Source organism: Harpia harpyja, chromosome 7 (genome assembly GCF_026419915.1).
Source record: "Harpia harpyja isolate bHarHar1 chromosome 7, bHarHar1 primary haplotype, whole genome shotgun sequence".
Classification (NCBI taxonomy): Eukaryota; Metazoa; Chordata; class Aves; order Accipitriformes; family Accipitridae; genus Harpia; species Harpia harpyja.
The window spans coordinates 304,867-375,834 of NC_068946.1; the positions used below are offsets into that span (position 1 = coordinate 304,867).

At 47.9% G+C, this 70,968-nt stretch overlaps 2 protein-coding genes across 7 annotated transcripts; one reads left to right on the forward strand and one right to left on the reverse strand.

Moving 5' to 3' along the window:
• Nucleotides 1-27,671: 27,671 nt before the first annotated feature.
• MRPS16 (mitochondrial ribosomal protein S16) lies at nt 27,672-28,399 on the forward strand. The gene is made up of 3 exons (XM_052792528.1): nt 27,672-27,801; nt 27,885-28,145; nt 28,236-28,399. Exons 1-3 carry the CDS (start codon nt 27,789-27,791, stop codon nt 28,355-28,357), a joined length of 396 nt encoding a protein of 131 aa, XP_052648488.1. The 5' UTR covers nt 27,672-27,788; the 3' UTR covers nt 28,358-28,399.
• A 739-nt stretch (nt 28,400-29,138) lies between these two features.
• SLC45A1 (solute carrier family 45 member 1) lies at nt 29,139-46,845 on the reverse strand. Of its 6 annotated transcripts, XR_008235977.1 has the most exons (11): nt 44,759-46,295; nt 44,504-44,680; nt 42,706-43,118; nt 41,578-41,670; nt 40,885-41,109; nt 39,082-39,821; nt 37,750-37,903; nt 36,424-36,600; nt 35,501-35,706; nt 30,843-30,955; nt 29,139-29,541 (listed from the first exon to the last, which is right to left on the reverse strand). XR_008235977.1 is itself a non-coding variant. In XM_052792524.1 (10 exons), the coding sequence occupies exons 3-10, from the start codon at nt 43,103-43,105 to the stop codon at nt 30,923-30,925; spliced, it is 2,028 nt and encodes a 675-aa protein (XP_052648484.1). In that variant the 5' UTR covers nt 43,106-43,118; nt 44,504-44,680; nt 44,759-46,295; the 3' UTR covers nt 29,139-30,922. The 6 variants fall into 6 exon arrangements, 5 of the variants coding, with proteins under 5 accessions (XP_052648484.1, XP_052648481.1, XP_052648480.1 ...); XM_052792524.1 differs by having other exon boundaries at nt 29,139-30,955; XM_052792521.1 differs by lacking the exons at nt 29,139-29,541; nt 30,843-30,955 and adding an exon at nt 32,328-35,426 and having other exon boundaries at nt 44,504-44,597; nt 44,759-46,293.
• Nucleotides 46,846-70,968: the final 24,123 nt, after the last annotated feature.

The following is a 70,968-nucleotide window of genomic DNA, read 5'->3' on the forward strand; positions in this document are numbered from 1 at the left end:
GGGAAGGAGGGACCGGGACGCACAAGAGGAGCGACAGGGCCTCGAGGGCCCAGGACTCACCACAGCTCTCGCTCTTGGAGCTGCCAGGAGACCTTGCCAGCTCAGACGCTTCTTTCTCCTTCTCTCCTCCCTTCCTCTTCTGCAACTCCCGTCGCTTGGCTGTCCTCCACGTAACGGAACACGCGAGCGTCTCACAGCTCTTACGAGATGAGGCCTCCTAGACGCGTAGCCTCGCTCGCTCGCTACGTAGCCGTACCCCGCTGCTGGTCGTGCATACGGACCCTGGCGGTCTGACCTGCTGCGGACTACGAGGAGGGATGCTCCCACACCCGGAGAGGCAGGCTCTCTCTTGCCTGCAGCGGGAGGCAGCTGCCAGCCAGACGGCCTTCCGCTTCTTCTTCTTTACCTTTCTGTGGCCTCTCCAGCTTCCGCAGCTCCCGCCCACAGCCAGTAAGCGCTCCGCCTTGTCCCTCTGCGCTCCCGCGCCGCGAGGAGAGGGAGGCCAGGCAGAGACAGCCCACGCAAGCCTGAGGCTGCTGCAGTCAACGGCATCCCCAGGGGACGAACGGACAACCGCACCCACAGCGTGGCCTCTGGGAGAGGGAAAGAGGCAGCAGTGACCGTTAGTACCGCAGCTCGACCCTGGCCGGAGCCCCTCCTTCCGCAGGGGCTTCCGCAGACGCCGCTCGTTCCCCGCGCCGCTGCTAACGGCACCCCCGTTAAGGGAGACTCGAGACCACCGCAGGGCCAGCTTGCTGCCCTCGCGACAGGGCTCGGGGGCTGCCTGCGGCTACACCGCAGGCTTCAGGGGAGGGGCTGGAGCTGGGGGCAGCCGCACGGCCCGAGCGGGGCCGGGGGAGCTCTGGCGACTCGGGCAGGCGCCCGCTGGCCGCGCCTGGGGGGTGCCCGCCTCCGTCCCCTCTTCCCTTCTACCGGCTCGCTCTCGGGGAACTCCCCGGCGCTGCCCTGGCCCGGCTCGCCTCCGGCGGACCGGCAGCCTGCCGCGGCGGCCGCTTCGCAGCTTCCCGTCCCGCCAGCCCCGGGCGGCCAGCGGGCAGGAGGCACCCCTCGCCCCCGCCCCCGCCCCCGCCGGAGGGGATCGCTCGCCTCACCCGCGGTCCCGGCGCTCGCCCGCTGCCGCCGAGACCCGCGCGCCGCCACGCTGCTCCCGGGGACCGCGCATGCGCCGGAGGGGCCGGAGCCGGCGCGCGAACGCCGGGCTGCCCCACGCGCAGGACGGCGCATGCGCCCGGGAGGGCTGGTCGGGGAGCGGGCGCAGCGGGAAGCCCGCGGAAAACCACGCGAAACGGCAACGCTCCTGAGTCTGACCTGGTCGCACTCCGGGGGCCGCGGCGGCGGCGGCAGCAGCAGCAGCAGCAGCGAGGACTACGCCGCGCCAGAGAGCCACGCGGCTGCCCGGCCGCCGAGTCCGCGGAAACTACAGCTCCCGGCATGCCCCGAGGGGACGCCGCTTCCGTTTCCGCCCACCCCCACGCCGGCGCAGCCGCAGTCCCCGCCGAGCCCCCAGCGCCGCTCCGGGCAGCTCCGGCGCGCTCCCGCCGCCCGCCGCCGGCTCCGGACAGTCCCCGCCGCCGGCTACCGCCACGGCGCGGCACCCCCCGCCCGGCTCCGGCTCCGGTCAGTCCCCGCCGCCGCCGCCGCCCCGGCACGGCGCGGCACCCCCCGCCCGGCTCCGGGCAGCGCCCGCCGCCGCCGCCGCTCCGGCACGGCGCGGCCCCGCCCCGCTGCCGCTCCGCGCGTCCGGCACGGACCCCGCCGTCCTCCTCGGGGCTTTCCCCGGGACCCGCCGGGCGATTGCGCAAGCCCCGCCACGGGGCCCGGGCCCCCCCCCCGGCCCACGTGCTCCCGGCCCCCCGCGAGCCCCCAGGGCCCCGGCCCCCGCCCCGGCCTCGGCACAGGCGGCCCCCACCTCCCCCGGGCCACCCCCGCCTAGGGACGGTCGCGGTCCGAGGGGCGCCCGGCCCCGCTCACCTTCTCCCGAGGGGCAGCCGCAGCCCGGCCACCGCTCCGCTCCTGCCTGGGCTCCCACCGGCCCCGCCGCGGCCCCTCCCCCGGCAGCCCCCCCTTTCCAGGGAGGGGCCGTCGCCATCAGCCTCACTGCCCGCACCTGGGGCTCCTCCAGCCCCGGCCCGCAGCTGCGGTACCGAAATCCCGAATAAAACTCCACAACACCCATGGGAAGTTCAGAAGCAGGCGCTTCGTTTATGGAATGAAAGATGTCAAAGTAAGATGACTCTTGGCGAGCTGTTCACTGGGGTAAAAATACAGATTTTAATACCCGTCTTATTTTAGTTCTAAGACTTGGCAATTGCCAGGTATCATCTTTTCGATTTACCCAGGTCCACCGCCGAGGCCACAAGGGAGATTTCTTCCAGAGAGAGGAGGGAGTTATTAAGTCTAAAGTCCATTATTTGCTTTTGTCCTTCAGGAAAAGGCGAGTGGATCGTATATCATCACTATTCACCCAAACAGTTAACCCTAAACTTTTCACCTGTCCTTTACTACAGTCAATTCCAAGCTAATTTTTTTCCACTATTAAGAGGGGACCCAGGATCATTTAAAATATTATTCTACTTTCTACAAATACATCCCCCATCTTAGAGCTTTAGCTACTAGAGAAAGTCTTTGGATTTGGGGGTCAGAGGAGTTGCGAGTCTAAACTTTCATACCCTTCTCTTTAGGATGTGTGATTTTTCTCTCTTTGTCTAAACCAATCTAAATTTCCATAGATGGTCCTGACTCTGGGTGGATCTAACAAGGATCCTGGAACTCCAGTAAATTCTAAACATCGTTTTATATTTTAAATAGGATCCCAAGTTCCTTTTCGCACTTGTCTCTACGGTTTTGGCAGCTGACCGCCCCAAGGGGTGTTTGTACAAGTCTCTCCCGAAGGGCGATAAATTAATTCTTTTGTCCGTGAGGTGGATGGTTTGGTAATGTTATAATTCAAAATGCTATAATTCCTTCTTTCAAATTTAAAAAAATAATTGCCTTTTAAATCCATCCAATTTAATTTGCTAAAATGATTCTCATTGTTCTACGTCTTTTCTCAAGTTTTGGTTAAATTCAATGTCAGTATTCTCCACGGAACTAGATTTTCATCTGACTTTGGAATCGGAAGGCAGGCTGTTATCGAGGTTAAATTTTGTGTCTTTACAAAACTTTGAATCAATTCCAAAACTAGAATTTTTTTTTTTTTTAATCAAAATTACAGAAACGGTTAATATCAAGATTAATAGCTCAAACAATAATTGTTTCATTTTGTTTATCTTGTGTTTAGAACCCCTCAAAAAAAATACTTAAACCCTATAACACACAAAAAGATTACTGCCCTTGACAATATTCCTAATAGCAACCCCAATATTATAAACTTTACACAATTGTTTTCCCAAAGAGATAACGTGAAACTTACTTACAGGTTTTCAGTTTCAAAGGGCCAGTTTCTTTAGACTTCCAATTCCCTGTTGGTGCTTTCTTTAGTCTTGAATAATGAAGCCAAGGTTCTTCTCCCAGACCTTTACTGCTGTAAGTGTTGTTAAAATGACTCGATAGGGTCCTTTCCGCTTCTCAGTGATTTTATATATATTCAATCTCCTGGTCGGAAGGGATGCGCTGCTACGTCCAATTCTAAGGGTCCAGCTGCGGAGACATACTGACGACGTTCTTGAAAAGAATTTCTTAAAGAAATCATAACACCTTTTAAAAACATATCTCCAAAGCCACTCCAGATACTCAGAACATAGGTCTCTTGATACGGTCTTTCATATAACATTGCATAATGACTTAAATTTTCTTTCTCTTCTGGCTATACTCTGATTCTTAATAGAGCCATGGGTAAGGCTTTAACCCATATGAGTGAGTGAGGTTTCCTGACAAATTTTACTCAACTGTTGCTTAAGGGTATAGTTCATTCTCTTTCTTCCCCCCCCCCCCCCCCCCCGCCCCCCCTTGCTTGTGGTCTATATGGGGTGTGATAGTCTCAATCTATAGATAATACTTTGCTCAACTTGTCTCATCATCTTTGCTATAAAATGAGGGCCATTGTCAGATGACATTCTTACAGGCACCCCATATTTTGGTATTATCTCTTTGAGCAAGACTCTAACTACTTCTCTTGCTTTGTCGGTGCGACAAGGGAAAGCCTCGGGCCACCCAGTAAAGATATCAACTAAAACTAGGATAGACCCTTCTTTTCAAGGCAATTCTATAAAATCAATTTGCTAGTATTCCCCTAAAAAATTTCCTTATTTAATAATTCCAAAGATAATCTTATTACTGATTTGGGGATCATTTTATATATAAATTTCACATCCGCTTATAAATGTTTAAACAATCTTTGTCATATTTTACTTTCTGTTCCCCGATAGCCTTTGTTATGCTCAGCTCGGGCAGTTTCTCTTCTTATTGTGGGCGGGACTGTTATTTGACCTGTCGGTGTTACAGCCTGTCCTGTTTCATTTTGTTAGCCTGCAATCTAACAATTAATTCTTCCATCTTTTTCATTATAATTTGGAGTTTCTTTAGGCAATTTTATACTTTTCTCTGGAACTAGCGCTAGGATGCCTTCTTCTGCAGCCTCTTTAGCAGCTTTATCAGCCAGTCGGTTACCTGCGTTAGGAACAGTCTTACCTAACTGATGCGCTTTACAGCGCGTTATCGTGACTGCTGTTGGTTTTTGAACGGTTTCTAACAATTTCGGTATTTGTTCTGCATGCTGAATGGTGGTTCCTTGTGCAGATAACAGTCCTCTCTCTCTCTCTCCATATCGCTCCATGCGCACGTACTACTCCAAAAGCGTACTTTGAGTCTGTCCAAATGTTGACTCGCTTTCCTTGACTTAGTTCCAGAGCTCGAATAAGAGCTCTCAATTCAGCCTTTTGGGCAGATATCATCGAAGGCAAAGTTCGCAACGCAATTATCTCCTCGGTTGTTACTGTCTATCTCGATAAACGTTTTCCTTCACAGATGAAACCGCTTCCGTCGGTATAGAGTTCCCAGTCTGTTTCTTCTAGCGGCACATCTCCGAGATCCAGTCAGCTGGGGTAAACTCTTTCGATTGTCTGCAAGCAGTCACGTTCCAGTTCTCCTTTAACTTGATCAGTTGTTGAAAACGCAACAGGGTTAACGGTGGTAGTAGTTCTTAAGTAAACATCGTCTTGTTCCAGCAACACCACTCGGTATTTCAGCATTCTGCTAGGGGATAACCAATGCCCCCCTTTCTGTTTTAGCGCAACAGTTATCGTATGGGAAACGTACAGCGATCCTTTGTCCTCAGGTGAACTTAGGAGCTTCCTGGATCAGTAGCGCAGTTGCAGCGACGGCTCTCAGACGACCAGAGCATCCCAGACTCACGTGATCTAATCGCTTCGAGAAGTAGGCCACAGCTCGCCCACTTGGCCCTAAATATTGGGCCAGGATGCCCAGAGCTATACCTCTTCTTCCGCGAGTGAAAAGTTCAAATGTCTTTGTGAGATCTGGCAGGCCTAGGGCTGGCACCCCTGTTACAGCCTGTTTCAATTCTTTGAAAGTAGCTTTCTCGGCATCGGTGACGTGCGGAAAACAGACTCCACAGTCAGTGAGATTGTAAAGTAGGTATGTTCATTCAGCGCTGGGCAGCACGGGGGGTAGTCCCACCAAAGTCGCGCGCACCCGACTCGGCAGTTTGTCTCAAGTTTATACAGTCAGGTGTTACATATTCACAATACGCCTATACATATGCGTGACCTATCCCCGCTTCCTATTAAAATTAGCTCCGAGAGGTCATTGCCATAGTCTCCTCTCAACTGCGCTTGCGCAGGGCCTCTTTATGGTGGTCGTCTGGTGGTCGCAGAGATGAAGAGAGATGACTCCTCTTCGTCACCGCTAGTAACCTTTTTTCTTGCGCAGGCTCAGTGATTTCTTGGTATTCACCCAAGCCGCAAGACCGGTCTTAGCTGGCTCTTGGGGCCTGCTCCTGCTTCGTATCGGGAGCTGTCTCTACCTCATTGGCTGGTCCTTGGGACCAGCTCTTCGTATCAAAGACTGCCTTTGCCTCAGCTAATTTCAACAATGTAAGCGCTAAACATCATCTCTCATCCCCCTTTATTATGTCTACAGCGATTCTTTTGACTCCCCTTGTCTCAGTCCCCCCTTTTCTAGAAAATAGTAAATTCTTTTACTATATCTAATCCTAGTACTTCTAATACATTGTTTCCCTATCTAGCATCCTCTCAAAGTATTTGTTGGTCTCGAGTTTTCGTCGTAACTGATTCTTTTTCCACTCACTGTAAGAGTCTCCCCAAATATTATCAGTAATATTTAAGCAACGGCCAGTAATTAAGACCTCTTTAGGGTCAGGTACCTCCAGATCAAAGCTGGGTCCCCGCTGGGTATTTCCCTTTCCATAAAGGCATAATCCATTCCTGTCTGGCCCGTCTTTAATCAGAGATGTCCAATTTGTGGTTGGGACTCCTAAAAAGGGGAGTTCCATGTTCCCCTGAGGAAGGGGATTACATACCCAACAATCTGATAAATTTAGTACTTTCGAGATACTCTCTGTCATATTTAAATAAGTATTTCGATCCCAAGCCTGCCCCTTAGGCAAGGTCCAACTCAGGAGCATGACAATCAATGTCTTACAAATTTGAGCTTCAAAGGTGCCTTTTCTTGTGAAGTCCATTGTCCTTTGGGTGCCTTCTTCACCCTAGTGTGATGGATCCAGGCGCTCTGTTCCTTGATCCTAATCGCGGTGAAGGAGGTAAGTAATACTTGAAATGGTCCTTCCCACTGCGGCTCCAGAGTTTTTTCTGTAAGAGGCTTTATATACACATAATCTCCTGGTTGTATATTACGTACAGGCCCATCCAAACCTCTCCCTCGAGTCCCTACCACATGCTTCCTGATTTTATTAAGTTAAGTAAGTTGTTTACCTAATGCTACCATGTAAGAAGTCATAATTTCATCCCCCGCTTGTACAGACACCCCTCTCTGTATCCCATAGGGTTGTCCGTACAGAATTTCAAAGGGGCTCAGCCCTTCTTTCGCCCTTGGTCTTGTTCGTATACGCAGAAGGGCTAAAGGGAGAGACTGAGGCCATGTCAAATTTGCTTCTTGTCCTAATTTCACAATTTGCTGTTTGATTAAGTGGCTCATTTTTTCCACTTGACCACTCGACTGGGGGTGATATGGAGTATGAAGCTGCCAATCTATACCCAAATGGCGGCTAATTTGTTGTACTATTTTTGAGACAAAATGTGGTCCTCTGTCAGAGGATATGGTTGCTGGAACCCCAAAACGTGGTATTATCCCTTGTACCAACATTTTAGTTACCTCCCGAGCTTTAGCCGTTCTTGTTGGGAATGCTTCTGGCCAACCTGAAAAGGTATCGGTTAGTACCGATAAATATCGATACCCCCCCCTTTTCTTGGAAGTTCTGTAAAATCAATTTGCCATTGTTGTCCAGGCCCACTCCCTTTTCCAATCTGGCCCATTTCCGGCTTTGGGGTTTTTTTAGGATTAGTCTGGAGGCAAAGATCACACTGTTGAGTCACCTGCCTCACCGTGGTGTATAAATTTCTAGCCACAATTTCTCTTATCAAATGATTATACAGAGCCTCTGTTCCCCAATGTCTTTTCCTATGTTCCTCCCGTATCAAATGCCATAATAAGCAAGAGGGAACGATTAGCTTTCCTTGTGGGGTATGAGCCCACCCCTCTTCATTATATGACCCTTCTAAATCTGTAATGAGCTTCTGATCTTCCTTGGTGTATTCTGGCTTACCTTCTAGGGAAATCTGCCCATCAGGAATTAAGGCCCCTTCCGTTTTTACCTTTGTTTTGGCCACTTGTTTTGCCTCTCTGTCCGCCAGCTCATTCCCTCTTTCCAAATCTGAGCTCACTTTCTGGTGTGCCTTAATATGCATAATTGCTACTTTCTTAGGGAGCTGGACAGCTTCCAGTAACTTCAGAATTTCTTCTGCGTGTTTGATATTTTTCCCTTGAGAACTCCATAGTCCTCTCTCCTTCCAAATTGCTCCATGTGCGTGTACAACTCCAAAGGCATATTTTGAGTCTGTATAAATGTTCACAACTTTGCCCTGGGCCAATTCCAGGGCGCGGGCTAGAGCAATTATTTCTGCCTTCTGTGCAGAGGTGTTCATAGGCAAAGCCCCTGATGCTGTTACCTCTCGGCTGGTGGTGACGGCGTATCCCGCGTGTCGATTACCGTTTAGGACATAACTGCTTCCGTCTGTGAACCAAGTTTCCCCGTTTTCCATCGGGCTGTCTTTCAGGTCCGGGCGACTGGCGTATGTTGCTTCGATGGTTTCCAAACAGTCATGATGTACCGGTTCTCCTGTGCTCCCGCTGAGAAAAGAAGCTGGGTTGACAATGTTAGTGACTACAAACTCCACATCATCCTGCTCTGCCAATATAGCTTGATATCTCAGGAATCTTTGCGGAGAGAGCCAATGTCCACCTTTCGCTTCCAGTACTGCTGATGCTGTGTGAGACACCAAAACAGTCATTTTCTGGCCCAGAGTAAACTTTCGGGCTTCCTGTATATTCAACATCACAGCCGCAACCGCCCGCAGGCATCCAGGCCAACCTTTTGCAGTCGTGTCTAACTGCTTAGAAAGGTAGGCAACTGCCCGTCGATACGGAGCCAGGTTTTGTGCTGATATTCCCAGGGCAACGCCCTGCTTCTCGTGGGAGTAAAGAAGAAACGGCTTACTCACATCTGGGAGTCCTAAGGCCGGGGCCGACATCAAAGCCTTTTTCAGTAGCTCAAAGGCTCGTTCGGGCTCCTTGTTCCACTCAAGGTGTTTCTGCTCAGTGGCTGTCAATGCATACAGTGGTTTAACAAGCAATCCATAATTATAGATCCACAATCGGCACCACCCCGTCATTCCAAGACAGGTCCGTAACTCTTTTACTGTCTGAGGTCTCCGAGTTTGGCATATTGCCTCTTTACGGGCCTGTCCCAAAGTTCGTTGTCCCGCACTAATTTCATAGCCCAAATAATTCACTTTGCGTTGCATTACCTGTGCCTTTTTCTTGGATACCCGGTACCCCTGGAGTCCCAGGAAATTCAACAGACTCACTGTCCATGTCATACAATCTTTCTCTGTTTTGGTGGCGATCAGGATATCATCCACGTACTGCAACAGCTTCCCTTCCTCAGACGGGGCTTCCCAGGATCCTAAGTCTTTTCGCAAGCTGATTGCCAAAAATGGTAGGGCTATTCTTAAATCCTTGCGGCAACACCGTCCAAGTGAGCTGGGTCTTTCGACCACTCTTGGGGTTTTCCCATTCAAATGCAAATAATTTCTGGCTGGCTTCATGGAGAGGGAGGCAAAAGAAGGCGTCCTTCAAATCTAAAACAGTAAACCAAGTCAATTCAGGTGTTAATACGGTCAACAGGGTATATGGGTTCGCCACTACCGGGTAAAGATCTTCAGTTATCTTATTCACCGCCCGTAAGTCTTGGACCACCCGATACGACCCGTCGGGCTTCCGACCAGGTAATATAGGGGTATTGAATTCAGACTCACATTCTTTTAATAATCCCAACTGCAAAAATTTTTCTATCGCCGGCCGGATTCCTTCTCTGTCTTCCTTCTTTGGGGGATATTGTTTAATTCTTACCGCCTTTCGGCCTTCCTTGATCCTAACTTCAACAGGTGGAGCACTTTTCGCTCTTCCAGCTGCATCGGTAGCCCATACCCCCGGGTACACTTGGTTTAAGATGTCCTCGTTAATGCTTCCTTCTAGGGGGGAGACTGGTTAAGCTTAGGCTCAATATTTGAATATATTGCTGATCTTTTACCTCCAGAGTAATTTCTCCCTTTTTGAATACAATTTTTGCTCCCAATTGTTCCAACAAGTCCCTTCCCAAAAGCGCCTTTGGGGAGTTGGGCATATATAAAAATTTATGAATGCCCCACTGTTTTCCTAATTTATATTTTAAAGGTTTACAAAAATATGCCTTTTCACTTTGGCCAGTCGCTCCTTTCACCATGACATAATCATCTCCCAGGGGCATCAAAGCTTGATTCAGAACCGAGTATGTTGCTCCTGTACCTACCAAAAATTCTACCTCTTGTTGTGTTTTCCCTAGCTTAATTATAACCAGTGGATCCGCTAGGGTAGATTCCCCAGGTTCCCGTCAATCTCCCTTCACGTGGGCTACCGTTCTTCCTGTTTGAGCCCTCTGATCCTCCTTGTTCCTTGGGCATTCCTTTTTCCAATGACCGAATTTCTTACACAAAGCGCATTGATCCTTGCCCAGTCGGGGCAAGTCTCGTCTAGGCCCTCTTCCTCTTTCTTCCTGGATAACAGCCATTAATTTCCTTTGCCCTTGCCTATATCCTTCCTCTCTGTTACTAAATACTCTCCATGCTTCACCCAACAATAGTTCTAAATTCCTACTCTCTGTAGGCCGTAATTTCTGAAGTTTGCGCCTTATATCCCTTGTAGATTGACCCAAAACCAGGGAGACTAGTTGTTGTATTCCTACCTCTGACCCAGGATCCAGCGGTGTGCTGCGGCGCATTACATCCCTCAATCGATCCAGGAATTCAGATGGAGACTCGGAAGGACTCTGTTTAACTGCATATAAAGCTGACCAATTTATAGTTTGGGGGATTGCTCTCTCTATTCCTTTTGTAATCCACTCCTGATACCCCTGCAATCTTTCCATATGTGCAGATCTAGTAACGTCTCACTTTGGGTCTTGGAGAGGGAAATATTCCTTAATGTCCCCTCCTGTAATCTTATAATGATCTTCAGCAAGGTTCCCTGCTGTTTTTAAAATCAGCTGTTTCTCTGTCTCAGTCATATATTCCAATAATAGCTGTATATCCTTCCAATCAGGGTTATGCTGTTTTACAGTAAATTGGAAATGCTTAGTTACACCTATCGGATCTCTCCTATAATCTTTTGCAACCTTTTTCCATTCCCCTAGGTCAGCAGTAGAAAAGGGTACTTTGATTAACATCGTCCCACCATCCGGCCCCACCGCCTCTCGGAGAGGTACTTGTAAAGCTGTTGGGGTAGTTTTCCTCCTAGTACGGGAAGATACAGGGCTGGTCGGGGGGCTCGGAGTTCTATCCGAGTCTGCATCCTGTTCCTGTGGTCGAGGGGGAGGCTTAAACAAATCAGTTAGATCTTGTTCTGGTGCCTGATGGATTTTATTTGTCTTTGTACATCTTTGTCCAATACTACATGCCGAACGACACCGCCTCAGTTTACCTCTAAACTCCTTGTTGTTCTCTCGCTCAAGTGCAAGCACCATGGGGTCCTGCAGGGGTACCATTCCACAGTCCCTTTGCCACTCCGGATGATCTCGGAGGGTGAAAAACATGTCTGCATACGAAACCTCAGCCCATTTTCCTTCTCTCCTTAAAAACAGCATTAGTTGTAATAAAGTATTATAATCTATTGACCCATTAAGTGGCCACTTAGCATCACCTTCTAACTTACGCAACGGCCACCGCTGATTGCAATATTTAATAAGGTTCTTTTTACTTTCCGTACCTCCGGTCCCAACAATATCTTTCCAGTGGGCAATTACACAACCCAGAGGACTCTTCCTCAATACTCCTCCTTGATTGTTTCCCATTTTAATGCTCTTCCTAATAATTCTTAAGTTTGATTTTGGCTTCTCCTTTTAATAAGCTTCTATGCAAATCGTTCCTTACACTTCTTTATAGTCTTCCCCCAGTTTCCCTCCCACACGTCCCAAATTTCTGGAATTAAATTTTCCTTTACACACCAGTCTCACTATTTCGGATTCTTAGTGAACTCTTTCCCAATCATAAAAGCGTGGAATTTGGGGAAAACACTCAAGGCAGTCCAGTTTCCGTCTGCTAGATGTACAGTACCACCTTCTCCCACAAGATTTACACTTCAACAAAACCCAAGCCGGATGCTAATTGCTATATAGTCCAGTTACAAGCCCGCATACAAAGCAGGGAATCACCCCTATTAATACGTAAAGACGTTCACACATTAACAAACATACATACACCTATAAATTTCAACATATCATTTCCACACACCCACGCAAAATCTTCAACGTAAATTTCCAAACATTCACATCACACAATCATCGCTCCAGTTGACAACCTTTCAGCAGCTGCAAAAATAAACCAAGCACAATTGCGAGGGGGTGCGCCTACCCTTCTCCTGCCTCTTGTATACCAGTCATCGACAGGTCCGTCCTGGCTCCCGATACTGGGATGCAGCAGTCACCCCGGATTTGCTCGATCTACCCCCAAGATCGCTAGCGGCCGCTCTACCGGTCAGCAAATCCCCCCCTTACCGTACAGGGTACCCTCCTCCCATACGGGGACTACGCTGCACGCCAGACGTCTCTGCGCGATTTACCAGCTGCCCCGGCCCGTATTTCTACAGGCTACCTTTGTAAGCATACCGTTTAGTCCGCGGCTTCAGGAGGTTGTCGTCTGCTCCCGCGGTGAGCGGCTGGCAGCGGAGGCTCCTCCGAGGAAAGTGCTCGGGGCGCGCCGAGGGGCGTCCGCTCCGCAGTCGGTCCCGCGGCCGAGCAGAGAGTCTCCTGGCTGGCTCGCCAAACTGACGTGCGGAAAACAGACTCCACAGTCAGTGAGATTGTAAAGTAGGTATGTTCATTCAGCGCTGGGCAGCACGGGGGGTAGTCCCTCCAAAGTCGCGCGCACCCGACTCGGCAGTTTGTCTCAAGTTTATACAGTCAAGTGTTACCTATTCACAATACGCCTATACATATGCGTGACCTATCCCCGCTTCCTATTAAAATTAGCTCCGAGAGGTCATTGCCATAGTCTCCTCTCAACTGCGCTTGCGCAGGGCCTCTTTATGGTGGTCGTCTGGTGGTCGCAGAGATGAAGGGAGATGACTCCTCTTCGTCACCGCTAGTAACCTTTTTTCTTGCGCAGGCTCAGTGATTTCTTGGTATTCACCCAAGCCGCAAGACCGGTCTTAGCTGGCTCTTGGGGCCTGCTCCTGCTTCTTATCGGGAGCTGTCTCTACCTCATTGGCTGGTCCTTGGGACCAGCTCTTCGTATCAAAGACTGCCTTTGCCTCAGCTAATTTCAACAATGTAAGCGCTAAACATCATCTCTCATCCCCCTTTATTATGTCTACTGAGATTCTTTTGACTCCCCTTGTCTCATCAGTCCAATCCATTGTTTGAGGTTTTGAGCTGCTCCTATAAAGGTCGGACCAGCAAGCCACAACCGATAATCTACAGGTGACACCACGCAACCGTTCCCGGAAATGCTCGTCATTAATTTGTTAGTCTTAGGTTCGGGGAGACGACAAATTGCCTCTTTGCTCTCAGTTCCTAATTGTCTCTGTCCTTTTAGGATTTTAAAACTCAAATAAGTTTCTTCTTTCTGGGTTATTTGGGTTTTTTCTTTTGACGCTCGCTATCCACTGATTCCCAAAGAGTTCAAAAAGTTAGTAGTTAACTTTGTGCATTGTTCTTCCATCTCAGCTACAATTAACAGATCATCCATACATTTCAACAAGATTTCTTGATTATTTTCTTTCTTCCAAAGCTCTAATTCTCGTGCCAATGGATTTCCAAAAATGGTAAGACTATTCTTAAAGCCTTTGAGGCAAGACTGTCCGTGTATACTGTCTTTTTCTCCCAGTCTCAGGATTTTCCCATTCAAAAGCAAAAAGCTCTTGACTGTTGGGATCCAAGGGAATACAGAAAAAGGCATCTTTTCAGTCTAACACTGTGAACCGTTCTCGTCTCTCTGTTAGGGTTGTTAACAAAGTATAAGGATTTGCTACTACCGGATGAATATCTTGTACTATTTGATTTATTGCTCTGAGGTGTTGAACTAATCTATAATCTTTTTCATTAGCCTTTTAACAGGCAAGGTCGGGGTGTTATATTTGGATTCACATTCTGTTAACAATTTATATCTTAAAAATTTTTGTATTATCAATACTAACCCTTTCCGGCTTTCCGGTTTTAGGGGGTATGGCTTAATTCTTAGCGGATTCGATCCTGGCTTTACATCAAGTCTCACAGGTTCTGCTTTTTGGATTTACCGGGACCTTCCCAGTCCAGACGATTGGAATTACAGCATTATACTTTGACTGGTATGATCTTCTGCTTTCGGTAACCATCCTGTAACAACAAAGCCACTGCTTCGATACGTTTAGTTTCTGGAATTAAAATTTTAATCTCTCCATTTTTTAATTTAATTTCTGCCTCTAAGTTCTCCAGTAGATCTCCCCTTAACAGGAGTTTAGGAGAATTTGGCACATACAAAAACTGCTGAGTGACCCGTTGCTTTCCTAATTTCATTGTTAAAGATTTAAAGAAGGGTCTAGTTTCTCGTTCACTTGTTGCACCAACACCACCAATTTCTTCAAAACTTAACTCTCCCTCTAAGGTATTTAAAAGTGAAAAGGTGACTCTAGCGTCAATTCATATTCAATTTTCTGTTCTCCCAGTTTAGCTGTAACCAGAGCTTCTGCTGGGGGAGTCCCCTCCGGTCCCCGTCAGCTGCGTTCACTTAAAAAGAACAACTCTACCTATGGCGCTTCGTTCCATTTACTCTCTCTCCTACAAAACAACAGTAATTGCAATATAGTATTATAACTCAAAGTTCTGTTTGTTTCCCATTTTTCCTGCAATTCACCCCAGTGTGCCAATAAACATCCCAACGGTGATGCTTTTGGTATCTTTTCATCAGCAGTTCTATTTCCTGCACTCTTATTCTTAAACAATTTTGCTAGTGCCATTATACTTGTATACATTCAAATCCCAAATACCAAACAAACGCAAATGACAGTTGTCCCAAATAATACACAAAGTCCAACCCAGCAATAGCTTTCGCTTACGACTTAGGGGCAGACGCCTAGGCTTCCACTGCAAACGGGTACCCTCCAAGCCCCAACCCTGCGAAGCTTTCGCCGCGCCTCACGAGCAGGCTTTCCAAACAAATTCCAAAGCAGCAGCGCCTTACCTTTTTTCCAGGGAACGCCGCGAGGAGCTTTGTGAGTCGAGGGCGATGGTTCTCCCCGAGAATACCTCGGCGCCGGCCGGAGTTCGATCGACACTCGATCTCGTCCAGTCTCACTCGCAAGGTCCCGTCTGGGTCGCCAAAACCGTTACCGAAATCCGGAATAGAACTCCTTAACACCAACGTGAAGTTAAGAAGCGGGCACTTCGTTTATCGCAGCGCTGGGGACACGGGGGATCGCTCCTCCAAAGGCGTGTCCCACTTAGTATCAAAATCCGTCAGTTTTTACAGACTTTTTCTGTCAGGTCATTGTTACGTAAGCTCTTTCCATAAAAAGGCATACTATGCTCGTTCTTAAATTTAACCTTTCTAAGGATTGGTCCTTTGATTATATAACCTTATCAATATTCTTATTTAAAAACAATCATTGGTCAGTTACACTTAGCTCTACTGACTGGAATCTTCGATACTCAAATCAAGATGGGAAGGGTAAGGGGGTTTCCAAGCAGCAAACTGGCGTCCACGACGGTTTCCTTCGTTTCTTGAAACGGAACATAGAAAAACCTGTAACTTCCTGGTGAGGTTTCTAGGGTTGGCTATTTCCAACCTTAACAATATTAAGGTTCCGATAGTCACACGTAACGCAGTTCCTAAAGTTTCTATGGCTACGTTTCAAACGTAACAATCCTATACGTTACGCTTCACAATTTTACTTCTTAATCAAACCTAACTCTTCTATGTGATTAAATTTTGATTTCTTTACCAGAATATTTGCAACAGCTGGAGCCCAGCGGGAACAGGGGGGGCACGGCCCGACCCCCCCCAGCGCCTCACCTGGGCTCCCTCACGGCCCCTCGCGCCGTGCAAAGGGAGCGCAAACGCAGCCCGGAGGGCAACGGGGCCGGCCGGCCGGTGTCCGTTCGGTCAGTCGCGCGCCTAACGAGTCCTGCCAGCGAGTCCGCTCCGGGGCTCGGGGCCCCCCCCGACGCTCCCCCTGCCCCTGGGACACCTCTGATAGCATATTTCCATACATTCTCTATGGCACGTCTAAATAGCGTTGGATGGTTTTAATATTTTGTACCAGCCGTGGAAACTGGTTTGCTGCTAGGTGACTGTAAAAGTGAGATTTAGTAAATAATTATTAGAAATCTTACACTAACACGATGACTGAAACAATAGACAAAAGTATAGCCAAGCAATTAACTAGCAGAGGTAGGTACTCCTAAGTTTTGCAGTTCTTTGCTCTTATGGCTAGATGAGAACAATGCTGAAACTGACCGCATGCGATTGAAACTGCGTTAAGCTTCAAGATCAAAGAACCAAGGGCAAGAATAAAGACTTCAAGGACAGCCAGCAAGAACTTCAAATGGGTCGGTGGTCGCAAAAGGAGCCCTTCGTCTCAAATGGATCCTTCATTGCGCGTGATCGGATGTAGGCAGTGCTATGATAATCAGTTGCCATCATTTTTATGTATACGTATGCTAATCTGATTCATATGCAATTAGTTAGTCTATATGACCCGTTTGTGCTAAAGCTGTGGCACGCACGCTAGGTGGAACTATCCCCCGTGCATCCAGCGCTGCAATGAAGAATGCCTGCTTTCTAAAACGCCAAAACGAGCCTTCGAGAGTTTCTTGGACCGGCTTTTCAGTATCAGAGGTACAAGGGAGGAAAGGAAAAAAAAAAAAGCAGCGGTGTGGGAAAGAGAGGGGGCCAGGGGAGGGGCAGGGAGGGACCAGAACGCAGAAGAGGGGAGAGAGAGACAGGGCCCCGAGGGCCCGGGGCTCACCACAGCTCTCTTTCTTGGCGCTGCCAGCAGACTTTGCCAGTTCAGACGCTTCTTTCGGCTCCTCTCCCGCTCCCCTCCTCTTCCGTAACTCCGGCTGCACGGCCGTCCTCCCCCTAGGAGAACACGCGTCTCACAGGTCTTGCAAGACGAGGCTTCCTAGGCACGGAGCCTCGCTGGCCCGCACGCCACGCGGCCGTACCGCACCGTCGGTGCTGCGTACGGACCCTGCGGTGCACCCTGGCGGTCTGACCTGCTGTGGACTACGAAGAGGGATCCTTCCACACGCGGAGAGGCAGGCTCTCTCTTGCCTGCAGCGGGAGGCGGCTGCCGGCCGGCCTTCCATTTCTTCTTCTCTGCCTTTCTCTGGCCTCTCCAGCTTCAGCCGCAGCAGCTCCTGCCCACAGCCGGTAAGTGCCCCGCCTGCCCCTTTGTGCTCCCGCGCCGCGCCGCGCCGCGCGGAGAGGGAGGCCAGGCAGAGACAGCCCATGCAAGCTTTCCTTTCCGGCGGCGTTTCCTTACCGGGAGGAAGCAACGAGCGCGGCGGCACCTCCCGCCGGCGCCGCATTGCCGGTACCGTCGGACGGCACGTGCGGGACGGGGGCAGCCCCGCGCACTCGCAGCCTCCGAGCTGCAGTACCGAACATTGGTCGCAGGGTGGCAGCGGCGAGCGCTTGGCACGAGGCGCCAGCGCGGCTCCCCAGCGGCAGTACCGAACATTGGTCACGAGGTGGCGGAAGAGAGCGGCGGCGAAAGGCGCCGCCAGCGCGCATGCGCGGATCCCGAGCTGCTTGTGCCGCGTTCTGGTTGCCAGGCAACAGCAGGAGGGCGGCAAAACGCGCCACCGCGCATGCGCGGCTCCCGAAAGGCAGGACCGCCTTCTGGTTGCTAGGCAACAGCACGAGCGCCGTAAACCGCCCCACCGCGCATGCGCGGCTGCCCAGGCGTCGTGTCGCCCTACGGTTGCTAGGCAACAGCGGCGAGCGCCGTAAAAGGCGCGCCGCGCATGCGCCCCTCCGACCTGCCGTACAGCGTCTCCGTTGCTAGGCAACAGCACGAGCGCCGTAAACCGCGCCACCGCGCATGCGCGGTTGCCGAGGCGTCGTGTCGCGCTACGGTTGCTAGGCAACAGCGGCGAGCGCCGTAAAAGGCGCGCCGCGCATGCGCTCCTCCGACCTGCCGTACAGCATCTCGGTTGCTAGGGAACAGCAGGAGCGCCGTAAACCGCGCCATCGCGCATGCGCGGTTGCAGAGGCGTCGTGTCGCCCTACGGTTGCTAGGCAACAGCGGCGAGCGCCGTAAAAGGCGCAGCGCGCATGCGCGGTTTCCGACCTGCCTTACAGCATCGCCGTTGCTAGGCAACAGCACGAGCGCCCTAAACCGCGCCACCGCGCATGCGCGGTTGCAGAGGCGTCGTGTCGCCCTACGGTTGCTAGGCAACAGCGGCGAGCGCCGTAAAAGGCGCACCGCGCATGCGCGGTTTCCGACCTGCCTTACAGCATCCTCGTTGCTAGGCAACAGCGGGGTCCAGCCACACGCGCCACCGCGCATGCGCGCCTCCCGAACGCCAGTTCCCACCTTCGCTCGCCGGGCAGCAGCACCCCCGCAACGACCCTCTTCTGAGCATCAGCTGGATGAGACGCCACTGACAGCTCAGCCCAGTAGAGACCAGCCGCAGGCGGCCACTACTTACTGGGGGCACAGGGCTTACGTTTCCCTGCCCTTTCCCCACTCGCAGCCCGGGCAGTCCTCTTCATTGCCTCCGTTCCAAAAAGCACCCGAGTGGCTGGAGCCTTTACAGCAGTCAAGCGCAAACAACAGACAATGCGGGCGGTCGCTTCTGTCCCTGCCCCCCCACCCCATTCTCTAGAGAGGAGAAGCAGCACAGGGAACCTGCAAACAGCAGGGGGGGTTGCCCTGGACCAAGCCCCAGGGACTGCTGTATCCGTCTGCACGTGGCATCAGGGTTGTGGGAGGGACAGCAGCCAGTCAACAGATGCTGGCGAGAGATTTAAAAACAAACAAACAAAAAAAAATAACGCCTGGTTCAGGTGACAGCCTGAAGGCAGGCCACGAGAGACCCAAAGCTGCTTCGTGCCAGAGGGGCAGCTCTGTTCAGCAGGAAACGGCGCGTCCCAGCGGACCAGATGCGAGCGGCCGACCTGCAAGTGAGCGATACCCTGGCGATCCTGGGGCTCTCTTGGGGTGGGCGCACCTTTCCTCACCTCTGTGCTATCACAACTCTGCTCTCCTAATCCTGCACGCACGCAAGGCTTCTTGGGCGGGGCTTGTCTCTTATCGAAGAGACGCTGCACGGTGTTACTTACCGCCCTGCCCTCCGGCGTGCAAGGTAATTAGACGGGAAGCAGGGAAAGCAAAAGAGGCGCGTCGGGATATTAGATGTCCTCAGCAGATGACCGTAGAGCCCTCGAGGTTCCATCTTTGCTCCCTACAGGAGCGTGGCTCCGCACTCCTTGCCGCTCCCGCCAGCAAGCGTCACAATTGCCCTTTGCTGCCTGCAACGCGCAGTACCTGCACGGCCCGAGTACTGCTGCTTACGGAGCAAGAGGCGCTCGCTATAAAGCGGCAATGAAGAACGAGGACGGCCCGTCAAGACGGCAGGAGGAACACAGAGAGCCTCCAGCATTAGCCAGGCAGGGCTTCCAACTCACCTCGTGCCGTGGTTTAACGCCAGCCGGCAACGAAGCCCCACGCGACCGCTCGCTCGCTCCCCCGCCCCCAGTGGGACGGGGAGACAATCGGAAGGGCGGAAGTGGGAAAACTCGTGGCTTGAAACAAAAACAGTTGAATCATTAAAAAGAAATAACAACAACAACTTGTAAGGAAAAGAAGAAAAAAAATGACAGAGAATGGGGTGCAGGCAGCACGCCAGGGGTCTGAAGCCTGACGGATGATGGGGGGGGTGGGTGTGTGGAATACGGAGGAGGGAAAGGCGGGGGGGGGGGGCAGGAGATAGGAGAGCAGGGGATGCGGGGGGAAACAACTCGCGTGGGTGAAGGGGGCGGGCCGGAGCAACAGGGGGGCATATGGGGGAGAAACACACACGGCGGGAGGGTAGGGGAGGGTACAAAGGTGCACGGGGGGACACGGGTGGGGATGACCTACCCCAGGGAGTCCACCCGGGATGATCCACAGCAGGTAACTCACCTGGGATAACCCGCAACAGAGAATCCACACCGGGAGGACCCCCAGCAATGCCCCTCAAACTGCCTGTGCTTCACCCCCAATCTTCCCCAAACTGGGGAGTTTTCTGCTTTTTCAAAATACTCAGTTTGGGGTGTGTTTCAGTGCTTTTCCACAACATAAAAAGGGGAGATCTTTTGGTTGTGGTTTTGTGCATGAAAATGGGGTGGGTTTTTTTGCTTTCCAGCTGCACAAATCCAGGCGGATTTGGCTTTCCCAGGAGTCCCAAATTCGTTCGGTTTTTTCCGTTGCAGACCCAGAATCAGGGGGTTTGGGGTTGTCCTGGTTTCGGCTGGAATAAAGTTAATTTTCTCCTGAGTAGCCAGTACAGGGCCATTTTGGATTTAGGATGAGAACAATGTTGACAACACACCGACGCTTTAGTTGTTGCTAAGCAGTGTTTATACTAAGTCAAGGACCTTCCAGCTTCTCATACCGCCCTGCCAGCGGAGGCTGGGGGTGCACAAGAAGAGTCGCTGAGCTAAAGGAGGATTCCAGGTAAACAGGTCAGCTCGAAATACACCACCTCCTTTAAAAGTTAAGAGCGATTTGAACGCTTAAAATCAGCATTTAGGCTAATCGATACCATTTTGAACACCTTCTTAGCATACAAGTAAACACTCTTGCCGGTGTTGGAAAACGTCTCCTCCCTTCCTTACAGCACTGCTGCAGGGAGATAACCCTGGGAGGCTGCGGGACGAGGTCGTACGCAATCAGAATCTACGCTTACGGATCCACCGCAACAGCTACAGCCCTTGCGCTGCTGCTGCTGCTTTGCATCTTGCTCGTTTGGTGAATAAAGCTGAAAGTGAAGTGGAAAACTTCAAAGAGCAAAATGAAAAATAAAGAATGAATCTCAATAATTCACTTTACACTAAAAGGGTGTGCCCATGTTTATATACATCCAATAAAAATACATTATTGAAGCAGTAACTCACCAAAACCACCTCAGGACTCACTAGTTACAAGGCTGCTGATGCTTCCTGGGAAAACCTGGAAAACACACGGAAGCGACGCCAGTTTGTCCTGTTTTGTCCGCGTCTCTTCTTTGACCTTGATTGCTTTTAGTACAGGTGCTAGTTATCTCAGTAAGGTTGTCGAGTACTCCTATAAGATATTTAAAAAAACTCATTGACTGCAGAAGCATAAAGCTTTTATCGTGAAAACAAAGCCCGTTTCTTCCGAACAGCTGAACTCTTACGAACAGTTTCTCCCCTCTTTTAGTACAAAATTATTTTCACGGTATCATTTACTAGTAAGCGCACGGAAACAGAAGATTACATGCTTTTAGGAAGAGGAAATAGACAGAGGGAAGTCAACCTGGCGTAGGCGTAACGTGCTCCAGAACAGACCTTAGTTTTAGTATTCGTATTAAAATATTTCACAGAAAAAATGTGGAAGGAGAGTTGGCACGTTCTTAATGTTAACTTTAAAGTCCATACTACAAGTACCTTTGGAAAAATGCAGACACACATCGTAGGCGTACCTTGTACTTGCAGACCACTACGGAATCTTTCCATCCGTCTTGTACTTTCACGGCAGAAGAAAGGGCAACCACGGTGAAATGGTGGCAGCTGACATCCACCTGAGAGAGGGGGAGAAAAAACCCCCAACAAACGAAAAAACAAAACAAAACTTTAGCATAAAACCGGGTAGGAATCCAAAGCTGCCTTTTTTTGTGAAGGTTTGTGAAGACAGTACGACTGAGCAGAGCAAAAAGTATTTTTGCATCATCTTCGGTACAGCTGTTGACACAGGCCACTAAAGCTTTTGCATTTTTCAGACAACCGTGCCTTTATTTTTTTTTTTTTTTTTTTTTTTTTGACTCATTGGTAACTTTAGTTTCACTAGAACTCACTTTCCTAGATACACGCAGGTGACAGACAGAGAGACCTACATACATTTTCTCAAGCCTTAGTATAGCCAAGACTTCATCACCCTATATGTCCTAAGTCGAGTGTTTTTGCTAAAGGGCACAGCAACACATCTGTCCTTGTGAACTGCCTCGTTGCAAAAAAGGAATGATTTTTTCCAGGCCGTTGCTCCAAACGGTCAAGATCTTTCAAAACCGCAGTTGTGCCACCAAACCCGCTCAGGGTCCCTCCTAGCTTTTGACTGCCCTGAGATTTAACAGGCACGCGCTCCATTCCATCTTCCAACAGCAAAAATACGTTAACGCTCTCGGACCCAGAGCACAACCCTACGGATGTCCACACACACACCCCTTGCCGTTTTCACGAGGAGCCACCGAGCATCCCTGCCAGCACAGCTGCACGCGCCAGATCGGTTTCACCTACGCCGCCAGTTACCGGTTTCGGTGAACGTAGTTTCTGACGCTTTAAACCGAAAACCGTATCTCGATGCTTCGCCACAGTAGAAACGGCCCATCGCTAGAATGCTACAAAAACGCAGTAACACAAATTGCAAACCCACAGCAGCAACAGCTCCAGAAATATTTAGACCAGGAACAAGGGAGAAAAATAAAACAGCTTCATCTCACGCACAGGGGAGCGGCAGGCAGAGAAAAGGGTCGGCATTCTGAGCCCTTACAGAAAACGGGCATTCTCCTTCCGTTCCTCAGCCCGTCCGTTAAGGTCTCAATACCGCAACGCTACTACGGCAACGTCGAGAGTAGGGAACAACAGCCCTGCCGCTGGACTTGCCATTGACCCATGCTATTTACGTAGCAGGATGCGTACGCAGAGGGACGCGTTTTGCCACACGCAACCCTGAACTTCCTGAAAATTTACGTTTACCAAAAAAAAGCCATTTGGAACATATTGCCAAACAACATTTGGCAATAAAGCTTTGATGCGTTTGACACACGCAAATTTTTGGTCACTTGCTATTTGCTTCCTGTTGCTGCCGCTGTTCTTCCTTCAGAAATTCTACTTGTAGCCAAGTTATTCACTACTGGTTCAAGCATTTGCCTTCCTGGTATTACCAGCACATTCACAGAGGCAAGTAACTTAATTGCTCTTCTACGATTATCCAAATGACAATTACAGCCATGAAAGAGAAGGAGAGGTCAGGCAGCAGAAGAGCTCTGCAGGCTGGCACCAGTCAATAATGCACTCTTTAAAAACAAGCAACAACAAAACAAAACCGTGACCCTGTATCCTTTTTTTTTTTTTTTTTTTTTCTTTCAGAGCTCATCCCTGCCTCAGCATTTTGTCTCGTCAGAGCATGAAGCGCAGGTGATCCGTACCCTAACGACTTCTGCGTGTGATGAACGCCTGTTCAGAAATAGTCCAGATCTGCAAGACTGGGGTCATTTTTTTATGGTTTTAATCATCATAACTCAGATTTTATTTACTCACGCATTTGTGGGGAAACTAATTCACTTTTAGACACTGCCTCTCCTTTTTCTTTGGGGGGGGGGGGGGGGGGGGGGGTGGAATGTACTAGAGACTGAAAAAAATTACGATTCAGAGCTCCCAACCATGAGGGAGTGGTGGAGAAAGCAATGAAAGCAAAGACCAACAGCAGCAACATTAACTGAAAGTTGGCTTTAATTCCGATCACGTACTTAAGCGACTCTCCAAGTCTACGCCTCGGTCCGACTAGTCCTTTTTTGGAAGGACAAACTTTTTTACTTAAAAGGCCTAGACTGAAGACTCTGCTGAACGGAATGGGGATTGTGCCACGGGACAACACGCCATCACCACTCTTAATGGGGAAGAAAAAAAAAAAAAAATACAAATAAAAATCAAGTTTAAGTACCAGTTTCCATCATGTTTCACCCATTACATTTCTACTGGCATCTAGGTGCTCAAAAGTGAACTACAGGGACACCACATATTCCTAAAAATTCAGTTATACATAAAAAAATAAAAGGCTATCTCCAACTTGCCCATAAAATCAGTATGAACAGAGAGAAGAGAAACACTCGACCCTAAAGAAGCTAACAGGCAGCTCTGAATTTACCAGACAGGAAATTTCGTTCTTTCACCTGAAACAAAAACATATCAAGGGACCAGTTCAGGAACAGGGCATGATCTGTTAACAGCAATTTTTCCATCAGCTCTTCTGCACTAGCAGCAAATTTGCCTTTTCTGTGGGTTTAACGTGGAGCATCTGTAGTGCCCTCGAACTCGCAAGTGTTTCTCTCCGCTCCCCCAGCCCGATACGTGCGATTACCTGAGCGGCAAGCGGAATTAACCACGCAGGATTTTCTTCGTGTGACGCGGAAGGTGACACTGGGAAAAGAGGAGACAAAGAAATGAACCTGCTTGTCACACCCAGCCAACGGTGAAAAGACAGGGGAGGATTCTGCCGGAAGGGCTCTGCACCCCAGGAGCTCCCACCGGCCGGTTTCTCTCCCCTTTGCCCGGTACCGAGGGGACGACGACACCTCGCCCGCGCCCCCTCGCGGGGGGGGGGGGGGGGGCTGCCCCAGGAGAGCCGGGGGACCCCCACCTCGCTTCCGCCCGCGGGAACGGACCGGGCGAGACCCTCCACGCAGAGAGAGGAGCGTGGCGTGGATCGCATCCCCGAGGGAAGAGGCCGGGCTCCCCGCTGGCAGAAGGACAACTCACCTCCCTGCTGCTCGGAGCCGCTCGCTGCGGACAGCCCTGCCTGCGCCCGGCCGCTCTTCGGCCGTGCTGGGAGCGCGGTCCGGCCGACGGACGCTCCAGCGAAAAGACACTCCAGCTCATCGCGGCTCCTGCTCGTCACAGCCGCAGGTACTTTTGCCTCTGGCTAACGCACGCTCCAGACAGCGGACACCCTGCCTCGTTCCAGCTCCCGCTTGCTACAGTTCTGGCTCACTGAAGCCCCAGCTCCGCACTGAAGCTCCGGCTGATTTCAGCTGCTTCTCCTTACAAGCTCCAGCTATGTGCAACGGCCTGGGCTTTCCATAAGGTTGTATATCAACTGCTGTCAAAACCGGAGCATTAGGATTAAACATCAGAGTTACACGCCGTATAAATATGCGTTAGTTTGGGAGATTAATTACTTAACAACTACTCTGAGCAGCGCAGAAAGAAGAGCTGCACTCAAAGAGGGCACGTGGGGTCTGAAAAGCGCCTTTCCCCCCACAGACCATCGCAGATGTTGAGTTTGGCCTGCTGCGTGCCGGCCTCCCGAACTTCAGCGTCCGACACAACCAGACCCCCATCTCCGGGGAGGGTCCACGCGCCCTGCCCACCCCCTGCTTCCCCCCGCAGCTCCCCACACCCTCCCACCCGCCTGCCAAACCAGCTCCCGCTTTTGGCCCCCACACTGGCTGACTCGGGGCCCATTTGGGAGCCAAAAAACCCGGCTGCCGAGCCTGTTCTCAAGGCCCAAAAACGCAGGGCCGGACCTCTGTTTCTGGGCCCAAAGCCGCGCAGCAGCTTGGTCTGTTTCCGAGCCCCAAAATCAGCCAGGCGAGCCTGTTGTCAAGCCCCAGGAACAGAAAACTTGTTCTCCATTTCTGACCCTGCAGCGCCCACGGGCGACGCCGAGCGTAGCCACCCCACAGCCCTGCACCCCCGGGGCCCCACGCGCAGTTTTGGGGAGTGCTCGGGACCGGCGGAGGGCCTGGCCCCACGCCTCTGCGGGGCAGCCCCAGCACAGGCAGGGCGTCGCTTCATGATTGCCGTTTCAGGCTTTATTTCCCCGCCATCACCGGCACGGCCAGGCCCCCACCCCAAACCCCCGAGCCGAAGCACCCCCGCAGGTAGCCGGGCCCAGCCACCCGGAAAACAAGAAAACCAAAGAGGCAACAAGACAGAGAACATGGGGAAAGGCAAGGAGACGGACACAGAAACAGAGAGAGCACGAGAGGGATAGGGAGCAGGACAGAGAGATGGAGCAAGAAAGGAAAAAGGGACGGGAGGCAGAACCAAGGGAAAGAGACACAAGGACGGGGAGCAGGACAAAGGGACGGAAGAGAAAAAAAAAATAGCGACGGGCTGCAGGACAGAGATGAAGGGATTAAATAGACACAGGGAGCACGACAGAAGGACAGAGAGAGACAAAAGGGACAAAGAGCAGGCCAGCATTGGAGGGGAAAAAACCAACTGCGATGGGCAGTGGGAGAGAGATACGGAAAAAGAAAAAAATACTGAGGAACAGAAAAAAGAAAGAAGAGACAGCTAGCTGGACAGGGGGACACAGAAAGGACGGGAGAGGGAATGGGGCAGAGAGAGACAGACAGAAAAGGTAGCAAAAGAAAGCAAGGCAGAGGGACAGCAAGGCGGGGCGGGGGGGAAGCGACAGGGGTCTGGACAGAGATGGAGAAATAAGCAGCAGGGACAGAGGAAAAGAGACAGAAAGAGGGACAGGGAACATGGCAGAGAAGGACAAATCAGGACAGCGGCAGGACGGAGATAAAAAACTGGGACGGTCCTCAGGACAGAGAGGAATACAAATACGAGCAGGGAGCGGGACAAAGGGATACAGCGAGAAACGACGGGACAGGAAGCAAGACAGAGCGACAGACAAGAACAATGACAACGAGAGAGAGAGAGAAAGACAGAGACCGTGAGAAGCACAGGGGGTTGGGGAATTTAGAAAGAGAGGTATCAGGAGCCCTGCAGAGAGAGGGAGGGAGGGTGAATAAAAAAGGGGCAGGAAGCAGCACAAAGGGTCAGAGAGAGTAAGAGATGAACAGGAAGGAGGACGGGGACAGTGAGATCCAGAACGACCAAAATAAACAGCAACAGCGAGCAAGACAAAGGGATAGAGAAAGAGAAAGTAGGAAGAAAAGAGATAGGAAGGCAGGGACACAGAGCGGCACGTACAGGCGCAGAGAGGAAAAGAACGCCAGGGAACAGGCCAGAGAAATTGGGAGGCAGGGGAAGAGGCGGATGCAGATCAGGACAAGGAGATGGAAAAGGAAAAAACAGCGATTGGCTGCAGGACAAAGACAAGGTGGGGGGTGGGGGGGAATAGGGAGAGGGAGCAGGACAAGAACGCAGAGAGAAAAAGAAAAGGGGGCAGTCGAACGAGAGAGAAAGGGGGAGAGGAAGAGGGAGCAGGACAAGACAACAGACAGAAAAGAAGAGGTACAGGGAAGCAAAAAAAAAAAACCAAACTCAACCCCAAACATCACAGCAGCACGGGAAAGAATGGGAAAAATTAAAAAAACAGGGACAGGGAACCAGACAGATAGCAATAGAGAAAGGAAAAAAGTTGCGATGGACTACAGGGCAGAGTGGGAGGAATTAAGGAATCCGGACAGAAAGAGATGAAGAAAGACGTCCCAAAGATCCCGTCTCCGCAGGGAAGCCACAATTCCAGGAGGCGCTCTCTCTCACAAGGATATGGAGACAGGCAAGCGACGGAGCCGCACATCCCTCCGCATCGCTCCCCCGCCCCGTCCCGTCGCTCCCTCCCCTCCCGCTCCGAACGGCCGCGCCTCCGGAGCGCCCCCCCCCTTCCCCTTCCCCTTCCCCTCCTGCCCAGACCAGCCCTCCCCGCTCCCCGCTGCACGCCCCCCCACAGCCCCCGCCCTCCCGCCAGCGCGCCCGGGCTCGGCCCAGGGACGCCCAAAGACCCCTCCGAGGCAGCCCTCGCTGCCCGCTCCCCTCCGGACGCACCGCAGCCGGCGGCAGACCTCCCGACATCCGCGGCCTCCCCGGCGCCCCTGGCCCTCCGCGCCGGGCGGCCCCGACCCTCACCCGCTGTCAGCGAGAAGAAAGCAGGCTTCGCGGCGCGCCCGGCTCTGCTCCCGGGAGCAGCGGGAGGAGAGAGGCCGCTCCGCCGGGGCCGGGGCCGGGACCGCGCCGGGCCCGGCCGTCCGTCTTCCCGCCCGGGGCTGCGCCGGCCGCCGCACTTCCGGCGCGTCTTGCGTCATCGCGCTGCGCCGCAGAGAGGGCCCGGCCGCCGTCATGGTGCAGCTCGGTGAGTGAGTGAGTGCGCGCGGGGGCGGCCCGCCGGCCCCGGCCCCGGCCCCGGTCCCTCACCGCCTCGCGCTCTCTTCGCAGGCAGCCGCCTCCTGAAGAGCTACCGCGGCGGGCACGTCGTGATCCGCTTCGCTCTCGGAGGCTGCGCCAACCGGCCCTTCTTCCGCATCGTGGCAGCGCACAGCCGCCGCGCCCGCGACGGGAAGTACCTGGAGCAGCTGGGCTGCCTCGACCCGCTGCCCAACGCCCACGGCGAGAGGGTGGCGGGGCTCAACCTGGAGCGGCTGCGCCACTGGCTGGGCTGCGGCGCGCAGCTCTCCCGGCCCGCGGAGAAGCTCCTGGGTAGGCCTGGGGCGGGCGTCCGGGAGCGGGGCGCCGGGGCGGGGAGCCCCGGACGGCTCGCCGCGGCTCACCGGCGGCGTCTCCTTGCAGGTCTGGCGGGGTTTCTGCCGCTCCACCCCATGACGGTGACCGGCGCCGAGAGGCTGCGGCGGCGGCGGCGAGCGCAGGAGGCTGCCGCGGACGGCTCGCCCGGGCCCGGTGACGCACCCTGAGAGAGTCCCCAGCCGAGGGGCGGCCCAGGACGACGCCGGCCCGGCCCGAGGATGCGCCCTGCCTGGTCAGCGCACCTGTCCGCATTAAAGTGTCGTTTGCACGCTCCACACTGTGCATGTGCTGCTCTCTCCGGACTCGGCTCTGAAAAGGTTACTACCGTTGCTGCCAGATTTGGTGCAGCAAATACAAAAGCGGTTCTCCTATGACGATGTAGGTGCCGGACCATTCCAGGAGGCATATATGGCTTTTCCTAAAGGCACGTGATTACCTCTGGTGTATCGCTTTCCGCAGCAATGGCATGAGTACTGCCAGCTTCCGTTTGCCTGCTGCGCTCGAGAAGTGTTTTGGCTCCTGGCGCCGATTTACTGTAACAGGGCTGGCCCGTGGTCCAGGAGAGGCCTGGTGCAGACAAATGCAAATGGGACTGCAGCTGCGTTTCTGTTTAGTTTGTCCAGAGAGGGTCTGGGCCTACTTGTTCATTTACAAGCAGAAGGGAATGATTTCAGTCTCGGGTAAAGAGGGAGTGGGGTTTGCATGAAGTGAGGCGAGAGCCTTCATCATGTATTTGACCCTATCCCGAGAAGCAAGAAACCCACTGAAGTCTCTCTCCTACCTTAGGTACGCCTCTCGCTTTTGGGGAGTTCCTTTAGCACAACTCTTACACGACTCTACAAAGGTCAGGCAAAGACAAGTTTTCACTTTTACATCCCAGTAAGGCCTGTACTGTAACCTCCCCGATAGAGGAAGAATAGACAAAACACTCTTAAGAAAGGGGCTGGCTTGCTTTTAACAGAATCACAATACTGAGCATGGGTGGTTTTATTTCTGATTACAGGTGAAAGATCAGATGATTAAAAACCGATTCGTTGAAGTGGATGAGGCTGTGAAAGGTGGTGTTGCTTTTCTAATCCTCCCCCCTTCTTCCATGTATTTGATATGTTCAGAGTCACATTTTATATAAAATGGTGGCTGTACTCTGGTACAGGGTTTCTAGGAAGTTCCTCTCTAGCTTACTCTAGATTTCCTTGCTTCAAAGGTAAAGGTTTGCATCTGCACTGTTCTTCCGATCATAATCTAAAGGTACCAGACAGCTCTCCCTTTCTGGAGCTTTCTGCTTCGAACACAAGAAGGTAGTCTGTAAGGTTTCTTTTGAGACAGTTTCGTGGAGGCCTGGCTTTTTTGCCTATTAAAAAAAACCCAAACTACTTTACTTTGTTATTAAATGAAGCATCCCATAATCATACATGAGGCAGTAAAGCAGTTGCTTTCACGTCCCTTTGAATACGGAAGTGCTACAGGGGTGCTCTGTAATGCAATAGGGTGAGTGGCTGTTAGCATCAGACACTACTGTTGCAAGACACAGTAAGAGCACCAGGTAAATGAAGGAAGTAATAAGAGAAGAGTCTGGCAGTGGTGAGGTTGTGCTTTCTGCAGTGGCTCCTCTCAGCTTTTCTCTTGCCCAGCCTCTTGTCTTAAGTCCCCTGCTAAGGCACCTGCTACACTGAGAAACAACATGCAACTGATCGGAGACTTACAGAAAACTGTGTTTCTCCTCACCTAACTCCTTCCTTGTCTGTGCAAGCAGTGGGCCTGTTTCTTTTTGTGGACGAAACAAGTAACTCAGGGTTCCTAAATTGCTGCACGTGGATCAGAAGAATAGTTTGTGCAACAATGCACAGCCTCTAGGCCACAGTAAACCCAGCTTGCCATAGAAACAGTGGATTTTTCTGTGCAGATGCAGAGTACTGTGCACCAGTACAGGACAGCCCCAGCTTTAAAAAAGAAAAGAAAAAAAAAAGCATACCAAGCTTATAAAGCGTAATTCTCAAATAGCTGCTGTGATGCTGTCAGCGGGTGAAGGCTGCAAACAAATTACAGAGCAATTCCAGTGTCTTGCAAAGGGCGAGAGTGCAGTGCTGGAAAAAGGGTATGGCTGAGGCCTCTGGAGTTTGCTAGAGAAAACCAGTAGCAGTTAGCTATGACCACTGAATGCAACTTTGGCTTTCAGCTGAACCTGCCTTTCAAGAGATTAGTTGATACTTTTCTTCAGAGCCATGATGACCTGTCGCTTAAGGGGGCTGTACGTGGTAACGTAACATACAGGGATCCAAGTTCAAGGGTGTATGTGTTGCTGTAGACACTGCACTACATACTTTCTCTAGAGCAAGGGCTAGGGCAAAAGGAGCAAGAATTTTCCTTTTCTTGGTAGGAAGCAGCTATTAAACTCATTCAGCTATATTGTCACCTTCCCCTATTTCCCCTGAAAGTTGTGTGGGCTAAACAAAACAGCTGCATACAAGGAGTGAGCATAAGCCAGAAGCAGAGTATCATCAGGCTGACGCACAGCAAAAACTAGGCTTGAAGAAAGCTGCAAGTGAAGCTTGAATCTCTAGCATAGTAATTCTTCATAGCATTTGATAGCAATACGGTTAAATTCCTCATTGTTTAAGTAGCTCTCGTAAGCTTGGTTAGCACCATACTCACACAAACCAAAATCTTCATTTCTGCTCTGATGCTGTGATTTCCTCTGCTGGCCGTTCTGTTGGCTATTGCAACAAAATTTGTTATCCTTTGTTCAAGAAAGCTATCGCTGGATCCTAGAAAAAGCAAAAACAAAACAAAACAAACAAAAAAAGCTTACATACAGCTTATATATGCAGCAAATACTGCATCATCCCCATTGTAGACTGCTCCTCAGTCTGCAGACTGCTACTCTGTGCATATTTCGCATTTGAATTCATCTGATTAACATTACTTCATTGCCTGCTTTGTTCCTGCTCCTGAAATACTTCTGTGTTCCATACACCAGGCAAGCTGATGAAGCAGTCTCCCCTTTACTTACTGTTAACTATTAGTGCTCTTTGGGTATTGGACGATGCTGTTGCCTTTGAGATCTAAAGTAAAACTCCTTGGGTAGCACTGTGGGAGGGGTTTTTAGGCAGCAAGCTGCACACACCAAAAATTGTCATTATTTCATGCATTTACCATTTCTGCACAGGATATACAAGAGAGAGCGAGCGCACATTGGCAAGGTTTTTAACATGAAGAACTCCTTGTACAGTGTAGAACGCTGTCTTCCCAGAACTTTCAAACCCGTTAGGCGACAGCATGGACAGCAATACCGAGGAATCTAAGGATTCTATTAAAAGACCACTAGTCTGTCCCGGCGCTGCTGCCCTACAGCTTTTGCTGTTGTCTTGGGTGTTGCAGCCTGCAATTTGCCACCCTAAATGCAGGCCCACTTTCACTAGCACCTTCCCTTCCACTCACCCTGCTACAGAAGCGGCAGCCTGGGGCAGAGGAACAGCAATGGAAAGTTGCTGCAGCCAAATGAATCATTATGTCTTAACAACCAGAGGTATGGAAAATGTCAATTTAGATAAATTAAACAGATGCTGGAGATCTCCCTTGGCATTTCAGCTCCAGCAGTCATAGAATTCTCAAGATGTTTATTGTACTTAATGCAATCCATTGGGTGGTGTTATGGTAATGGCATCTAAAAGTCTCTCGCTAAGGCTGTCATCCAGTCTGAGGGAGGGAGAACATACAGTAAGAAAGCCACCTTTCACCTGAAGACAAATTCTTTTTTTAATAAAGTGCATCTCCTGTAGAGTACCAGATGACTAACTACTCGTCAGTAGAAAAATCAATTGTCTAGACAACTCTTTTCAAGCAGCTCCCAATATAGCTTTTCTTTTTTTATATATATACAGTCATGCAATTTTATTTGATTCTTGAGAAGACTTATTTTCTTCATTCAAGTATACAGCAAACGTTCCAAACTCATTAGGTTGTCTTTTTTGAGAGACATGGCAGAGGTCAAGTGAACTGCAGGCACACGCTGAAATGGTTACAGCTAGCTTAATTATAAACGTGAGACAAGTGATTAGGTGCTTTCTCCGTCCCTCTCCCCATTTTCCCTACTTCCGTTCATCTGTTATAAATACATTTATGAACATCCACAAATAATTGCCATCAAGCAACCTTTAATGATAAGGACTTAATCAAAATTAACCTTTAGGCACTGCTGAAGAGATTCAACTACAGCACGGCATAAAATCACTTTCCTGCCTAAACTCATGCATCTTACTTCTAAACAGCAGCTTGCAGATTTAGAATATTTGAAGGGTTTGGATTCCAAAAGATAAACATCACTTTGCAGCTCACAGTTCAACAGTGACCACATACAGTAATTTCTGTAAAACACAAAATGTATGACAGGAAGAGAATAAGCAAGTAAGCCGTGCCTCTTCTTTAAGTTAGTTTCTATGGATTTGGTGCGACTTCCAACTCTGCATGATGGTGGCAGGCTCTGGGTTTTTTCCAGACACCACCAGTATTGCTCAAAGCCCCAAATTAACATACATTGCTGTTGACTTAAAAGTACTATGTATGTAAACACTACATAAATACATATGCAAAACAAAGTCCATATCCTGTAAAATAGAAAATGTGATATATATTCTATTGGGCAATGCATACAGGCATAGCAGTAGTTTTATAACTATATAAATGTATTTCATCAGGTTATTTACATATGGAAGCAGAGACAAACATTACCATCAAATACATTGATTTCATCAATTCTGTGAATCTGCTGAAGATCCTCGCTTGCAACAAAATGATCTGCAACTCCAGCTACCTAGGAAAGTAAAGTGCTCATGATCCATTTAGTGCAATAATGCTGGCTACAAAACTTAAGAGGAGAAAACATTTTAAGAACTAGTACCGCATTAGCTAGTGGGACCAAAAAAAAAAAAAAAAAAGAAAAATCATTTTTTTAGTTTAAAAGTTCGATAAGGAAGAGAAATTAAGGTTACACAGCAGACCAACAAGAAAAGAAAAATTCTCCAAAGTCAAGTCTTTAGATTGTCAGAAATCGGAAGTGCCAAATGTACAGTTTCTCAGGCTATTTTGTTCCAGCTTCATCCTGAACATTCTTGGAGACAGCTGTCCCATAATCCAGGAAACGGCATGTCACAGATACTCCTGCAGATATGACACTATGTAAGCCCAAACAAAGAAAAGAAAGATGAACAGACTCATCAATCTGACAGTCCTTTACCTCCGAGTGCTTAACTTCAGCATTCCTCCATTTAAGTAAATACTGAGTAGCATGAAACTTGCTTCTCAAATAAAAAAAAGTAATACTCAGGGATGGATGATAAAAACAAGAGGTTCTTACAAGCTGTGCATTATGCTTTCAGCACTGGGGTATAGTAAGCCACAACAGCTAAAGATTGCACAAGTTATTTCATCTTGGCATCACAGATCAAGCACCAGAACAAACTTAGGTGAACAGTCAAGTACAACTCATTTAAAAGGAGTGACCCTCCAGAGAAAACCCTTCTTCTGCACCCAAAGACAAGGTGAAGCAAAAATAACCTCCAGAGGGATGCCATGCACAGCACACGTAAACACCAAAATGCCCCATCAGCCTTGGTAAACCTTGGCTGTCTACCCAAATACAGAGGCAGGCTGACAGGGATCCTAGAAACAGTTTTATTTCTGTTTTTGTCTTTGCTCTCAAGACTTAAAAGACTCCCGGGCTTAAATGGAACTTATATGAGACCTCACACACTTACCACCTTCCAAAATCAGAATAATTAAGAATTCTCACAGATAATGTAACCCAAAGCCCTTTTACTAGTTTCAGTGAGAGATGGAAGATGCAGCTCTAGCTGACAAGTACTTAATCACTGATCCCATGCAGATTTTAAAATGTCACAAGGTACAACTGAATGAAAAACAAGGATGATGGCTTCCACACAAATTATTTTTCTTACATTCTCAACTTTGAGAGTGAGCTTCTACCCAAAGGAAGTTGACGCAAAAAGACCCTACTCCCCAACGGTGGCTTATGGACAACTGCCTGTCCTCCTGCTAAGTCATCACAAGCCCTTGTAGTCTTAGTTAAAAGTCTAACGTGGAAGCAAATATGCACATATTGGCAACCACCACCGTGGACCACAGCCAGAACCTACAGAGCAGGGTTTGCAAGCCAGGCCACTGCGGTTTCACCCCACAGTGGCTTCTTGGAGCAGTTCTGCTGGCGGGAGCTCTGCGCACCCAGGAGCCTAGCTGTGGCACTTGACAGAGTAGTTACGCCACCTGAGCAAGACCAGTCACTCTCTGCCTTTCCCAAGTTTTGAAAAGCACCCATCCAGAGCCAGGCCTACCACAGGCAGAGGCCAGGACCCGCAGGTTGGCCCCACCGCTCCCCGAGGCCTCGCGGGAGTCACCACTGCCCTCGGCAACTGAGGACCAGGCTGCTCCGCCTGGCTGCGAGATGGCACCTTCTGCCCATGAAGCCAGCGGAGCGCCGCAGCCCCAGCGCTCCGGCAGCGGCAGTGCCTGCAGCAGCGTGTGCAGCCCCGCAGCTCGCTGCCGCCCAAGAGATAGTGGTCACCCTGCCCGGGCACCAGGCTTCCGGGTCCCCTGCCTCAGGCCGGACAACACCACTCGTCCCGCCGGGAACAACCAACGGCACCGCGGGGCAGCTGGAGGGAACGGCCCCGCGCTGACACCACCGCTTCCCGTCGCTGCGGCCCTAGGGGCACAGATGGGCCTTTGCCGCCTCATGGGAAGGATGAGCGGTGCCAGGTGCCGCCAACTCGCCCCTCGGCTCCTGCGGGCAGGGGAAAGCTCGGCGAAGCCAGCGCAGACCTTCTCGCCATTTGCCAGGCCCACTGCTGCCGTCCCGGGGGCGCACGAGCCCACCGCGCCACGATGGGGAGGCTGAGGGCGACGCAATGAGGCAGCGGAGGCTGTGGCGGCTTCTCCCATTTATTCGTTCCGCGCGCGGGGCAAAAGTGGGCGCTGCTCCTCGGCGGGCGGCAGCTCCTCGGTGAGCGGCGACTCGTAGGTGACGCAGAGGGAAGAGAAGAGACAGCCCAGGAAGGATACCAGGCTGGCGAAGTACATGGCGCCGCTGGCGCTGCCCACAGCCGCCGTCAGCGGCCCCATGGCCAGAGCCACGAGGATCTGTGCCAGGAAGTACTGGCAGCTCAGCAGGGAGATGTCAACGCCCATCCCACGCCGTGTGCCCTCCGCCTGCGAGCCTACGAACTGTAGGGGACACAGCACACAGCGTAAGGGGGGCGCAGCGGAAGCCCCTCTCCCCTCCCCAGCCTGGGGCTCACCTCGCAGCTCTGGTAGTAATCGCAGAGCAGGGAGTAGGGCAGCGTGCAGAGCGTGGCGAAGAGGATGCCATAGGTAGCACAGAGTGACAGCACTACATAGACGTTTCTGGAGAGCGTGGCCAGCCCTGTGCCCAGCCCGAAGGCCAAATATGCCACAAAGTACAGTGTCCGTGTGCTGAACCGCTCCTCCAGCTTCTCCAGTGCAGCTGCAAGACAACGGCATGGCATTTGGGGTGAACCGCGGCCCTCCCCGACGCTAGCCCATCATTCGACCCAAGGGGTGCACCTTCAGGCCCCACAGCCCAGCTTTTAGGCAGCCACATCTCAGCAGCAACCGTTACACCTTTGACTAACTGGTGGCTCACACGTGAATGCCAAGGACCCCCCTTCCAAACCCCACTGCCACGACGCAGCCTTGCTGCCCTACCTGTGTGGAGGACACGGCAGTGCTGAAGGCTGGCAGTGCCCCTGTCCCAGAGGGGTAAATGGGAATTGTTGCGGGGGGAGGGGGGGTGGCAGGGGGAGGGCGGACGCACGACACACACAACAAGGTGCTGGCGTGGTGCATGATACCGGGGCATTCTGCTGGGGGCACACAGGCACTGAGGGCTGCTGCGCCAGAACTGTGCCTACGGTGGCTGCGTGTATTTCTGGATTCAACGTACATTGAAAATGCCACTTGTGAAAGGAACTATGTACTAACAGAGATGTGTTTTCACTGGACTGCTGACCTCATCTGCTGTCAGTGCAGGCCAAGCTAACTAGCAGAGATAATACGGTGAAAAAGAACACTCTGCTTCAGCACTCCTGCCATGTGGTAGGCTACGTGCAACATAAATGGTGGACTACTTGTTGCAGAAACACCGCTTAAAGAATGGGTGCATCTTTCTCACAGCAGTGGTTAAGATGGCTGTACTAAGTACCTGAATAGAAAGCAGCACTGAATGCATAGATGCACATTCCCCAGCAGCCCATGGTGACCCCAGCGTTGTACTTCTGATACTCATCTGAGTTGTGAGGCGCTTTCGGATTCCCTTGAAACACTACTTCTCCCATGAAGTCCGTATAGAAGAGTAACATCCCCTCAAACGAAAGCCATCCTGAAAGAAGCCAGAAGTAGCCCATTAGGATTGCAGAGTATCTGTTTCCCCTTGTCAGCTTAGGGGATGCTATTAGCTATATTGCAAATTGCAACTGAAGACAGGTTGTGCAACATGAGTATTACATAACGTTCAGCCACATTTATCTGAGACTGCCATTCCCTGTGCATTATGCTACCATGTTTGTCAAAGACATTCAGGATTTTAAAGACCAACACTTATCCTTTGAATGCCTAAGTGGAATCCTAGAGGCTGACTGCAGGCCACAGAATACTGGTATAGCAAGACAGAAAAATAGATTACAGCAGTCTGAGCTGCCTTCAGGTTTTGACAGGACACAATGCTCAGTTTCACAGTGTGTCTCATGACATTGTCATTTCAGGTTGCTGTTGTCCTCCCACATAGAACTGGAAGGAGTGCTTCTTATGTCATGGTTGCAGTCTCTAGAGCGCCTCCAACGCAGTTAAAAACTCCTACTCACAAACCAACATCAGGGCCACTGATGCAGGCAATCTCTTAATTCCTTTCACAGCCAATGAGTATTAACTACCTGTTACCTTCTGACCAATTTTGTGTAAACTGGATTGCTTGCAAGCCCTTCCTAACCATCAGTCACGCACTGGTAAGAGTAAAGGTAACAGTGCAGTGGTTACGGGCACTCCTGCAGTGTCGCGTTCCGCGCCTGTTCTGGGACCCCCTATACACATGCTGTCAAAGGGAGGAAAGTGAACACCGGTCTCAGGTGTGAGCAGGGAAATACAACTAATCTCGTCTTTCTGCTCAGTAATGCCAGTTTCAGAGCACTAAAAAAAAAAAAAAAAAAAAAAGAAGGTCGATAGTTTCAAGTTCTCGGTTCAGTGGAGTTTGTCATTCTGTTGTAAATATTCCATTTAACAGATGCGATGATTTAGGCCGTTGTTATTCCCTCTCAAGGAATGTAGGCTTTACTGTTTTGTTGGGTTTTTGGGTTTTTTTTCCTTTCTCAGTGTTCTAAGAAACTAAATACCAGAAAGTACCTTATTGGTGAGTGTACACGGAACAAATCATGTCCCCTCTAGTTAGCAGCTATTGCAGCAATAGATAAAATATTTAAAAACATTCACCCGAGGTAGACTTTACGCTGAAAGCAAGACAGCACTTTCTGAATACCTAGGAAGTGGTTGATGCAGAGGTTACGAAGAGCCTTGGGCATCTGGCAGATGGTCGAACAAAGAAGTTTCACGGAGAGTGGTTGCTCAGAGGTGTCACCTGATCCGTTCAGCTCGCTCTCATACTTAACACCATTCAGCAAGATATTAGCAACCTGCACCATAAGAACTCCCAGGTCAACAAACACAGTAAGAAAAACCTAAACATTCTTTGAGCAAACCTATGCAGTATTACACCCCTATCTGACCACCTGAAAGTTAAACTCTGCTGCTGCAGTATGTTAACTTGGAGATTAAGAACAGCGTATTTAGCTAAGCTGTAAGTTCAGCCTTTGAACAAGTGTTAAATGGCAGCACTGCGCTGCAGCTTTCAGTATACTTGAAACAGTACTCTTCACTTTTCTAGGGTATTTGGCAACCACATCCAGATGCTAGCGTAGGGAAGGCATAAATTCCACTGCATTTAATAGGAGCTGTACCCACATTCAGGTGGATTTGGTTCCTGAAGTTTTAAAGACATCGAGGAAGAAGAGGCCGGTTTAAATTGAAACACATTCTCACTGCCTGCTAACCTTGGTGCTCAATCTTTATGTGCACAGCATGTAAAATTCTGGCCCTGATGAAGTGTCCTCTCACAAACTGGGTCAAAGTACAGCAACAGCAACAAACAAACAAAACAAAACAAAGCAAACAAACAAAAAACCCACCACTACCACCACCCCCCAAAAAAACCAAACCAAAAAACAACAGGACAGTTTACCTCATCCCGGATCATAAAAAAATGGGCCAGCATACAGAGGTCTCAGACATTCCAAGTTATCATCAACAGTGGGAGGTCAGATCAGAGTCTTATCCCTGGGTAAGGGAAACCTCACCTCCCTGATGGAACCAGATGTAATGACTGCCATAAGGAGAAGCTCATGGGAGAATCCTATCCCTGGCCCTATCTTGCGGGTATTTCTGTGGAAAGGGAAGATACAGGCTCAATAAAAATGTGTCTTTTTTCTGCTCTCATGTGGTAGGTCCCTGGGTGGTGAAGCAGGGCTAAAAATACTGACCTAACTTTCACACGTGGCCCGCTGAGAGCGGAATGCTCCCATTTCTGCCATCTTAACAAAGACAGTTGACAGACTGCCAGTCATAATTCACATCCTACCCACTATTTTACCAATAAAGTCATAGCAGGTATGCTGTTCCCATAATGACTTTTATGAGCAAACTATCATGAGCATTCTTTAATAATGAATTTGTGCACCACACATTTAAAAATATATGAAGAGATTAAATGAATGCTCAGGTTTACATGGTCATATCATTGATTTTCTGCCCTTACCTGTTGGCTGAAGGTTACATTTCTTCTTCTGCTATTTTCTGGACAGTGTCCTGTTACGATATCTGGAATGGCCAAGGTCTGAGGTCTTTTCAGGATCCCTGATGACCGTGGCTTTGTCGCATCCAGTGAGCCCACTCTTAGCACCTCGCCATCAGGCCCCGGCGTTAGGCTGCTCTCCCCTTGCTCCAGAACTCCATTTTCTCCTTGGTAACAGCCATCAGGCACCCGAGGAAAGCTGACACTGACAGGCTGCCTGGGCAAGCTAGCTGGAAGTGCTAAGTAGCTGTTGTGCCCGCCTGTAAAACAGTCTATAAGCACGCTGTCAATATTTGAAGTCCCAAATGATGACGCAAACTCATTAATTCCCGTCAAGGAATTGTCTCTGCTGACAAAACTGCCATATTTGGGCGTGAGTGGGCTGAGGGGGGAAACTGGACTCGTAAAACTTGCATATAAGTGAGCTGAGTTATGAGAAGCAAAGTTTTCATTTACACCCTCCTCAAAGAAGAAAGGTGGAGAAGGAGGGAGAGGAAGACTTGGACTCTTCATCACCTTTTTCTTCCTGCTAAAGGACCTTAAGGGTCTTTCTGGAATGCTAATTAGAGTCAGCACAGTAGTGACAGTCAGTATAACTGAGGTGAAGACATAGATGACGCGAAGTTGCCCTCCCACAGCTTTTCCAAAACTGGTTTTATCCCAGTGTATTCCTCCAACAACATAACCAAAGCCACCTCCAAGACCTGGTGGAAAAACAGAGCTGAGATTATCTTCCCTAGCCAATCCTGGAAGTCAGTAACAGCACAGCACCATTTGTCTAATCATTTGTGAGTAGAATCCGACGTGTTACTTCTGTTCTACTACTCAACCCCTCTTCAATTCAAATGCAGTAATAAACAGTTATCCGTGCCACAAGGACAGTTTGGATGTACAAACACAGTACAGAAAGAGGGAGAAGGTCAGTGCTGTAAAAGTGATGATACAAAAAATTAAAAATGGTAGTTCTTTCTCTGCCAAGAACAAACCACTTTACCTTCAGCTATTTCAGTCCGTAAAAGAGAAGTGTCCACCAGCCTCGTGGCAAGGCTCTGCAATCAGTCAGCTAAGACTGTCTTCCTGAAAGTAAGTGAAAATCCATTTTCCTCACTCAGTTAGAGGAACACAGATATAACTGCGTCCAAGACAGACCGAATCACTTCGGAAGCGTAGCAAGCTCATTACTCAGCAACACATTGACAGCGTACAAAACTGCCACTGCATTACTACCAAATGAACACAGAAGTTCTGAGGGCACCGGATACCTCTCTCACTCCATTCACGTGGTGAAAGCCTTACAACACTGTCCTTTCTTTCTTACGAACGCATTCAAGACTGTGAAAGAGTCTCCTGATGGAGAGGAAAACTAGACTAGGGCAGTACAGCAATTGAAGATGACAGCAGTGAGGGATCATAGCGCCCAGTATGCGCTTTCCCCTCCAGCAGAGTGACTAAAAAAAGGCATTTTCCACACCTGCAGGAAGCCAAACCTCCTCCCTCGAGGGATAATTTTGTTTCCATAGGTGTTATAAGTGACGTGAGGGACCTTCAGATGAACAACCCTGGACTGCATCTTGTTTGACTTTTGGTAGTTACAAAAGCCTTCTGCAGAAAGCAGAAGTTTGTTTTCAAAGTTAATTAGTGCTACTCTCCAGGTATTTGGTTATTACGCTTATACAGGAAAAGACCAGCGATTTACACTTGGCTTTCTCACAGCAGGGCTTGTTTACTTAGGGTTCACATCACCCAGGAAGCACCAAGAAAGCATACCTGCTAACAAAGCGTGGATGTTGAGGCCCCTGTCTTGATCCACTGGACTGCATACATCCATCATGTAGGCATGACTGGGATTGTCTGCTGAATCTGCACTGAAGTCCATGAGGACAACACCACAGACCGTAAGAATGATTCCCCATTTGTGGTTATTCGCAGTGTCAGACAAGGCAGTCCCTATATCTTTGCCATTCAGCATAAGCGAGAGCCCAAGCAACGCTCCTGGGAATAAAACCAAATCAAAATCAATCAATCGACTGCTTGTAAGCAAAAAAACCTGCATCACTCCATGGTCTAAAAGCACTGTACTAACTGCACAGCCTTGTGGCAAGCACTATTGCTCTTGTTCAGACCACCACAGTCTGGGGAATGAACGTGGCTTATTGGATATACATAATCCCTTTCCGCTGTTCAAGCTTACAAATGTCTGGAGTTGTTGTTGACCAAAGAAAAACATTCTTGACCCTCAAAACACCATCTCTTCAGACTCTGGCAAGAGAAGCTTTTACGCGTGGATCTCTGGCTGCCAAAGCATCACCTCGGCGCCACTCACCACCTTCTTCAGACCCACAATACCCAACACTTCTGAGGCATTTTGTTCAGCCTAGTGACACAGGGGATGTCACAGAAGAGAGATGTGCAGTGTTTCTACTTTACAAGTGTTATGCCCATAGTTTCTAAAAGACACACCTACTGCTAAGACCAGAATGAAAGGTCTTCTCCTCCCGAATCTTGATGTGCATCTGTCACTCCAGGCCCCCAGCAAAGGCTGCAGCAAAAACCCTAGAAAAAAGGAATCACCAATAAGTAGCATTTTTCTACAAGCCTGTTTCACAGGGGACTTAAAATAGGTAGCTTAAAAGGCAGGACACCATAGCATAGCGATATCCCCAGTTGGTACTAGTCACCCAGGTGCACACACAGTGTGCTGCCTGGCATTTCCCAGGTCAGGGACTGAATAATGTAATGTGCCGCTGCTCACTGTCACGGCGGTTCACTCTGCATCATTAATACCGCAGAATTTGACATCAGGTGGAGAGTAAAAGTACAACAGTTATATGTTCTAAAGGACTCTGTTCCTTACGAGCTATTTCATTTACCTCATCTTAGATGGGAGATCCCCTGCAAAATTAGCTTGGAAGACAGCAGGAAGCAAGCATGCAAGTTGGAAAGGTGCCTGTATTACCCTGGGCCAGCCTGTGAGTAGGGGCCTATCTACTCTCTTCTTCTGAATCACATCCCACGAGTACAAGAACAGGCAGAACAAAAGTTTCCAAGCGGTAATAGCCCATCCTATGGTTCTTCCCATAGTAATGGATATGCCCCCAGCCCTGCCTCCGTGCTAAGGCAAGTAATCCAATGCCCGCGACAGTAGTGGTCGACAGTCTTTCATCATTGGAACACCTTGTTTGTTTCAGAAAGTTAAACAGGAAAAGGCAATCCCACTCTGCTTTTTTCACACACCCTTGGGAACTGTCTCTGTATGCTTTTTTTCATAGGGCCATAAATGGATACACTGATCCTCTTTTGCTAGTTTTTATATATAGGAACAGAGTAACCAAAGCTTACCCTTGCACAAGATATAAGAGGTTGAGAAGCTGTTAAAAGAACAGACCTTTTGATCACACCGGGCCCATTTCAGGCAAAACATAGCAAGAGTTATTCTCCATTCAGTTGTCTACAATTATGGCTAGGGCTTCTTAAGCTCGAGAGCACACAGAATCTAATTATGAACAGCTAAGGTAGAGAAAATAAAAACATATAAACCCCGTGTAGTGGAAGAAACAAGAGAGAAGAAATAGCGTAAAGAACAGTTACCTAATATAGGGCTGATGAACCACACCATTCCATACAGTTGGTCTGGAAGCCCCATCTGAAGCAGCACAGGGGTAACATAGGCTGTTTCCATGGCATAGCTGAACTCAAGCCCAAAGAGAATGCACCCATTAAACAGGAGTTCTAGGAAAGACCTCTGAGGCTGGAGATCCCCAAAGTCAATCAAATCAATAGGACATGGAGTATTTGGCGGTGGCGGCGGTGAAGGGCGGATGTGTTTTCTCCTTTTTGGGTGTCTCTTGAAGTTGTTAGCCCTGTGACTTATGTGCTGTGTGACCGATCCAGAATAGCCTGGAACTTGTGACCTCCAGATTTCCTGAGAAGCCACACTTGGCAAGAGTGCAGCATCGCTGACAGGGGTTGTTGCAGATGGCGGAATCATCACGGGTAGGCGTCTGGAAGAAAAATAGCTCAGAATAAAATGGTTGAGTAAGAAAAACTTCGCTTAATTTCACTTACTGAAGTCCGAGCCATTTCTCAACATGTCACATACTGAGTGCAGCCTTTGTATTACTTATAACCTTTTCTCTCCACCTCTTGACACGAGGCGTATACGTCTTATGGGCACGTCTCCTCTATCTTTGCACAAACGAGACACCAGAGATGCTATCTTGCTTACCTAGACATTGCCTACCATCATCGGGGATTAAGATTGTGTCATGGTTTCACCCCAGCCAGCAACTAAGCACCACGCAGCCGCTCACTCACTCCCCCCACCCAGTGGGATGGGGGAGAGAATCAGAGGGAAAAAGGTAGAACTTGTGCGTTCAGATAAGAACAGTTTAATAGAAGAGAAAGGAAGAAAATAATAATAATAACAACAATAATAAAATGACAATAATAATGAAAAGATTGGAATATACAAAACAAGTGATGCACAATGCAATTGCTCACCACTCACCAACCGATGCCCAGTTAGTTCCCGAGCAGCGATTCCCCTCGGGCCAACTCCCCCCAGCTTATATACTGGGCATGACGTCACATGGTATGGAATACCCCTTTGGCCAGTTTGGGTCAGCTGTCCTGGCTATGTCCCCTCCCAACTTCTTGTGCCCCTCCAGCCTTCTCGCTGGCTGGGCACGAGAAGCTGAGAAACCTTTGATTTAGTATAAACACTACTTAGCACCAACTGAAAACATCAGTGTGTTATCCACATTCTTCTCATACTGAATCCAAGACATAACACTATATCAGCTACTAGAAAGAAAATTAACTCTATCCCAGCTAAAACCAGAACAGATTGAAATATTTAAAACAATTAGCAGTCAGACATGTCACACTTCCCAGGAGTTCCCATAACAGCGGTGGTTTTACATTTATCTGCAATTCACTTGAGCTAAATTAAGATGAATCGAGACCTCAGTCTAAGTTTACAATAAAGCAAAGATGTGGCTTGGCTGCAGATCCAGGCCCCTGCTGCAATGTGAAATCACCTTTCAGTACTGATCCTACCATTCCTGCTGCCTGTGCTGAGGCCAAGACTTAATGCAAAACTTTTTTTCGCAATGACTGAGTTTGGTTTTCTTCCTATTTATATACCTGAACTCAGCAGAGACGTTCTGTTGCAAGGACAGGGTCTGATTCTCTGCTTCTTGCTGGTTCTATTTCTGTAAGACTTTACCGGAGCACCCAAAGAAAGTGTTTTTGAAGTTCAGACTACACAAGCTGAACACTTGGATGAGGTCAGCTGACAAGAAACACATTTGGAACCAGAAGCTGATATCATTTTTCAGTGCAGGAACTGAAGTTTCAAACTAATTCCTGAGAAGAAGATACATACCCCACAAGCCACTCTCAGCACTGCTACTCCTCTCTCAAGAGATGAATGCCATTAAAGTGCTGAACAGCCTCCTTGGGTCTCATCAGAATCACTCCTGCAGCCAAAGCACGCATACTGTGGTGGGCAAAACAGCCAAATGGGTTCCAAAATAGCATCTCAGGATAGATGTCGACAGATCTGCTGAATTAACGAACCACATGTGATTTCTTGCCTCTTGTTGCCAGAAATGGAAACAGCTCGTAAGTGAAGTCTGACCTTTTCTTTATGCTTTCTTGCCCACGGACCAAAGGCTGCTGCTGCACAAGGATGGCTCCACATCACCCCACACCTCTTCAGGAAAACCCCCACAGCTGCACACTAGTAAGCAAAAGAAATCTCTTACTTTTTTTGTTCACAGTTGCCTGAGGAAAAGACTCCCACCTGTTCTGCTCCTTTGGCTGTACAGAACTCCCACAAATCTCCCATGTTCTGCTACTTTCTCTGGCACATTTCACGCACCAGTCTTTCTTCCTGTAGCTTTTAGTCTACGCAGCACCATTCTTCCCTGCATATCCCCAACCATTATCAAAAGCAGAACTCCGCAAACCCATGTTTACCATCACGTTGACGCAACGGTTGTTAAGCATGGTGGGATGATGCCCTAGACAGAACGATCCCCAGCTTCACGCAAGCATCCAGAGGCATCGCACAAAGCAAAATTGAACGCCAAGCACCTCACAGAAGACTGCAGTTGGCGTAACTTGACTGTGTTTGGGGCCTGAGGGAGAGGAGGAAGGGTGGGAAAGAACAGACATCTACTGAGGCATTGCTAACATTGTACCCTGGGTTTCCTCAAGATTGCTCCTCTTCAGACCAAGATGCATACCACGTTAAGAGAGAAGAACAAGCAATTCATAATTGTAACTACACTCCTTGACCGACAACCCCCATCTCACAAGGCACCAAGAGCAAGCTGCATTTTCTTGGGAAAGCTCATTAGACACAATGTCACCTAGATAGACCAACAGAAGGAGAAGCGTATGGAGACTTTGTGAAGATGCCCGCACCGGTGTTCCCCTTAACGCTGTTTTAACAAATTACTGAAAACTTCTTATGACCCATGTCTTCATAAGGAAAGTACTTACTTTGCAGGAGTACCTTTAACAGCCTTCAGATCAAAGTAACGCCCTAAAGATGACAATTTCTTAAAAAATTAGGAGACAGATACCAGAAAAAAAATATAATGAAAACCCAGTCAGATTTTCAACGGATGCTCTAACGACCCTTTCAGAGACATGACAATACAGCTGTGCTTAGCACTCCCCTTCACCACCGATACACCTTGCCATTTGTACCCAGGGTGTTGATCTCACTCTATTAATCTATTAGTTTAATTTCGTCCTAGGTCCTCCTTCATCTTCCTGCTCTGTAATGTGCCTTGCAAAGAGATCGTATCGGGAGTTGTAAGTAGCAACATTTTAGTGACAGAAAGAAAGAACCCCTCTGCGTGGCTCAAAAGTTCAGGTGGTGATCTGCCACCACTTGGAACTAAAGGCTGTTATTGACAGCATGTCACTGGTCCAGCAGAAAGTCTGCGCAGAACTGTGAGCTGAGCCCATACTCCTCATCACCCACTTTCCTCAACTTACGAATCGTTCACCAGAGGACATCTTCAAAAGACTTAAGCCTGTCCTCAGGTGAATCGACCCTACGATCGCAAGAGGTTCAAAGCCAGGAACCTCTCCTTCAGCGTGCAAAACAACGACGTGGCCGTTAAGCTTTCACTATCAGTAGCCATTTGTGATTTTTGGCACTCGACTTTTGTCATACCAACAACTGCGCATCTCAAACCGCAGGGCCCTGGCGATGCCGCCTCTGCCGCCTGCAATCTGCACAGTCAAACCCGCAGCCAACGCGCGTGGCGGGCAGGGACCGGCCGTCACCGTTCCTCCGGGGCACCTCTGCGCCGAAAATGAGTTTTTCCTTCTTCGCCAGAACCCGGTCCCGGTTTCGCTGCGGCGGGTACCGAGGCCTCCGAGCTGAACCACAGACATCAGCGTCGCAGGGGAAGGCCGACCCCGAGCCGGCGCTAGGGCCGCGGCCTCCCGAACGCCCGGGTCAGCCGAGAACGACCCGCACCGCCTGCGCTGCGCAACCGCCCCGGGCCCGGGCCCACCGTCCGCCCCGAACGGGAGGCGCGCCCGGAGCCGCCAGCGCGCACCGACACTCTTCCCCCCCTCCCTCCCCCGCCGGCCTTACCTCCAGCGGCGCCCGGCCCGGCCCGGCCCGGCCCCGCCCCGCACTGCGCCGTGCGCGGTGACGCCACCCCAGCCCCGGTGACGTCGTCCCGCGCGGCGGCCGCCCGCGATTCGCCGGCGGAAGCGGCCGCCCCCCGCGCCGCCGCCGTCGCGCGAACGCGCAAGCGTGCTCCGCCCGCGCGGGCCGGGGCCGGTGCTGCCGTGCGGGACGAGCCCTCCCGGCCGAGGCAGGGGTCAGCGGGGAGCCGGCTAAGAGAGAGGTCAAGCGCTCTCCGTCCGGGCTACCCGCCGCCGCCCCGCTGCCTCCTTGCGAGCAGCGCCCGCTTTGTGTCGCGATACTCGCCCCCGACAGGCGCGAGCTGCCCTACTCTGCATTGGCACTGGAATCGCAGGGGAGGCGGGTCGCGGTAGGAAGATTTCTAGGTGGTTTTTGGCAGGCCCGTAGAGCAGATGCCGTAGATGACGCTGCACTTTTCTAATCAACAGTAGCGCTCAGTCTTCCCCTTCCCTGCGTAAGGCGCTCTGGCAATTTTGTTTTACAGCGCCGTATTTTGTGCTCATGATCCAAATTTCCTCATGACTTGCTAAGAAAGATGTCATCATGTAGTGCGGTCTGCTCTGTGTGTTTTTAAAAAACTTCAAACTCGGGCATTAAGGATGCTTAATTTTATCTCCAGAGGTTACTGTAACACCGCATGAATCCTTAGTATGTATTAGTATTTAGCTCTTGTAGAATTTATTGGAGCAGAACGATGGCTTCCTTCTCACGGTAGGAATAGAAGGTATTGTGCCATTTGTCTGTAGAAAACTAGCTCTCATTTACGTGGTAGGTGTGGTGCAAGAACAACATCTGAAAAAGATGCCAAAGAGCACTCTCCGAGGCAGGTGGGGTTCAGCTAGTGCACAAGTTCATATAAAGCACAACAAGAAATTGCAAGAAATCAGGGTAATCTTGCAGCACTCAAGGACAGGTGCAAGAGACCACTGAACATTGTTATCACCATGGATTCCCTGTCACCTGATCTGTGGTGTTCAATTTTTTTATGTCAGTTTGGCCGTTATATGGGTCAAGTATCATTCATCAGTGTTTATGTAATCCAAGAGCAGTGTAAAGGACCTATTTACAACACTAAGGGTTATTCGCTCACAGCACGACGACATTCACAGGGCAGAAGGGGGTTTGTACTGGTCTAAATGAAAAGTGGGACTGGGTTCCTTACCTATCCTCACAAATGTTCTTCCTCAAAACCACATCCCAACCAGCACGTCAACAGTCACAGCAAAACTCTTCCCTTTACTGCTTTCTAAGACAGGGCCCTGTGTAAGCACGTTGTTCCCAAACTGACCGCAAGATACATGCCTAATTCTGCCAGACCAGGTAAAAGTGAGCATGAAACTTGTCAAGCACCGGCACTGTTGCTCTCAGCTATTTGATCCAAGTTCACCTTTTCACCTCCTCCTTTGCCCATGTCAAAATGCTCATGCAGATAAACACAGATGGGAGAGTCAGCCTGACGTCACGGACATCTTTGAGTAATGGAATCATCCTAAAATACACCTATTTGCCCCAAACAACACGTGTTCTTTTGCTGCCACGCCAGACACTGTTGCAGGCTTCTACCGAAGATGCTGCAGGTTCCTCATCTGACATACGTTCTATCCCCAGTCCTTCTGGCAGAGTTGAGGCAATTTTGGTACCGAGATGTCCCTCGCCTGTCTGTGCTGAGCTTTTCCTTTCAGCTCCCCAGATATGGGACTTCCAGAGCCTATGTCAAACCAGCCTTGCCACGCGCCACTTCTCAGTGCTGATGGCCGATGGCTGTTGCTGTCTCTTCTCCTGCCAGAGGGTCTCATCCACAATACGGCAGCCACCGCTCCATTTGCGGCCTGTTGAGAGAACAAACTGGTTTTAGAAGCCACATTCTTAATGAATCGATTAAAAGAATTGCTGTGGCTCTGGAAGAAAACAATCAAGTTCTCATTCAAAAGCACAGGCTGATGGCATCCCTTTCATTTACATGCCTCCGATGCCACAGCCACTGGAAAGATCCTTCATGCTTCTGAGCAGCAAAGGTGAAAAAACAAAGATTTGCAACCCTAGGGATGAAGGGCAGGAACAGGAGAAGGTCCAGCCAGGTGCCACAGCTGGTAAGAGAACATGAGCGGGCAGGTCTGCTGCCTGCCAAAGGGAGCAGACAGGTGGGGCAAGAGATGGCTGTTGCTGGGAGGAGCCACTACCATCAGCAGTAGTCGTAGTAACACCAGCTACTGCTCACCCAGCTTCTAGTGCTCAAGGACAGCTAAATTGGCTGCGACTATGGCTGACGGGCCACCCACAATTGTTTGCTTCCTTCTTTGCTCAAGCCCCAGTGTCAGCCATCCCTTCAGTGACCACAAGAGAGAACACAGCCCAACAGCCTGTGCTCTCGCCAGCCTCGGTCCCAACCACCATCCATGTGCTAGAGAGCTCTGCAAACACTGAGCAGATGAAGGGGGCATTGAAGAGCCCCATTCCTTGTCACCGAGGACGACTTTTTGTTCCACCTGGGCATGGAGAGTGGGTTATATTATTAATGCCGGCGGGCAGTCGTGGCCATCGTATACGATGATTTTTCCCTGTGAACATGTCTGAGACATTAAACTCACCTTTATTCTGCATTCAATTAAATAAAACTGCCTGCTCAGAACTTACAAGGATTAACTCTTACACCATTTAGCACAGTTTGTCCACTTGGGATGGTGGGACGAGGCACTCTACTCCTTCCCAGGGTAACAACAATGGAGAGAACGAAAGCAATTCCTGCTGTGCATTCATCTATCAGCATCCTTTGGGCTTTAGACAAAACAGAAACCACAAATCTCCTCTCCTCTGTGAGCTTACACATAAATTGCTGTTGAAATGTAAAGATACTCATTTACTTTGTACTAATTTAGCCCAACAGGATTCAAAAGAGCGAGTTTTGGTGATGAATACCTACTGCTATGAATCTGCGCTGTTCCCTCCTACCTTCTCTGGGTGCAAGATGTTTTGCATTCATTAAACTCTTTTGTGAAGTCTTTCCACGACGCAGCTTCTGACAGCGTATTCATCTCTCTGCTCATTTACAGCTGCATGTTAGGCTCGCTGTTTCATTTGCCAGCAGACCTCATTATTTGCCTTGCTTAGATCAGGACCATTCCTCCGTTTCTTGGAAACCTCTCTTACTATCCTTATAATCCTTTTCTCCGAGGTAAACATTAGCTCCAGTTGAGTGAAATTCTGTGCAAGCCACCAACTGAGAGTATGTTGTTCTCTCTCTTAAGAACGGGGTTTCAGTTGTGTGATACCGGGTGTTCCTTTTTCTTTTTTCATCTTAATTTTTAAACATCTTTCAGTTAGGTTCAGTGGCTCCGCGATGCCATTCAGTGATCCACCTGGAACTGGCAGCTTCTTTTCCAACCATGACTTGATTCTTTTGCGGGGAGATACAAAGTCTGTACCAAACAGACACGCTGTGAAAGTTGTTCTGTGCTCGGGGGCTGCCACTTCAGAACACCCAAAGGCCACACAAATCCTGGAGCAAACATTAATCTATGCTCAATGACCCAAAGAGGGAGAAGCCTGATGAGTTACCAAGTTTTTATGTCTGCGGAGGGTCCTGTGCATGCCCTCCGCAAACTATCCTCCACTTCCTACAGAACAGCAGACAGCTTTCTCTTATACAAGCAAAGCAGTCAAGGAAAAACTATGCCAGTAGAGATCACACACAACCCCTCTACCTTCAGAAGGGCCATGAACGCGCACATCCTGCACCGCTGTGTTTCAGTGGGAGACGGTGGGCATGGCTGCAGAGAGCTCCTCAGAACAAACTGTACAGGCTTGCAGTAGCGGTACAGCTTGGTCGCCCTTGACACAAAAGGGTTGCCTTGCCAATATTTTAAGAAAACCTCAGAAACTGCATTCTCTTCTGAAGACAGATGGGGGGGGTGTCTCAAATGAAGTCACCTTCTTTCTTCTTTTCTAATTTAGTTTGGAGGACTTCAGTTTGTCCCCTCCTGAGCTCCACAACAAAGAAGGTGGGGTGGCACAGCAGTAGGTGAGGAAAATCCAGGGCAGCATAGGTTACAGAAGAATAATTGCCAAGCCTATCTCAAGTCAGTTTGCACAATTTCCCAGTCAGTGATGCTGTCACATACTGGACAACTTTCCTTTCCATAGCATGGAAAAGACTAAAGCTCCCTGTGCCCAGAATGAAACATTGCATATTTCTTGCTCCTTAGGAAGAATAAGTGGTCTAGCTTAATCTGTCATTTTTGACCACCCCAACCTGGCAGTAATACAGAAAGAACTAAATATCCTTCTTTTCCTACTCCACATTGAAGTGACAAGTTAATTACTGTCCATGCACTACAGTCTTTCAAAAGGAAAAACAAAAAAAGCCTTTGTCTTGTTTGGGAGAACGAGATTCAAGGGGCTGGGGTGGGGGGTGGGGGTGGGGTTGGGGTGCTACTCCTTACTAGTTAATTATTAAGCGGAAAGGTTAGGTTAAAGAATTTACGGAAAAGCTGAGATCTTATCATTTGTTGCCAATGTGTAGCTCTCATTGAAAGAGTATTTGACTGAGTCAGCTCTGCTGCACTAGGCCTTAGTACCATAGCTGATTTGGCAAACTCATTGCCAATGAGATTACACAGCACATAAGCTTTTCAACACTTGGTGCTTTCATGGTTTTTTAGAGAGAGAGAGAGAGAGAGAGAGAGATGTATACAGACACAGTGACTTTCTAAGGTTCTTTCAAGCTGTACAGGATTTAGTGCCATGGATTCAAGACATTTGTCTGATACAAATTAAATTGCCCAAGAAATTTTGGGTAAGTTCTCAGAAGATATTAGAGGAGAAACAACCACTCAGCTTATGTGGCTTTGTACAACAGCTTCTTTGTTTGGTTACTGCCTCTAAAACTACTGTGTCCCAGTCTGTTGCATCTTCCTATTCTACTTAGGCAGTCTTTGTATTTTAGCAAAAGCTCACTTTCAAAAAGCTACAGTCAGGAACTCTTCCAGCGGAGAAGCACAATACAAAGATCTCAGCCCATGTCCAGAGGACAAGGTGTCAGCATCTGCATCGCCTCCTCTTGTACACAGGCATGACTCTATCTAATTTCCATATGCACAAAACCAGCCCACTGATTTTTCACAGTGCTTTTGCAGGGGGGAAAAAAAAAAAAAAAAAAAAAAAGGTGGTTGATGCCCAATGCCTGTCAGCTGTCAGTGTTTAAGAGGCATTTGGACAATGCCCTTAATAGTGGGCTTTAACTTTTGGTCAGCCCTGAAGAGGTCATGCCGTTGGACTACAAGATAGTTGTAGGTCTCTTCAAACTGAACTGAACTGTTCTATTCTATTCTATTCCTCAATACTTTTTTCTTGAGAAGTAGAAAGCAGTGTGATTACTTAAGAAGCTATGAGTAAAGCCCTGTACACTTGCTACTGGGCATCAGGCTCATCTCTTTCAAATACAGTCTTTTTCCAAGCAAGTTCAACACCCCAAATATTCCTGCAATCCCTCAGAAAGCTTGATGCAACTCTTCCTTTTACGTAGCATATTCCTCATTCTGTCCAGCACAGTTAACAAAAAGTCACATTATTGATTAACTTTCTTAGGGCAATGTTGCAGTTTTCTTGGTGTTATCATTCTTTTGCGCTAGAATAATTTAAACAGGTGTCAGCTCAACCCTAGACTATTTGTAAGGGTGATGAGTTTGCAAACCAGGGACCAAAACGTTTCTTCAATGGCAAGTTTATGACAGTCTTATGCTTATTTAAAATTAGTTCTGTCAATGACAAAAATTGCAAGGGTTAGAATCATAGAATACCTCAAGTTGGAAGGGACCCATAAGGATCAGAGTCCAACTCCCTGCTCCTCACAGGACTACCTAAAACTAAACAATATGACTAAGAGCGTCGTCCAGACACCCCTTGAACTGTGACAGGCTTGGTGCCGCGACCACCTTCCTGGGGAGCCTGTTCCAGTGACCGACCACCCTCTCGGTGAAGAACCTTTTCCTAATATCCAATCTGAACTTCCCCTGACTCAGCTTCATTCCATTTCCTCATGTCCTATCGCTGGTTACTCCTGGAGTTATCTAGATGAATATAGGCGTTCACCATACAGGCTGAAGCACTCTCTAAATCCCAACTGTCCTTGCTCTTTCCGCAGTCCACTTTTCCAGATAATTTCTAGAGCCGATGCCAGTTTGCCCTCTTCCCTTGAACTCTTCCCGTACATGTATTCCAGGTATACAAGAGTTTTTGCTCCATTGCTAAATCCAAAAGAAACTCTGCTTTCCACAACATTTATGATACCAGTTGAAGAAGAAATTTATATTTCTGTAAAAGCCCAGTCACGGCAATAAGGTCTATGGCCTATGGTATTGAACACAGTGCAAATATGGAGTAAGACAGAAAAAAAGAAGCAAGTTCAAACAAGGTGAGGTACATTTCAATTATACGTTCTTAATGCTTATATGGTAAGAGGAGCTTACCACGTAAATTACACCGCCCTAGCATCCCTTACATGCCAAATGAGTAGGCGTAAGGAAGTTGGTGGGAGGCTAATACAATGTAAGAACATAAAGAAGTCTCATATATGCCAGTTTGCACACCACCTCCATATCTGGCCCTTAGCGTATTGTCATATGACTGTAATAGCCCAGATAAATCAGTTCCTGAACATGGATTCACCAAACTCCTACGCTGGCTATATTAATGGGTGCAATTAAACATTTAAAAGGGCTTTTGAATTTTTACGTACAAGAAGGAAAAACACAACAACAACAGAAAAAACCCCAACTCCCCAAAACCCACACCCAAAACACCACCAGAAGCAAAACCCAGTATTTTGCTGCAGAACGAACAGCAGTGGTAACAGCACCGATCCATCTGCATTAAAATTGAGCTGTCAATTCATTGAGACAATAAATTCAACACAGCGAACTACTATACAAGATAAGAACATGAATTTTTAAAGAAGCATGTATGCACGTTCTGACAACTGCTGTCTGCAATTTGTAATTCTGCACTTTCATGGATGTAACAAAGTACAAAAGGAGTTTGTGTCTGCTCCCATCCTTTCCCAGAACACAGCAAATCTACCCTAATCTTTTTTGGGTGCCAGGTGAGGCCATGCTCCTGAAACAATCCATTGAGAAGTATCTTCAAGATTCCCCGACAAGCGTGCCAGGCAACTACAATGCACAACATCGCGTGTAGAGCTCTAATAATAGGAAGATACAGAAATGCCCCCACTATTGACAAACACATAGTCCTGGACCATAGTTCAAACTTTTGTAAAACAGGTGAAACTTTTTTTTTTTTTAAACAAGCAAAGTCTTTAGTAAAGAGCCAATTTGGTTTTAGAAAAACTGGAATGCTGTCACGGTACAAATGAAACGTCAGTGATCTATCAGCCTAGTCTACAGTTGCTGTATCAAACGAAAACCAGAATGCCGTGGCCCTTTCTCAAACCTTACAGGATAATTACTCAGAAAAATTTCACTAATGCCACGCTTCACTGAAACCATTCAAGCATTGTGCAGTGACAACCCAATAGTTTTTCTCCCGCTGGTTTGTGCTTGATTTGACTCGCGTTTTGGTTCAGACGTGCTATTTCCACAATAGCAGAGTGCATGCATTCAGTCGTTTGCTTTCCTGAGCATTGTGCAGTGACTGCTCAATGAGCATTTCTGTTTGCTTCTGCAGGACAAACTAGTGCTGTCCTCAGAATGAGGACACTTACCTAGCTCCTGCCCTCACCAGACAACCACCCCTTCAATGGCTGGTCTCTCTCTCCGGCAATGAAAACCCAACACACAGTTCAGAGAATTAGTCACTAGAGGGCACTTACAGAATCCAGAAGATTGAGAACAGGCTTGCTATCAGAAGGCTACAGTCCTACAAACAGTTTAAAGCGTCCAAATGACAAGTTTTGCATTTACTTCCTAATCAGCTCCCGCTGAGATACAGAACCAGGGAAGTAATTATATTTCAGACGATCTTTATCATTTTCTGGTTTTCCAGCAATTGAATGAAAGAAGGCTGAGGAAAAAGTCTCCTCTGAGGCAACATGCGCGCTAGGCTACACCGACCATGCACTTCTGGAGAAATGCTGAACAAGTGTTAACTGCAGGCATGTAAGACATTTACCATGCAAGATACTGGTGCTAAGTGTCGCTGTTGGGTGCAGCTTCAGGGAAGGAGGTGCAGGAACACACAAAGCAGCGTGGCAAACTCACAGAAGTACAGTATTTCATTTCACTGCGATGCCTCAAGTGGACTACACATTTCACAACAGACAAGGATGTGCTTATACCCCAAAGACCCTGCAGGTTTTTTTCTGCATGTCACAAACCACAGAAAGGTGACAAGTAGTATGTCAGGAAAGCAGGAGCGAGAATCCTGGATGCAGGATCTTGTTGTCACCCAGAGCAGGCATGGGCTACATACCTTTTAGAACTAAACTCAATTTTCATTTAAAGATAGAGCATAAATAGAGACTACTGACATCCCTGCTGTGTTACATGAACAGCTCAATTCCTTGCTTCTCATATTAACTGAGAGGTGCAGCTTCCAGCCAGTAGGTCCTGTCATTAGTAAGATCACAGTTTTCTTGGCTACCGGGTGTCTTATTTCTGTGATTCAGTACACTTCGGATCTTCTAGTGGAGAAGGAAAGCAGGACTCACGTGACCAGTGAGTTCTGGAAAACCTCAAATCACTGCTTTTCTGAAGGCCAAGTGCAGGGCAGCACAAGGAAGGGCCGGGCCACTGCTGGACGAGGGCTGACGGGAAGAGGTAGGTGGTTGGGTGAGGCACCGTGCAGAGGGCAGGCCACAGCACCCGGCTGCAGGCGAGCGTGGCGAACGGTGAACCCGGCAGGTCTGTCACGCAGCATCGCTCTTGGCAGGAGAGGCGGCGAAGGGTACCAAAGCGCTGCTGCGCCGGGCTGCGTTCTCTAGCAGCTGCACTTGGCAGGGCTCGGGCTGGCTCAGCAGCAGCCAGAGACAGGGCACTAGGAGCTCGCAAAAGAAAAGCAGCATGGCACCGAGTGGTACATGGTGGGCACTGCAAGACGACCGGAGGTGCGCCTGCCTCTTGCTAAGCATTCATGAAAACTTTGGGTTATAAATTGGCTCTGTACTTTGTCTAAATTGACTTTGGAAGCCTATGGGAAGTACTGCCCCACTTCCCTGTGTTTACTACAGGGGAAATGAGAAGCCACCGGGTCCCTGGGGCTAATTACTTTCTTCAAAACCCAGCATTGCTCTATGTTTCTGACTCAGTGCAGCGTTCAATTTTCTGCTGAGATTGTATCTATATCGCATTACAGGATGAGTTGCAATAGCACTTGGTGTTAATTGCAGTGCACAGACTGCTCCCTTCTCTCCTTTATACCAGTTATCAAGAAAAACCAGAAAGTCTACTTCACTGTTTTTAATTTAGCCTCTTCCATCCATACAGAGTGCCTGTCAGACAGGAGAGGCGGGGGCTGTCATCCCCTTTCTGCCTGAAAGTGTCTAGCAACAAGGCAGAGACTATAAAGATGTCTACGTGCCATCCCAAACAATCAGTTACCTTATGGAGACAGACAGATGTTGGGGTGCGGTACGGCCACTCGGTGTAAACAGATACAGACAGGTGCTTTAATATTCCTGGATGGCCCCAAAGCCACTCTGACAGCCTTCCTTGCCTCTCGCATCCACTGAGGCAAAGAAAAGGGCAGAGATGAAGTAACAGGACACCCCTATGCTACTCTGAGTGCTTGGCAGTCTCTTTCAGGGCGTCTGTCTGCCTAAAACGCCAAAGCAACCCTCAAAGCACCAGAGCACAACCACGAGCAGACTTCCACAGAGCACAGAAACAAGCAGGGGCTGTGCATCCCAACTTGACAAGTGTATATGGCTCAGGAAATTCTCCTATGGGAACTAAATTTGAGAACATTTGCTGAGTGATGAGTACGATTTTTACCTTTCCCTGGAGCGTGATCAAAGGGATAAGGGTTTTTAGCGTCTTATCCATATTTTATTTCCCTCCTAAATGTCCATGTCTGACAGCAGTATTCCAGCACCCCACCATGTCAGAAACAAACATTTCTATGATACAAGTCATTTGCTAGCCTATCATCTCCCACTCCCCTTCCATCACTAGCAACCGGGATTTCTGTCAACCACCATTGGTAACTACCACTTGCTCTGCATCATACGGACACAGGGGAACGATACGGACTTGTATAGTGCTTCCCACTTTCAATGCAGTGTACGAATAGCATTTGAAGAAAATTGATTAATCGATATACTGGAAAGCAATGCCTGCGGGACTAGCATGGAGGTTTTGGAGATCTTTTTGTGAGATCTTTCAAACTCGGCCTCCTACTAAAGCAACAGGAAGGCAGCCATACTAGATCAGATAGCAGTCCTGTTTCCAACAGGGGCTATTAGTAGACACTTGGTTGCTGCAATTCACAAGCCTGCTTTTTGCTTCTACTGGTCTAAACAGACTATTCACCTTGGTATTCAGTTTGTTGGGTGTTTTCCAATAAGTCGAAGTGCTGTAAGTACCTCCTTTCTTCTGATTTCTTACCCTTTGCTTAAAGGCCCTTTCCCTGTTTGGCAGATCATTCTCAAGACATTTTCTGCTCTCCCCCATCAGCAGTAAAGAAAATCCTCTGACTAGAGTCCAGCCTGCAACATGTGTGCAGTCTGGAGTTGCTTTTCTTAGGAGAGAGGAGGGGAAAAAAAAAAAAAAAGAAAAAAAAAAGGAGACGAGAGGAACAGAACATTCTGTCAAATAAACATTTGCTCACACTCTTGGGCAAGAGAAATGGAACAGGTAGTAAACAGTAACCCAGATTAACTATCTGCTAGGGCAAATACACAGTACGCGAAGGTTTCCCGTACACTGTTTGGATGGCATTTCTGTGTTGAGCCTGGTACACTGATATATTAATTGATCTCTCCAACAACAGCCATGACCTTTGGATACAAAATTGGAGGTCAGGCCTCACAGTACTCTAATTAATCTCCTGCCTGGTAGAATAAAAACAGGCTTGCTGTTAGCTTGACTTTTCTACTTTTTTTTTTTTCCTCTCCCATGAGGAGTAAAGTGATTTCTGCAGGTACACAGTTACTCAGTTTCTCAGTAATATTATCAGCTCTTTGGGTGTAGGACTAGCAGAGCTTGCCGAGAATCCATGGGTTGATTCTATATGAAAGTTTACTGCAACTTCTGGGTCAGCTTTATGTCTGAAGACTGAACATGTAGGAATCAGTAAACGAGTAATTGGTTCCTCTCTTCTGAAGCTGAGCCGCACAGAGGCGTTCCCCAGGAAGGGGTCTGATCACGGCCCTTAACCAGCAGGGAGTATTTTCCCTTCTAGGCCTGGTACAGCTGAAGATGACACTGGAGCCTGAGTCTAGCTCTGGGGACCACAACTGAAAGATAGCATTGAAAAACTTGGGGTGAAGAATAGCAGAAATTATTTATGAGCTGGAAAACATTTTGCAATAATCTAATGTAAGAATTTTTATCTGTTGAATTCCTGAATAAGACACAGAGCAAGGGCTTCCAAAGCAGCTGGTCCAACAAAGGGCTGAAAATTAAAGCTAAACAAATTCAAATTACAAGTAACATACATGTTTTTCAGAGTTAGAAGAGATCAACCATTGCAATAAGCTACCGAGGGAAGCAGTAGACATGCATGCTTCTGGGGAATACATGGATTAGTCAGAGATCACTGGAGGAAGAGAGAACATGGGTGGAAGATGTTTTTGCTATATGAGAGCTCAGTCCACGAGACTAATGGTCCTTTGCAGCCCTAAGGAAGAGGGTTTTGCACCTATCTAACCAATCTCTTCTCAAAGACAGTAGGGACAGAGCTAGATCACATCCACTCCACAGTAAGCCAATCTACTATCTTTTGCAAAGTCAAAAAAATCTCCTTCGGAGGTCTTAGGGTCAGAGAGAAGGACATGATAACCTCAGACCAATTTCTTCAAAACAGACCATATTCTCCTGGCTCTCCTTCTCACATTGGCCAAGATGCTGGACAACCTTTCCGTGCCCATGTGACAAATGCTTCCAACCTCCTCCTCCCCCCTGCTTTTTTTTTTTTTTAATTAAAAATCCAGGTGCACTAGGAGACTTGCTTATGTGATCAGGCTACATGGAGATAATAAAATGGGAGAAGTTTTTGATCAAAAATAAAGTGGACATCCTAAGATATTGGAATATGAGCTCATTCAAATTTCAAGTATCAAATAAATGTCTTCACTGTGTGATAAAAAGATAAGATTTCGCAGCTGAAGAACAGCCATAAGGAACAGAGGTGAAAAATATTTGAGATTTAGTCAACATAAAGTAGATTTTTGTCACTATCTTTTGTTTCTGGGCAAGTTGGATAGGAGAAAAACAGGTTTGATACAAGTGTCTTCCTGCAGATTAACTTGTTACCTACCTTTGCACAACTTCTCAAGCCACCCACTAGCCTAAGGAGAAATGATGCCACCAAACCTAGTCCATGAACCTCAAGACAGGCTCTGCCCTTTACTTTCCATGGATGATAGTAACAATAAAGTCTGGACACCCAGCTCACAGATACAGGGGCACATAGTCTTATTATAATATTGGTCCTGTGAACTTCGTGCATACCACACATTCTCCCGAACAGAAGAGATGACCAGGGCTAGTCTCTCCCTCAGCTTTAAGGCATACTGGACCACACTGGCTCTGGACATCCCCTCAGAATTACCTTCCCCTGAGAATTTCAATAGGGCAGAAACATGTAGACTCTTTTAAGACCTTCTGTACTGTCAATGAAAGAGAAGGAAGCAACCTATTTTAACTTGCAGAGTCAATGTTCATGACCTTTTGCAACATCCCCTTTAATTTAAAATCAAACGTTTCTACAAGCCAAAGGAGACTCACTCTCTCCCTCCTCTATTCTAATACGCTCTGAGATTATGTGATCAGACCAACACACAGAACTCCTGCCATGGGAGCAAAGCAGATCTATCCAGCAGCATTTTCTCCATTACACCCTGGTCTAACCTCACTGCAGAAGTTTGTCCTGGTGACCACGTTGCATCCTTTTCAGTCCTCCATTCTAGGGTTTCAGGTTTCCCTGTGTTTTCTGTTGCAACAGCATTTCTACTGCCCTGTCCTCTACCTGTTTAATGACGACAGCATTGCTGTGGATAGGTGTGGTTTCTACCACTGCCGATCTTGCAGCTAAAACAACAATCTGTGTAGCAGTAGTTCTGTACAGGAAGAGGGAGCTAGAATTCTGATGTGCTTTTACTACATATATCATTCCCAGAATTGCCCAGTTGGATAGCTGGCATAGACAAAGGTCACATCTCCATGATGTTCTCAGAAAATACGTGCATGTTAGACTGCCTCTATTTGTCATACCAAATGGATCTTCAGCCAGATCATCATCATCTTTGTTATTCTTCACCGAAATGGAATTTTCTTCCCTTTGCAATTCTGTATAAAACACCAGCACTTGGACACGGCCTAGCTTTGCGCACTCCTTCACAGATACTTCTTAGAGGTGAAATGCACCCGACTGGAAAGAAAGGTTTTCTTCCTGTGTTTGTTAGCTCAGTCACAGCTACAAACTCCTGACAGTAGACTTCCAAGAAAAGAGGAGTTGGGAAGGGAAGTTCTATTAAATGGACTGTCCATATTCACAGTTCATCCTCAGAAACCCCAACTGTCACCTTCTTCTATGGTCAGTTGGCAGAAGTCATGAGCCCCATGTCGGCTAAAGTGTACGTAAGAACAGCTGCTTACCTCTTTGTTTTGCACAGAGTGTGCACCTGTGTAGCAACACACACATTACATAATAGTAAGTCATAAACTAAAAGGAGTCAGATTGCTAAATCAATCCACTGTGTGGATGAGATTTTTACTTCCATCACCTGATAATTTAATTGCTCAATTAGCTCCACCTGAATGCCTTGGCCATGGTAGAGGAATGTTCCCTTGCAGGTCACGGTAAATCAGAAGACAGGAGGCAAGTAAGCAATGCAAAGGTAAATGATTCCTCTACAGCAAACCAAGTGCATCATCCAATTGTATTTTCTCTCCTGATCTGCTCCTTGCACTAGTGTTTTAGAGACAGAACAGGCACCAGACAAATAAAAGACCAGAAAACTCTGGTCAAAAGCCAGTGTCATAGGAGGCCTCCCCTATGAGGTTGAATCCTGAAACTTTCTTAGCTGATTCAAACCTCACTTGGACATTTCTTTTTGCATTTCTGCAATTCCATAATACGCCTAATTTAGGTAACAGGGTAATCTCCTCGTTGATGAGGACTTTGAAACATCTGCTGCATCACTGAACATTATACTATTGCTTTCCTTTAGCCAAGAGGCAAGTGGGAAAGATGCCATTAAAGTGGCACTTGTTGATCATCCTGGAGCATAGTGGGACTGACTGTGGGCCTGTGGATGTGACTCTTGTGCAACAACAGACCCCAGCACAGAGGGTTTCGGTTGCAATGAACATGGCCTGTAGGTAGGTAGGACCTGATGGACTTTGTAACTTAATTTTTTAGACTTAACGGGAAAGTAATTACTTCTGCTGCAGAAGCAACTCTTGAGTGTACTGCAGGCACCTAGATCACAAGAAACTAATTCTATCACAGCATTCAAAGAAATCAAAGAACGTGCAGTTCCCAGGGAAATCTGTATTTGTAATAGATTGGCTGCTGTGTAGGAAGGGCCTGGTTCTGAATAAATGCATTTGACACTCGATTCCATTCTAAGCAGTTCTTGCCCTGCACTCTATACTTGGAGTGCCTGCTTCTGCCCCCCCCATAAATTCACCACCACTGATCCAATCCACAACCAGAAAATCTGACTCACTCATACCTTCCTCTGGACAGGTACTGGCACTTACCCTCTTTCCCTCACAGCTTGGAAGTGACTTAAAGCATTTTCTGAATTGTGGCTTTCCCAGACTCCTATTTCTGGATCACACTGATCCCAGGCTACACTGCAAGAAAAAGTAACGAATGGACAGATAGTCAGAGTTTGGACAAAATAATTGGCACTCACTGTGCGGCCGTTGGAGCCTAATTTTAAACCATACTAGTAAATACGCTTTCTCCGTCGGTTTTTTAAGGCGTTATTCCTTCCGAGGTAAATCATTACTGTATGCCCTGCTGTGAAATATGACCCTAATCTGCACATCATTTATCTGTGTATTTGTCTGGGTCTAACTGAGTCCCCTTCCTGTCTCTCTCCTATCTGTATTTCTGTTAACACCAGTTTTATTAACAATCGTCACAATTGCTTATTAACAATTTTCATTCACAAAACCACCACGAGCAAAGATCAGGAAAACACGACAGAATAAATGAGAATTCTTCAGGGGACAGAACCTTAAAGAAAATCAAGGGGCCAAGAGGTGAGTAGGAGGGTCGTTATGGCAGCAAACTGCACATACCTGAATCGTACCCTCTTTCATCTGGTGGGTCGCACCAGAACACAAAATGAAGCTACAGCAGTCAAGTTCTTAACACTCTCCCTCTGCCGCTCATGTCAAAACCTGAGTGCTCCTGTACAATTAATGAAATCATGTTGTTTTATTTATTTTATTTATTAGTTAGACACGGGGCAAAAATTTCTATTAAAAAGAATTTTAAATTGCTTAGGGAGATAGAAGAGTCTCTATCACTGGAGACTTTTAAGATCATCTGCCAGGATGCTTGAGAGCAGGTTAGGGTTATTAGATCCTGCCTTGGGCCAAGAAGATGAAATAGAGGAACTCTGTGACCTTGCAAGGTCTCTTCTAGCTTTTCCTGGAACCATTCAGTGAAAGCGGCCTGGAAAAGCAGCAAACCAAGAACCACTAAGAGAGACACCTCTGGTCTGTGTTCAGTTGTGGAAGCAAAAAAAGCCAAAAGAGGCTTGAAAAGTCTACATCTAGCAAAGTGTTGAAAGAGAAAAGAGTTTACAATTGAAGTCAGTGAGTGCTAAAGGGGAAAACATCCTCTGCTACATGACCCCTATTTAAGGTCTTCTCATGAACACCATCATTAAATCCCTACCCATATTATCATTTTACATAGCTCCTTCAAAACTCCATTTGTGAACTTCCCTCCTGTAGTGCTCCTTGCAATCATCATGAGAGCTCACATTAAGTCATTCTGCAATGTGCCTTTCCTAAATTGCTCCCTGAAGCCACCTATAAAACAGGTAGAGGTGAAACAGAATTTACTTGGTGATTACTGACCCCCTTTTGCTTTTAATTAGGATGCAGTGTCTCCTGAATTCTTGGTCATTAGAAATCATCAGCCTGTTGATTCTGCAAGGACTCACCATGCTAGAAAATCCTGTTTCTGCCTCATGCCATGCAAAGTCTGACTGGATGTTACTTTGACCTGAAAAACAAGAAACAAAGTAGGTTTGTAGCCAAACCTTGGGCTGCCAACTATACCTGTGGCAGGAAAAGGTGATCTCCAGCAATCAGAAATTATATTTAAAATACATCTTTTCTTGGATGGATCCTATAAATCAGGGCAGTTCAAAAGAGGTGAATTTAATTAGAAAACACTTGTCCCAAATGTGATATTGACAATCTTGGAAATTCAAGATTAATGGAAGCCAGAAAGGAGCTAAAAATAACAGCAACTGTACATAACCAGCTTGGGAAACAGATAACGGAAGAGGCAGTGAGGAAGGGAAAAACAACAACAACAACAACAACAAAAACCACCAAAAAACCACCACCTTCCAGCAGACAATCAGAAGTGTTTAAATACATTAGGATAAAAACAAGTACAACAATTTGTAACAACATCTGTAATAATCAGATTGTCCGTTACTACATTCATATGGTAAAATCAATCTGTCAACAGTAATACAGAAAAGGTAGATATTTCTCATAGTTATTTCTGCTCTGGACTGCGAGACAATGCATGTCATATAATACCTTAAAGCCAACAACTCGGACTGATACTTCAATAGTACTGAAGGTGAGATATTAGTGAATCAGCACCCCAGAGCCCTACGAGACGTTGTCTGAAGATCTGATTGCTGACACTGAGTTTCTGCAAGTCATTGAAAAATAAGTAAGACCCATAGGTCAGAGAGAAAGCTAATCTCCAGAAGTATAAACAGGACAATCCAGGACTAAGAGCTCAACACCAGTCCAAAAGCAGGTGAAGGAACTCCCTTTTTGTGGAAGGAGGGACAGCATTCCAAAAGCAAGCAGCTGCCACCTAGGCACTACCTGGCAGACCACCCGTCAGACCCTCAGCAAACTGCTCCGCTTCCCAGGAAGCCGCAGGCACAAACGTTTTCACTGAAGGCCTTAATAAGAAATGCCAGGGGTTCTGCATTTGGTCAAAAATGCTCCACAGCCACGGACTGATCAGAGCACCTACGTCAAAGGTGGCAGAGTTTATGTTCGTGGATGAACACTGAGCTGGGAGGATGTTGGGCTGTAAAACAAGGTTCAGAATCAGTGCAGTAGGGTAGTGGGACAAAATAATCTCTCAAGTATTTTGAGAGAATAGCCACGAAATAGCTAAAATACCTCTAAGTCTGCACCACGGAAAACTGTTTACTAAAAAATAGGAATACTTTTAAGAGCCATGAAGAACTTGGGAGGTCTTGCAAGGACAGATAAAGAGACAAAACCTATGACTTACGGCCTCCAAGTAGAACTCCTCTACTAGTAAATAAAATGCTATGACATCAATAGTGACAGAACTCCAAGTGAAAGCAGTTTTAATTCCAAAACGTTTGGATTAAGGGAACACAATTGTAGCTTAATGTATTTGGGACGCAATCAGAAAACTGCATTTAAAGATGGTAAATTTGCCTTTTTACTCCACCTAACTTACAGAAAAATCTGCAGAACATTTCAGTATAAAGATAGAACATTCTGGAAGAACTTGATGATTGTTACTTTACATATGAAAAGTGTTTCTATTCCATTCTTTGAGATTTTATCATGCAAATCACGCAGAAGTGGGTGACTGAACATTGCAAAAGGCTTAACACAACTTTTACCGTGTTTGCTTAGGCAAATATTCTGATACCTGTCACCAGTTCAAATTTAATCTTGTCCCAGGGTTAGAAAACAGGTCATGGTGCGTTATGTTTGCCATTTTGTTGCGAAACTTCAGCTCATTTTCATACCGAGGACACATGAAACAATTTCTAGGCCAGCTGACTTCACTGGTACCACAGTTTCCTCTCAACCGCTACAGGATTCCCACATATTTGTCTTTTTTGAAGAACACAAGCGCTGAAGAATAATTTGGTCCTTTAATTGTTTACAGTACCTAGGAACGGTTCCTCTGACTGAGCCTGAAAGAAGTGCTGAGTTTTAATTTCACCCTTACATGCAAACTTGAACTGGAGCTTGGTAGAAAGACCCACAGTTCTGGCGTTTGAGATCTAATAGCATTGTAGGTTTTCTCTTGTAGGTGTTGCAAGCTCATCAGATTTCAAGCACATTTCATGTTTATAAAGCAGTTGAGCTGACCCAACGCAAATGAATAGGTGGAAAGCCACAGGAAACCGAAGCCCTACCAATTACCTGCCATTTCTCAGAGAGACAATACAAGACACTGATGAAATGCAGATACTCGCTTTTGGAACGGGGTGCTGGCTGGCGAGTTACAAGCTTTCACTTCAGGCTGCAGCCATCCCCCAGCTGACCTGCTGCTGGCGAAGAAGAGTGACTCAAGCACGAAGGGCGCTGACGCCCCAGCCCTCCCGGTTCTGCAGCTTGTGACTCACGCCTGCACCCCCCCGCCCCGCTCCGCTCCCGGGCAGGCACCCCAGGGCCTCCCCTCGGAGCTCCGATACGTGCTGCTCCGCAGTACCTCTCCTTCCACTCGGAGCAACCCCATGCCCAGACCGCCTCGGGAAATCTCAGTTTCAGCAACAGCGAAGAAGAGCTCGTTAACAACGACGAGCGAGGAAGCGTTAGCGAAAACATCTTCTCCTGTGGGTCCAGAGGAGCGGAGTGCATCTGCTGACTAACAGCGGGGATGGGACGGGAAGGGAAGGCAGCTGGCATCTCTGTGAGGGAGGAGACACGTTCCTGAGCGATGCTGTGGGCAGTACAGGAAAAGCTGTCATCTCCAACAGCAGCGCATTGCCTCTCGGGGATCCGACACCCACTGCTTCCACAGCACCCAACGCTCCTTTCCCTCCTGGCTAAAATGCATGTTAAACATGATGAGCCTGCAACACTCAAGAGGAGTTAAAACTACAGCTAGAGCTCTCTGTTTGGCTAAAAGCCTTAAATACAAGTGGAAAAACTGATAGTATTCGTGAAGCCCTGAAAAGGAAAACCCGGGATACCTAAGTCCATTTGTAATAAAGTAACCCTCTGTGCAAAGTAAATGCAAATGGACCTGATGCTCCCCTTCCCGCGACCCCCACACACCGCCCAGAGAGCAGAAAGCAGTTTTTGCAAACCACCACCAGGATTCACACACGTTCACAGGCTCACTGGCACCTCAGCCCTCTGCTAACAGAGAAGGAGAGCAGAAGTGCAGCCTTCCAGGAAAAGGCATGCACGTGGACAGGATGGGACACAGCAGTTCCAACACTTTCTGATTGAATTTCCTGAAGAGACTTTCACAGGGTGAAGATTTGTGGGTCTCTTCAGGCTTTCTGGAGTCAAAGGCATGCAAATTCCCAGGCACAGAATCTCACAGTGCCATCAACTGCTGCAAGAAAGGTTCAGGTTTTTTCGATTCTCCTCCTTGCACACGACCAGCCAAGACTACCCCATCTTATCTACCTGCTTATGACCCAAATGTCTTGTCAGCTGCTAGCTGAGTGATCCCCAAGTCTCCAAACACCACATACCCTTCACCTCGTGCCTCTGCTACTACACGCATCCTTGCCACAAAGCAGAGTGACTCACAGCCTGCCCATACAGATCATGGCCTAGACAGCTGCTGATCAGGATGTGGAGGTATCAGCCACATCCTGAAAATGGAAGGGGCCACAAGGTAGAACAGACAGAATGGCACTGACAGACCTGTGAGTCAGAACACAAGGGAGAAATGAAAGATGTTGTCGACAGCATAAGGAGCCTGGAGGTAACAGGGAGCTTAATTGCTAGACTCGTACAGAACGGTGAATCAAGGCAAAACCCCTCCACAGCAGATTCTGTAACATTCTCTCAGCACACGTTCCCAAGCGCAGAGTCTCACTGTGGTGTATTTGTACCACCGTCAGGACCAGTGTGAACAGCTTTTTAAGACTGCCATACAGGAAGAAGGCTTCAGGGAGTCTTTTGTGATTATTAGTTATGTTAGAACAGACTGGACTTTTGTCTCTCTGTTAACTTTTTGAGTCAACTCCACGGGTCACCAGCCAGAAAACCCAACATGAAATGCAGTCTGGTGTTTTGTTAATAATATACTCTGTGTTTGTTCATGCTCTTTAATCACATAGCTTTTTGCTCTGTGAAACATCCTGTCTCTCTGGCCTAAACCAGTTCGGAGGTAAAGATGCTTTGGACTGAATCCAGACTACACATGTATATTTTTGTCTTGCTCTGGAAACCCTATGTCAATTTAAGACCAATTGGTAGAGTTTGTATTACCGTATTTTCCTGAAAAACAAAAGGAACCTGCTTATAAGAAATATGAACAGATAGCCCTGTGCCCCCCCTCCAAGAGGAAACCTTTCGCCTCTCCAAAGACAGGAAAAAACTGAAGGGGAAAGGCTAGCACACTGATAAATTTGTTAAGACTAACTGCTCATAAGAAGCTATTCATCTGTGGCTACTGCTATGTTTCCTACACATCAGCAAATGTGGTAACTGTTTATTTTTCTGTATTTTCATGCTAAGGCCATAGCATTAATGGTTTTGGGGTTTGGGGCATGTTAAACTAATCTCAAAATCTCATATTCCGTTTCTACTCCCAAGCATTAGGAAACCACCAAATACAGCTCCAAATCACTGACACTGTTATGAACAGAACATATTATAAGTAAACTTATCACTAAACTGCTAACACCACAGATTCATGGATAACTTTTGCAAAAATTCAGGGTTCTACCACTGCTGCCTCCTGACCCATGCATAACCCGGAGAGTATGCACGACGCCCACTGGAGAAGGGAATAAATATTCCAACAGCGGCAAATCCTCTTTCAAGCCCCATCTAGCTGATTCATGCTTTCACAAGTTGGATAACAGGTTTTTATTCAGTCACTTTGATTTCTACCACATTGCTCAAAGTTTACAGGATGCCTCAATGCTTCTCCCTCTGCCCCATTTGTGTAATACCCAACGGATAAATTATTGAAACCGTGTCGGCATACTCAGGGCGGGGACAGGGGGGAACCAAACAAAAAAAACAACACAACAAAAAAACCTCAAGATTTCCAGATCCCCAAAATAAGAATAAACTGTGTAATTCAAAAACTATACTAATGTGGAGTTATATTTTATATTAAGAGCCAGTAAATAAATGTATTGGACATACGCCGTTCCAAAGCAAATGCACATATTCTTTAAAACAAACAAATACTGTAGAGTAAAGGAACCAGGACTGACCGTCAGGAATGTACAATAAAACATTTTACAGGGACATTGTAATTAGTCTGAAGAGACCTATTCTGAAACTAAACAGATAAATTAATCAATAATTAGCAAAATTACTGCAAAATTATTTATCCATTCCAAGACTAAGTGCTGTCATTTGGAATGCTTACCCATGTTCCCCACATATAAGTAAGCATTTGATTCCTGTCTTACAGGCAATATTCAAGTTAGTCTTCACTGTGGAACAGGTACAAAAGTGTCCTACTATTAACTCTCATGTTGGACATTAGCCATAAAATAACATAGCTACTTATTGCTGGAGATCCACTATTAAACAGGATTCGTGGTTTTAATCTTTCATCATAAAATAGATTAAATCTGTACCTTTGTAGAAGCATGAGCACATAATCCTAATAAGACCCTATTTATCCTACACAAAAATAATTAAATGTTTGATTGCTGATTTTCTGAGCAACAGATTCTGTTTTTCTGGTTGGGGGCACTATTTCTTATACATATTTTAAAAAGCTCATGCTAATTAACGCACACAATAGATCCAGTAAGAATGCTGGTGCTCAAATGGTGGGGCAATAATCAGAAGGGATCTGCTGACTGCAGTCCAGCGCTCCTAAGGACATTTGTGTCACTTAATATGGAAATAACATGGGTATTTTATATATCCCCAACTTTTGCATTTAGGATGCATGTGAATGAAAGGGTATTATTTGGAACCATTGGGATCACTGTGAATGAATGCCATTCTAATTGACACGACTGGATGTGACTCCAAGACAAACTCTCATTACCTCTGTGTGTGTGCATTTGCAAACTGAGCTCCTGAAGCACATTAACTGCAAGGCATTTGTAACGCGCACAGTTTGCTGCAGAGAGGCATGTCCTAGAACTGGCTATTAAGATTGGGCACCTCTCCTGACCACCTAATTTTGTTCTGCTGATGCTGCACTTGTGTCAGTTCGATTTTGTAAACTGAATTCTACCTGGCCTGCCCTCACAGGAAAAGGATGCTCTTTTGACCAATGAGGAAATATCAAATACACACTGTGCAGTTTGTTACACTGCCATTTTAGCAGAAAACAGAGTTTACTGACCTATCAAAGAAAGCAGCTCTGTGAGCAGCAGAAGTAGTGGAACCCAGGTCTAAATGGATTTTGTGGCTGCTGCCTGATTTACAGTTCTCTGCTGTCCTCAATTCATGCCAATAAAATTCTCTTCTGCTTCCTGTCACAACAAACGCCTGCGAAATAACACACTGGCTGCCACACTTGCTCAGAGAAACCAGCTGACAAAAAGCGTGGAGAGACAAACTTGACAAGGTTTGACTCAGAGCATTCTTGCACAACAGCTCCCTATTTTCCAAAATGTGTACGAAAATAATTACATCTAAGACTACATTTCTTCTCAATTTGCTAGAAATTGTTACAGATGGGATTATACCCGTCCTCATCAAATAATCAAACGCCCATCTAAAAAGCAATTTTGAGGAACAAGAAACACGAAATTCTGACATTCAAAATCTCTTGCTCTGTCACTAACCCTATTTCCCCAGTAATGCTCATAACACAGAAATTAAATATAAGTATTACACCTTAATCACTAATATTTCAATTTATTTGAAGGCAAATATTAGGACATATAAAAATATTAAATTAGTGGTCTGAGAACTCAAGATTTCTTATTCAAAGGAATACTATTTATTGAGGAAAAAAAGAAATCTACCCCACACAACCTGAGTTCTCATTTCTAATGAAAATCTTCTCCCTGTTAACAAGAGAAAATGGAAACTAACGTCCCCCCTTCCCCCCTTGGTATCCTGTCATTCCATTTCATTAAAATTCAGGTAGCATTGACATCTCTGGATACCTTTGGAGGGTGAAAGACTAGTATAAAAGCCCACTCCCAAAACCTGAACGTTTCCCTTAAAGCCTAAGTTAGTTACAGATCTGGCAGTCTGTGTCTCAGTTCTTTTCTCCAGCCTGTACGATAGACACCATCCATCCTAAGCCTATATGCCTGCAGCTGGCGTGAAAATTTCATGACAGTAAAGCCATCTGAAGAAATAACAGCACAATACTGTTGTCCATAAGGCATATTTTAGGCTTGCATAAGACCTCCAGTAGCTTGTTTAAATTGCTATTCTTTTTTAGAACTGCAGGAGACAGAACAAAGAAATGGCTTTGTTAACACTTCCACAAAAAGCAGAGTATAGATCCTTGGGGCAGCACAGAGCAGCTGTTTCTGGTGAGAAGCGGGATATACAAATAGATGACTGAATTGCTGAAGACTGGGGAAAAGGCAGGAGTAAAAATAAACATTAAATTTCACAGGCTGAAAAACGTCTAGGCTTGTACATACTTTCTCTACTCTCCAGCAGAAGAGGTGCAGGAGAGGACAGTGCCTGCCTTTCATTTCCTCCCCTCCTCTCCACAGTTCTGCCGTCCAAACTCCCTTCCCCTGTCCCAATACCCTCCCTCTCCCTCCAGCAACTCCGTACTTCTGCAAGGTTCTTGTGCAGGGCCAGATCTTTGTCTGTCTCTTGTCCTGCCTCAGCGTTTTTAGATTCCAAAAGGTTTCTGCAACTGCACTCTAAAAGCAACACCATACTTCAAACTTAAACAGAGCTAACTTTTGTAAGTAACAA

What these genes read in the sequence shown, in the direction of transcription:
- MRPS16 (XM_052792528.1), top strand. An exon ending in GCCCGCGGAGAAGCTCCTGG is followed by an intron (nt 28,146 to 28,235) that starts GTAGGCCTGGGG and finishes GTCTCCTTGCAG; the next exon opens with GTCTGGCGGGGTTTCTGCCG.
- SLC45A1 (XM_052792523.1), bottom strand. Translation starts at nt 43,105, where the DNA reads ATGATTCCGCCATCTGCAACAACCCCTGTCAGCGATGCTGCACTCTTG. An exon ending in GTTCATCAGCCCTATATTAG is followed by an intron (nt 41,671 to 42,705) that starts GTAACTGTTCTT and finishes CCTTTTTTCTAG; the next exon opens with GGTTTTTGCTGCAGCCTTTG. An exon ending in CATTCTGGTCTTAGCAGTAG is followed by an intron (nt 41,110 to 41,577) that starts GTGTGTCTTTTA and finishes TTTTATTCCCAG; the next exon opens with GAGCGTTGCTTGGGCTCTCG.